Here is a 63,708-nt window from a genome sequence, read left to right as displayed (position 1 = left end):
GATACTCAGGAATTTCTTCGGCTTTTTCTGGAACTTGTTCCTACTTGTTTATGAGCATAATCTAATTTTTAAATGCTCCAAAATATCTTTTCATAAGCTCCAAATATTTTATTTGGGTTCGTCTTGTTCTAAAATATCTCTGAGAATTTTCCCTGAATTTTCGAAGCCTTCGGAGTATTTTTCGTGGCGCAAAATTCAATTCTGGACTTTTCTAGAATTATTTTATCCATGAAATTAATTAATTCTAAAAATAATAAAATATCTCAGATTTCCTCATGCCCAAAGGCCCATGTCTTTATTTACTAATGGGCTTTAATAATTAATTAGGCCTATTAGTAAATGTGGAGGGGGTAACATCAATTAGTACCATATCGCTAGTTGACATGGATGTGGAGAATTTTTCTTCCTATATATATCAACCAACCCCTTGGGCAAAGCATACCAAAACTACCGTATGGGGAGCCCCTAGTTTAAGAAATCTCTCATGTAGTAAATTATATTTTTCTCCTCTTTCTCTCGCCGTCGCCGTCGCCGTCACCATCACCGCCGTCGCTGGTTTGTTTTAAAAGAGCCCCTCCAGTTTTCTATTTTCAAACCCACAGCCCATAGCACTTTTTCAGAATCTGTTTTCCTCTTTGGAAAGCGTAGTTTCGTCGGTTTAGATCCAAAATACGTTTTCACTTATTTACAGATTTACCACTTATTTTGTTTTGGCCATAACTTTTTCGTTTTAACTCCGATTTGATCCGTTAAAATTGTGTTAGGTTCATAATTTCATAATCTACATGTTCATACTACTGTTTAGTATATTTTTAACTTTTAAAATTCATGATTAGATTTAATCTATTATTCAATTAAAAGAAATCTTGTTTAAATCATATCTTCTGCGTCCTAGATCCGTTTTAGTCCATTCAAGTTGCGTTAGATTCATAGCATCAAGATCTACGCGTTAGTAACAGTGTTTATCATGTCACTAATACTGGAATTTCATGGTTTGAATCATATCTTAAATAACATTTATGCAACTGGATTTTATAAATAGAATATGATTTGTTTCACTTTAGTTTTATAAATCAAATCTAAATTTGACTTAAATTATAATCTCTATGAAATATCTTATATATGTTTTTATATATTTAAAACATATGAAGCTAATAGTTTTATATTTTCTCCTATGAGCGAATCTTTCAGTAGATGTATCTTTTTCACCGTAGCTTTGATTAGCGTGCTTTTCGTGCCTGTGTGTTCGTAGCAATGCGTAGATTAGTTTTCAAACCTTTTTATTGATTGGTGTATTGTTCTAAATTTACTATGTTTGCTATGCATGTTTGTTCGGATGCTTGTGTGGTGTTCTTTGATAATGACCAGTCGGTGAGCTTTGCGTTGGTGATTTAAAGGAAGTTGGAGACCAAGAAGCAATTCTACGAAGTTTTGGGATTTGAAGAAGGATCTAAGTTTAAGGCAAGTATAGCATGGGATCATCCTTGGTGTCCTATTTCACTTTAATAACTGAATTTCATATGCATGTGTCCTCCTTGTCACCTTTATTAGATCCCCTAGAAATTGTTTACTGATTACCTTGAAACCTCGGGATATATGCATTTGGGTATCATTTGTGCTAGTGTTGAACATTGACCATGATCTTAATACTTGATTAATAATTGAGCTATAAACTATAAAAGATGACTTGTTAGCAACAACAGGAGGGTTAAATTCCCTCTCCATGAGGACTCATTTGTAAGTGATCGTCTGGGACTTATAGTATATCTGTGAGGGCTACATGGCTCTAGCTCTAGTTGCTTAGAAGACCTTTTCTAGCTGGCTTAGAGGATACTGCGAGTTGGGTATAGGACAGCTTCTGTCCTATTGAGCCTAGCTATGGAAGCAGCCTTTTATTTTTAGAAGGGGGTTTCTATATCCGATGACCCTGCAGCCCTTCTCGGTTAGACAAACTTTTGAGTGGCTTTATATGGTTCTCTGTGTTTTGGGCCTAGCTAACCCGGGCATTTGAGAATAATGAGTCACAGTGAAAGTGTACACCTCTACGCAGAGTTTAATAAACTAATATATCAGCCGTGCTCACGGTCACGAGCGCCAAGGGATTCTTATGCCAAAGATGAGCACTTGTTTAATTATGCTTAACTAAGTTGTCTTTGAGCTATTTATTGTTCTTGTATAATAATCATGTGTTATGGGAACGTTGGTGCTACCTTGTTGCTAATAAATGCTAAAACTTGATCATACACTTAAAAGCTACTTGCAGTTCAACCAGTGTCAGCTATTTGAACCTCATAAACCCCATGTTATATTTGCTGAGTTCGACATGGACTCACCCTTGCAATTTCCCCCACACTTCAGGCTGGATATCAGTTTGCTAGAGTCTGAAGGAGTTAGGCTTGTGATCAACAAGTCAGTTGGATCCAGTGGAGTGAAGTCTGCACCTGGCGATCAGAGTTGTCTATCCATTGATTGCTTTCTAAGGTATCTCTTTTGCTAAGTTCGCTATGTACTAAGCATTATGAATTGATACTGCCCCTTCATTTGTAGCTATATGTGAGATTTGATTTTCAGGGCTCACATATGGTGTGCATTTGGCTTTGTCCTTGAAATCGGGTGTTACAAGTGGTATCAGAGCAATGTTGACTATAGGACGCAAGCCTAGTTAGCACTAGTCGATTTGTAAAGCTTACTTTGCTATAAAACTATTTTTCTATCTCCTTGGATCATTGATTTGCTATTTCTCATCGTTGTCTTATTGTCTCGCCCTTGATTTCCTTTGAGCTAATGCTTCTTATCCCCTTTTGGTTTATTGTTTTTTTGGTTTACTAAAAATTTCTGATAGACATCATGTTCAAATTGACGATGGCCTTTCATCATCTATAATCCACACTTTAGGATGACCACCATAGTTGAAGAATGCACGAGTAGTCTCGGTGTTGTGCTGCGTGTTTGTTTACTTGTTTTGTTTGGTGTGCTGCTTGTGTGTCATTGGTGTTCTCCAAACAAGACCCCGAAAGTAAAGTTTTGAAGTCAAGCAAAGTCCTTGTTAAGTGGGGTAGTGTCTCCTACCAACAATAACAAGTCCTGAGTATCTCAAAGCGACAAGGCATGAAGAATTAAAGATTAAACTTTATCTTTCTTGTCATCTTTTGGCTAACCTCAATCCATGTCATATATCACATCAATCTCAAATCAATGGAGCATGAAGACTCAAAGATTAGTCTTACCTGTCTCTCTAGTCTTTAAATCTTGTTTCTACCTTATTCTGTCTTTTCGGAGCAGTATGTCTTTCTCAGCTTATACCTCTATTTTTGGGTTACCAAAAAAACCATGGAAAAATTCTAGACAATAGTAGACTTCAATATCTTTCTCTGGCCATAAGAATCACTCTCATAGCTATTATATATTTGGAGTTATGAAAATCACAAGATGATGCATCTGTGCTGTCAGAAATCTGGAGCAGTCTGTGGTATCCTGGTCATAACGCGATTTTGGTTCTTGCAAAGTATATAAATTTTTTTTGGGAATAACTAGACTTCCGTATCTTTCATATGCCTCTGGAATCACTATCATAGCTGTTTTCTTTTGGGAGATATAATCATCTCAATTGGAAGTTTCTGCGCAGTCTGAATCCTGGAACAGTTTCTGTTGTGCACTGTTTTTGACCAAGTTAACTATAGAATCTGGAAAAGTGTTCTATGAGAAATATGTATATGACTTGATAAGCTTTCCAACGGTGTAAAGTATGACATTATTGGATTTTTAGAACAGGAGTTATAGTTGTTTTTCTGGACTTCTGTTTTTCATCTTGTAAGAAAATTTCAGATTACTTGATTTTACTCCGACACAGAAGTTCTTTGGAGTGACAGGAGGACATGGTGATAATTATCTCACTTAGAAAAAGATGCAAGCTAATCTTTGGTGCGCCTAGTTGATCTTTTCTTAAGGAGGGTAGCTAAGATAAAGAAGTTATAAGACGAAGGTTTCATGCATTCAAGCATTTTCACTTGGAGCTCGGGTATTCATGAGGATTGGTCTTTACTTTGAGCTATCATCCTTTTGGTGTTCAGGCTTGAACTCAAGAACTATCTCTATCCATCTTATCATCACTTGTGTATCCCCGATCCTTATTCGTACATCTCATGAATCGCCAATCAAAGGAGTGTGGAGGCATGAAGATCCGTCCTATCTTTCTCTCTAGTCTCTTCGAATCTTGGGACGAGATTCCTGTTAAGTGGGGTAGAATTGTCACACCCCAAAATTTCTAATTTTGGGTTGTGCATAGAAAACACTAATTAAAATAAATGTTTTGATATTTGGATAAAATTTACCAATCTTAGTTTGAACTAGCGTAAATTTAGTTATAGGAAAAATATGAATTTTCAAGCTTTTCTAAATTAATTTGACGAGCTATTGCTTGATGTGATGCTTGGTTGTTGATTTATTTCATGTTGTGAGAAAAGATTTTTAAAATGCGTTTAGTAAGTCGATCTTCTTTCTTCAGCAATTCTTAGTCTTTCTCACGGATCAAATTTCTTGTTTTTCAACTTAATATTTGCTTGAGAAGTATCCTCAAATCTTTTCCATGAAATCCAAATCACTCCTTCCTGCTCACTATTCATTAACCTATCTCCATGGATACCTCAGGAATTTCTTCGGCTTTTTTCGGAACTTGTTCCCACTTGTTTGTGAGCATAATCTAATTTTTAAATGCTCCAAAATATTTTTCATAAGCTCCAAATACTTTATTTGGGTTCGTCTTGTTCTAAAATATCTCTGAGAATTTTCCCTAAATTTTCAAAGCCTTCGGAGTATTTTTCGTGGCTTAAAATTCAATTCTGGACTTTTCTAGAATTATTTTATCCATGAAATTAATTAATTCCAAAAATAATAAAATATCTCAGATTTCCTCATGCCCAAAGGCCCATGTCTTTATTTACTAATGGGCTTTAATAATTAATTAGGCCTATTAGTAAATGTGGAGGGGGTAACATCAATTAGTACCATATCGCTAGTTGACGTGGATGTGGGGAGTTTTTCTTCCTATATATATCAACCAACCCCTTGGGTAAAGTACACCAAAACTACCGTATGGGGAGCCCCTAGTTTGAGAAATCCCTAGTGTAGTAAATTATATTTTTCTCCTTTCTCTCGCCGTCACCGTCGCCGTCGCCGTCACCGTCACCGTCGCCGCCGTCGCTGGTTTGTTTTAAAAGAGCCCCTCCAGTTTTCTATTTTCAAACCCGCAGCACATAGCACTGATACTCAGGAATTTCTTCGGCTTTTTCTGGAACTTGTTCCTACTTGTTTATGAGCATAATCTAATTTTTAAATGCTCCAAAATATCTTTTCATAAGCTCCAAATATTTTATTTGGGTTCGTCTTGTTCTAAAATATCTCTGAGAATTTTCCCTGAATTTTCGAAGCCTTCGGAGTATTTTTCGTGGCGCAAAATTCAATTCTGGACTTTTCTAGAATTATTTTATCCATGAAATTAATTAATTCTAAAAATAATAAAATATCTCAGATTTCCTCATGCCCAAAGGCCCATGTCTTTATTTACTAATGGGCTTTAATAATTAATTAGGCCTATTAGTAAATGTGGAGGGGGTAACATCAATTAGTACCATATCGCTAGTTGACATGGATGTGGAGAATTTTTCTTCCTATATATATCAACCAACCCCTTGGGCAAAGCATACCAAAACTACCGTATGGGGAGCCCCTAGTTTAAGAAATCTCTCATGTAGTAAATTATATTTTTCTCCTCTTTCTCTCGCCGTCGCCGTCGCCGTCACCATCACCGCCGTCGCTGGTTTGTTTTAAAAGAGCCCCTCCAGTTTTCTATTTTCAAACCCACAGCCCATAGCACTTTTTCAGAATCTGTTTTCCTCTTTGGAAAGCGTAGTTTCGTCGGTTTAGATCCAAAATACGTTTTCACTTATTTACAGATTTACCACTTATTTTGTTTTGGCCATAACTTTTTCGTTTTAACTCCGATTTGATCCGTTAAAATTGTGTTAGGTTCATAATTTCATAATCTACATGTTCATACTACTGTTTAGTATATTTTTAACTTTTAAAATTCATGATTAGATTTAATCTATTATTCAATTAAAAGAAATCTTGTTTAAATCATATCTTCTGCGTCCTAGATCCGTTTTAGTCCATTCAAGTTGCGTTAGATTCATAGCATCAAGATCTACGCGTTAGTAACAGTGTTTATCATGTCACTAATACTGGAATTTCATGGTTTGAATCATATCTTAAATAACATTTATGCAACTGGATTTTATAAATAGAATATGATTTGTTTCACTTTAGTTTTATAAATCAAATCTAAATTTGACTTAAATTATAATCTCTATGAAATATCTTATATATGTTTTTATATATTTAAAACATATGAAGCTAATAGTTTTATATTTTCTCCTATGAGCGAATCTTTCAGTAGATGTATCTTTTTCACCGTAGCTTTGATTAGCGTGCTTTTCGTGCCTGTGTGTTCGTAGCAATGCGTAGATTAGTTTTCAAACCTTTTTATTGATTGGTGTATTGTTCTAAATTTACTATGTTTGCTATGCATGTTTGTTCGGATGCTTGTGTGGTGTTCTTTGATAATGACCAGTCGGTGAGCTTTGCGTTGGTGATTTAAAGGAAGTTGGAGACCAAGAAGCAATTCTACGAAGTTTTGGGATTTGAAGAAGGATCTAAGTTTAAGGCAAGTATAGCATGGGATCATCCTTGGTGTCCTATTTCACTTTAATAACTGAATTTCATATGCATGTGTCCTCCTTGTCACCTTTATTAGATCCCCTAGAAATTGTTTACTGATTACCTTGAAACCTCGGGATATATGCATTTGGGTATCATTTGTGCTAGTGTTGAACATTGACCATGATCTTAATACTTGATTAATAATTGAGCTATAAACTATAAAAGATGACTTGTTAGCAACAACAGGAGGGTTAAATTCCCTCTCCATGAGGACTCATTTGTAAGTGATCGTCTGGGACTTATAGTATATCTGTGAGGGCTACATGGCTCTAGCTCTAGTTGCTTAGAAGACCTTTTCTAGCTGGCTTAGAGGATACTGCGAGTTGGGTATAGGACAGCTTCTGTCCTATTGAGCCTAGCTATGGAAGCAGCCTTTTATTTTTAGAAGGGGGTTTCTATATCCGATGACCCTGCAGCCCTTCTCGGTTAGACAAACTTTTGAGTGGCTTTATATGGTTCTCTGTGTTTTGGGCCTAGCTAACCCGGGCATTTGAGAATAATGAGTCACAGTGAAAGTGTACACCTCTACGCAGAGTTTAATAAACTAATATATCAGCCGTGCTCACGGTCACGAGCGCCAAGGGATTCTTATGCCAAAGATGAGCACTTGTTTAATTATGCTTAACTAAGTTGTCTTTGAGCTATTTATTGTTCTTGTATAATAATCATGTGTTATGGGAACGTTGGTGCTACCTTGTTGCTAATAAATGCTAAAACTTGATCATACACTTAAAAGCTACTTGCAGTTCAACCAGTGTCAGCTATTTGAACCTCATAAACCCCATGTTATATTTGCTGAGTTCGACATGGACTCACCCTTGCAATTTCCCCCACACTTCAGGCTGGATATCAGTTTGCTAGAGTCTGAAGGAGTTAGGCTTGTGATCAACAAGTCAGTTGGATCCAGTGGAGTGAAGTCTGCACCTGGCGATCAGAGTTGTCTATCCATTGATTGCTTTCTAAGGTATCTCTTTTGCTAAGTTCGCTATGTACTAAGCATTATGAATTGATACTGCCCCTTCATTTGTAGCTATATGTGAGATTTGATTTTCAGGGCTCACATATGGTGTGCATTTGGCTTTGTCCTTGAAATCGGGTGTTACAAGTGGTATCAGAGCAATGTTGACTATAGGACGCAAGCCTAGTTAGCACTAGTCGATTTGTAAAGCTTACTTTGCTATAAAACTATTTTTCTATCTCCTTGGATCATTGATTTGCTATTTCTCATCGTTGTCTTATTGTCTCGCCCTTGATTTCCTTTGAGCTAATGCTTCTTATCCCCTTTTGGTTTATTGTTTTTTTGGTTTACTAAAAATTTCTGATAGACATCATGTTCAAATTGACGATGGCCTTTCATCATCTATAATCCACACTTTAGGATGACCACCATAGTTGAAGAATGCACGAGTAGTCTCGGTGTTGTGCTGCGTGTTTGTTTACTTGTTTTGTTTGGTGTGCTGCTTGTGTGTCATTGGTGTTCTCCAAACAAGACCCCGAAAGTAAAGTTTTGAAGTCAAGCAAAGTCCTTGTTAAGTGGGGTAGTGTCTCCTACCAACAATAACAAGTCCTGAGTATCTCAAAGCGACAAGGCATGAAGAATTAAAGATTAAACTTTATCTTTCTTGTCATCTTTTGGCTAACCTCAATCCATGTCATATATCACATCAATCTCAAATCAATGGAGCATGAAGACTCAAAGATTAGTCTTACCTGTCTCTCTAGTCTTTAAATCTTGTTTCTACCTTATTCTGTCTTTTCGGAGCAGTATGTCTTTCTCAGCTTATACCTCTATTTTTGGGTTACCAAAAAAACCATGGAAAAATTCTAGACAATAGTAGACTTCAATATCTTTCTCTGGCCATAAGAATCACTCTCATAGCTATTATATATTTGGAGTTATGAAAATCACAAGATGATGCATCTGTGCTGTCAGAAATCTGGAGCAGTCTGTGGTATCCTGGTCATAACGCGATTTTGGTTCTTGCAAAGTATATAAATTTTTTTTGGGAATAACTAGACTTCCGTATCTTTCATATGCCTCTGGAATCACTATCATAGCTGTTTTCTTTTGGGAGATATAATCATCTCAATTGGAAGTTTCTGCGCAGTCTGAATCCTGGAACAGTTTCTGTTGTGCACTGTTTTTGACCAAGTTAACTATAGAATCTGGAAAAGTGTTCTATGAGAAATATGTATATGACTTGATAAGCTTTCCAACGGTGTAAAGTATGACATTATTGGATTTTTAGAACAGGAGTTATAGTTGTTTTTCTGGACTTCTGTTTTTCATCTTGTAAGAAAATTTCAGATTACTTGATTTTACTCCGACACAGAAGTTCTTTGGAGTGACAGGAGGACATGGTGATAATTATCTCACTTAGAAAAAGATGCAAGCTAATCTTTGGTGCGCCTAGTTGATCTTTTCTTAAGGAGGGTAGCTAAGATAAAGAAGTTATAAGACGAAGGTTTCATGCATTCAAGCATTTTCACTTGGAGCTCGGGTATTCATGAGGATTGGTCTTTACTTTGAGCTATCATCCTTTTGGTGTTCAGGCTTGAACTCAAGAACTATCTCTATCCATCTTATCATCACTTGTGTATCCCCGATCCTTATTCGTACATCTCATGAATCGCCAATCAAAGGAGTGTGGAGGCATGAAGATCCGTCCTATCTTTCTCTCTAGTCTCTTCGAATCTTGGGACGAGATTCCTGTTAAGTGGGGTAGAATTGTCACACCCCAAAATTTCTAATTTTGGGTTGTGCATAGAAAACACTAATTAAAATAAATGTTTTGATATTTGGATAAAATTTACCAATCTTAGTTTGAACTAGCGTAAATTTAGTTATAGGAAAAATATGAATTTTCAAGCTTTTCTAAATTAATTTGACGAGCTATTGCTTGATGTGATGCTTGGTTGTTGATTTATTTCATGTTGTGAGAAAAGATTTTTAAAATGCGTTTAGTAAGTCGATCTTCTTTCTTCAGCAATTCTTAGTCTTTCTCACGGATCAAATTTCTTGTTTTTCAACTTAATATTTGCTTGAGAAGTATCCTCAAATCTTTTCCATGAAATCCAAATCACTCCTTCCTGCTCACTATTCATTAACCTATCTCCATGGATACCTCAGGAATTTCTTCGGCTTTTTTCGGAACTTGTTCCCACTTGTTTGTGAGCATAATCTAATTTTTAAATGCTCCAAAATATTTTTCATAAGCTCCAAATACTTTATTTGGGTTCGTCTTGTTCTAAAATATCTCTGAGAATTTTCCCTAAATTTTCAAAGCCTTCGGAGTATTTTTCGTGGCTTAAAATTCAATTCTGGACTTTTCTAGAATTATTTTATCCATGAAATTAATTAATTCCAAAAATAATAAAATATCTCAGATTTCCTCATGCCCAAAGGCCCATGTCTTTATTTACTAATGGGCTTTAATAATTAATTAGGCCTATTAGTAAATGTGGAGGGGGTAACATCAATTAGTACCATATCGCTAGTTGACGTGGATGTGGGGAGTTTTTCTTCCTATATATATCAACCAACCCCTTGGGTAAAGTACACCAAAACTACCGTATGGGGAGCCCCTAGTTTGAGAAATCCCTAGTGTAGTAAATTATATTTTTCTCCTTTCTCTCGCCGTCACCGTCGCCGTCGCCGTCACCGTCACCGTCGCCGCCGTCGCTGGTTTGTTTTAAAAGAGCCCCTCCAGTTTTCTATTTTCAAACCCGCAGCACATAGCACTTTTTCAGAATCTGTTTTCCTCTTTGGAAAGCGTAGTTTCGTCGGTTTAGATCCAAAATACGTTTTCACTTATTTACAGATTTATCACTGATTTTGTTTTGGCCATAACTTTTTTGTTTTAACTCCGATTTGATCTGTTCAAATTGCGTTAAGTTCATAATTTCATAATCTACATATTCATACTACTGTTTAGTATATTTTTAATTTTTAAAATTCGTAATTAGATTTAATCTATTATTCAATTAAAAGAAATCTTGTTTAAATCATATCTTCTGCGTCCTAGATCCATTTTAGTCCATTCAAGTTACGTTAGATTCATAGCATCAAGATCTACGCGTTAGTAACAGTGTTTATCATGTCACTAATACTGGAATTTCATGGTTTGAATCATATCTTAAATAACAATTATGCAACTGGATTTTATAAATAGAATATGATTTGTTTCACTTTAGTTTTATAAATCAAATCTAAATTTGAATTAAATTATAATCTCTATGAAATATCTTATATATGTTTTTATATATTTAAAACACATGAAGCTAATAGTTTTATATTTTCTCCTATGAGCGAATCTTTCGGTAGATGTATCTTTTTCACCGTAGCTTCGATTAGCGTGCTTTTTGCGCATGTGTGTTCGTAGCAATGCGTAGATTAGTTTTCAAACCTTTTTATTGATTGGTGTATTGTTCTAAATTTACTATGTTTGCGTTTGTTTGGATGCTTGTGTGGTGTTCTTTGATAATGACCAGTTGGTGATTTAAAGGAAGTTGGAGACCAAGAAGCAATTCTACGAAGTTTTGGGATTTGAAGAAGGATCTAAGTTTAAGGCAAGTATAGCATGGGATCATCCTTGGTGTCCTATTTCACTTTAATAACTGAATTTCATATGCATGTGTCCTCCTTGTCACCTTTATTGGATCCCCTAGAAATTGTTTACTGATTACCTTGAAACCCCGAGATATATGCATTTGGGTATCATTTGTGCTAGTGCTGAACATTGACCATGATCTTGATACTTGATTAATAATTGAGCTATAAACTATAAAAGATGACTTGTTAGCAACAACAGGAGGGTTAAATTCCCTCTCCATGAGGACTCATTTGTAAGTGATCATCCAGGACTTACAGTACATTTGTGAGAGCTACATGGCTCTGGCTCTAGTTGCTTAGAAGACCTTTTCTAGCTGGCTTAGAGGATACTGCGAGTTGGGTATAGGACAGCCACTGTCCTGTTGAGCCTAGCTATAGAAGCAGCCTTTTATTTTTGGAAGGGGGTTCCTATATATGATGACCCTGTGGCCCTTCCCGGTTAGACGAACTTTTGAGTGGCTTTATATGGTTCTCTGTGTTTTGGGCCCAGCTAACCCGAGCATTTGAGAATTATGACTCACAGTGAAAGTGTACACCTCTACGCAGAGTTTAATAAACTGATATATCAGCCGTGCTCACGGTCACGAGCGGCCAAGGGATTCTTATGCCAAAGATGAGCACTTGTTTAATTATGCTTAACTAAGTTGTCTTTGAGCTATTTATTGTTCTTGTATAATGATCATGTGTTATGGGAACTTTGGTGCTACCTTGTTGCTAATAAATGCTAAAACTTGATCATACACTTAAAAGCTACTTGCAGTTCAACCAGTGTCAGCTATTTGAACCTCATAAACCCCATGTTATATTTGCTGAGTTCGACATAGACTCACCCTTGCAATTTCCCCCACACTTCAGGCTGGATATCAGTTTGCTAAAGTCTGAAGGAGTTAGGCTTGTGATCAACCAATCAGTTGGATCCAGTGGAGTGAAGTCTACACCCGGAGATTAGAGTTGTCTATCCGTTGATTGCTTTCTAAAGTATCTCTTTTGCTAAGTTCGCTATATACTAAGCATTATGAATTGATACTGCCCCTTCATTTGTAGCTATATGTGAAATTTGATTTTCAGGGCTCACATATGGTGTGCATTCGGCTTTGTCCTTGAAACCGGGTGTTACAGTTTAAGACGGGTAAGTCTAGCTGAGTACCTTCTCGTACTCAGGGCGTTGTTCCCATTGTTGTTGCAGATGGTCAAATGTACTACGGCTATTGCATTAACTGCCTGTACCCGACGATGGGTGACAACTAGGACCAAAGGAAATGGTCACTCCGTATCTCTCATCTGATGCTTTTGTTGGAGATGGCTACCTACTGGCACCGTATCTGAACCAAAAGTGTATGTATGGCTTTAAAACTATTTGCTTTCGCTATTTCAGTTTAAACTTAGGTTGTAATAACTTTATATTCTAAACTCTGATGTATCCAATTGTCATTTCGAACTTTATGCAACATGTGACGGTACTTGCTAAACTTGTACGATATTGGTTTGTATGTCGATTGGTTTGAAATCATTCGTGGTTTCACGGACTACCGGGTTATACGGGCTTAAGTTTGCTAAATTATCTGCTTCGACGGAAGATTTCCTTACTTAATCTCGTATAATTGGTCGGTTCTGTTACATCACCCTTGCTATTTTCCCCACACCTCAGTCTCTAGTCAGAGCTGCTCAGAAGATTAAAGAACACATGGAAGAGTTCCAGAAGACTGATGGAAGAGCTAGGCATATGTTCCCCCAGTCAGCCGTCCCTGTGAGGACGGAGCCCGAAGAAAAGATTTAGTAACCGTTCCGCTATACTCTGATGTAAATGTTAATCATTAGTTTGTTTCCACTATATAATATTGTTTCTGATATCCTCTATCATGTTGTTATATGTGTGTGGACTTCCTGAACACATATATGACGAACCTGGTTTTGTCTTTACATCTTTTGATTCCTCTCAAGTGCTGCTGGTTCTCTTTCGTTCTGGCCGATACCTATATATACGTTGTCCTTTGCTTCAAGGCCACACCAACGCCATATACTTTCCTCAAAGGCTGAGACTTCCAATCTGTAACGCTGTCTTAAAATCTATGCATTCAGTTTGCCTTTAGTACAAGTTCCAAGTACTGAACTACACTCCACTCCAGGTATCAATGCAAAAGCTTCAGGCTAAGGAAAAAACAAGCATGCACTATGTATATATAATATCATCGCAGAGCACATCGTCTCCACGTACTCTGTCTGCAAGCTCTCTTGGACACAACACCCACACACAGAAAAGAAAAGAAAAATCCTGTGCGCGCGTGAGAGACCAAAGCCATACAGCCATATGAGTGGGGGAGCTGAGATGATCGCGGGCGCTGTTGTGCAGCGTCTCGCCGGCATGCTCGGCGATAAAGCCTGGGAGAGGGTCGAGCTGCTATGGAACTTCAAGGAGGATGTCGAAGGGATGGAGAGAATTGTGATCGACCTCAAGCTTGCTCTTAGCTATGCCGACAAGCGCTCCCGAGAGAGTGATGGCCGTGACGAACTAGTGCAACCTTGGCTCACGAGGTACAAATCTGTTGCCTACGACATCGAAGATGCGTTGGATGAGCTGGTGGCTAATGCAACCATATGGGAAAATAGCAAGGTACGTATATGAACCCTGGCGCTGAGTATTCACATCATACGCATGTACAAATTTTACATATATGATTGCAACAGATATACTGTCGACATATTTTATCTTATCAAATCTGTCATATTTTTTTTATAAATGCAACCCAATAGATAGTTGTAGCACAAATCCAAAAGCACGTACAATCGAACGTATAGAAATCTGACAGATTTAGTACAAAAAAAATCTATCAACAGATAAATAGCAAAAGCCTATACTTAATTTGCTGCAAAAATGGTAACAAGAGAATATATAATTGTAATAAGCACTTGTGATTCATTTATTGTCAGTACTAGGATTATTTTAATTCATGAAACATAAGCAGATCCAGCTATGGTACCACTACTATGGACATAATTTAAAGATAGAGGCGGTCAAAGTCTAGTTATAGAGGCGGATGCGCCACATGTCTAGAAATTGATTTCTAGATGTGGTTGGCAAGGTGGCCAACCTCTATAAGTTATTTTCTAGAAATTAGGAGTTGACCAAAAACAAATAGCAAAAAGACTATTTTTATCTGGGAAGAAGCCCACTAGGGAACCCCGTGGTTGCGCTCATGTGCCTCTTGGGATTCAAACTCCCAACCTCAAGTCTAGCGCGATATCCCCCTACCCCTAAACCGCAGGGTCACTTGTAACCAAGTGAGGGATTCTATCATTTTCCATTAACTTTCATGAATTTTGCATTGAATATTTTGGTTCATAAATGATGATTTTAAATGAAAAAAGTTTGAACTGAAATTTTTTAGATCTTGTGGAGCACTACAACTTTGGTTTACGACGTCTCTCCATCCGAGGTTGTTTGAAAATTTTATAAAATTTTAATTTCTAAATCTAAGAACACAAACCATAATTTTGGGATCATAAAGTTTTTCTTCATCCAACTCAATATGAAAAAACATTTTATTCCTAAATCAAAATTTTATTCCTAAAACATAGCACCTTGAAAAAACATTTCTAAATTACAACCATCATACGGTGATTACTTATGATCACAAACATATAAATTAAGGAAACAATGAAAGATCGACAGATTGCCCATGAAAGACAACATGGAGGGTGCTAAATGTAATCTATTCACAAGTCGATTATGTACCTAGAATCACATTTCGTTAGTATCATCTGGATTTTATTAATACTTTGTTTTATCACCATATGCATGTAGTGATGGTTTAAATAAAATTTTAGTTACAATTTCAAGTAATCTTTCAAGTTGTCACATTTATCTAATGTCGAATTTATTATTATTTATATTTGAAGCGTTCATTTTTTTTATTTCTAGGAGCTGCGGTGAAGTTAGTTTTGCTACTTAAACGTTTCTAAAATAAATATCAAAGTGACATGGAACCGTTCTGTTAATAAATGGATCACAGATTTGAACAAACCTTTTAACAATATTCACGGTTCTGAAAAAATCCTAATCCCTAATAGTTTATGGTGGTCATACTATAGTCTTATCAAGAACAACCAAAACATGGACTACAACAGTCTAGACCTCACAAGTGTGGGGTGTGAATTTGAAACAGCCAAGAAATAGAATAGGAACAGCGGTCCAAGTCTAGACCTCATAAATGTGGGGGCGTGAATTTGAAACAACCACAATTTGTTTGTCCAAGTTGGTGCACGCGACAGGGTGAAGCATCGGTACTCATACAAATTATTTGATCCAAAACAGATATTTCGGCCATTCCACTTGATAAAAAACAAAATAGCATTTCTAGAACAATTTTAGTCACACATGCATGCTAAATAGGGGCTATATTTATGATTGTATGGGAACAATTGTTACAGGTTAAATTGTTCTTCTCCTCAATTAATCCACTCATTGTGCGTATCACCATGTCAAATAAGATGAGAAATATTCGGATGAAGCTAGATAAAATTGTTGAGGACCAGAAGAAATTCCCTCTGCAACAACTGATGCCTACCCCTACAAGCCAAGATGGCAATAAAAATAGGAATGAAACCTTTATTGGTGATAGAGATGAAATCAAGATGGTAGGAAGGGGAAAAGAGAAGAAAGGCATATTAAACAAGATGTTACAGAAATACAGAGACCAAGAAAGCTCTATTATTCCTATTGTTGGCCTTGGTGGTATGGGCAAGACGACATTGGCAAAAGTTGTTTACACTGACAAGGAAACAAATATGTTTGATGTGAAAGCATGGGTCCATGTCTCTATGGACTTTGATCTAAGTAAGATTGTGTCTGCTATTATATCTCAGGTAGAGAATAGCACTCCTGTTAATAATGTTGGACTACAATATCTGAAGTCTCAACTTGATCGCACATTCCATGATAAGTTTTATCTTATAGTCTTAGATGATTTATGGGAGGAAGGGAGGTCTGAGTTGGAGAATCTCATTAACATGTTGCAATCTGGAAAGAAAGGTAGCAGTATAATTGTCACCACCCGTAGTGAAAAGATTGCCAGTACATTATCTACCATACATTCTTCATACTTTCACACTGTTGATCCAATTAAACTGGAGGGTTTGTCAAATGATGAATGCTGGTCTATCATGAAGCCTCACAATCCAGGAAGTGGTCTGCCTACTGACCTTGAAGACATTGGAAAAGGTATTGCATATCGATGCAGTGGAGTACCTCTAGTTGCTCAGGCTCTAGGTTTTGTGATGCAGAAGCACTACACAATAGAAGAATGGATGGATATAAAAAATAGTAACATTCTCGATATCAAGGATGATGACAAAGGAATTTTAAACGGTTTGCTGCTCAGTTATTACCACATGCCTCCTGAACTTAAACTCTGTTTCATGTATTGCTCTATCTTCCCTAAGAGCCATGATATAGATCATGACTGCTTGATCCAACAGTGGATTGCTTTGGGGTTTATTCAAGGTGCTGACAGGCAACTACTTCAGAAGACTGGTATCGAATATGTAGACGAATTCTTGGGCATGTCCTTCCTTAATATCCAGACATCTTCTACAGTAAGTAAAATAATCCTTACATGATTGTAGTTGTGAAATTGAATATATTTGTATTGAAGATCATACTCTCTTTTCTTTTGCAAGGCGTTGGTTGCAAGAATATTCAAACCCACACTCAAACTTCGCATGCATGATATGGTGCACGATCTTGCAAGACATGTTGCTGTTGATGAATTCTCATACACAAATGGTGCAACAAACTTTAGTGCTAAGAAGGACAAGTTGAATAGCCACTATCATTTAATGATAAATCAAAATGAGACATCATTGGACTACACATCTTTTCTAAAAAAGGTCAGGGCCTTACATTTTAGGGGTTGTGATAGAATGGATCTCCCTAAGCAATCATTCTCACAGATGTTATGTTTGAGAGTTTTGGATTTGAGTGGATGTCATTTATCAGATCTTCCAAGTTCAGTTTATAAACTAAAGCTATTAAGGTTTCTAGATGCTTCCACCCTTCCTATCTCAAATTTATCTAAATCCTTGAACCATCTGTTGAACCTGCAAACCTTGATACTTGCAAATAGTTCCCTAAAGACATTGCCTGCAAACATTGGTTGCCTTCAAAAGTTGCAATACTTCGACCTATCAGGATGTGTCAACCTTTGTGAGCTTCCCATTTCATTCGGGAACCTAAGTGCTCTGCTCTTCCTAAACTTGGCAAGTTGCCATGAACTGCATACACTTCCAGAATCCTTTGGCAAATTGCATAGGCTTCAATTTTTGAACCTATCAAATTGCTACAAACTCCACTTGCTACCAGAATCTTGTTGCCGACTTCATGATCTGGCGCATCTTGATCTATCCGATTGCCATAACCTTGAAAAGCTCCCAGACTGCATTGATCAACTCTCTAAGCTTGAGTATTTGAACATGACAAGCTGCTCCAAGGTTCAAATGCTGCCTGATTCTCTATGCAAACTCACAATGTTAAAGCATCTTGATTTGTCATTTTGTGTTAGGCTAGAGCATCTCCCTTCTTATATTGGGGATTTAAAACTTCAAATTGTGGGTCTTGAAGGATGCTTTTTCCTTGGTGACTTGCCAGATAGCATTTTTTCCATGTCTACACTTGTATATGTCCAAATAACATTGTTTTCAATTCATATACATTCTCAAGTTAATGAACTAAGGGAGAAACTAAACCTCAGAGAGTTAACCCAACATGTAATTTATGGAGGAAGTGGTGATTTATGGGGCCAGATTGTGGAACTTGAGAAGGCACCCTGCCATGATTTGTATATAGAAGGTCTTGAGAATGTCAAGCATTTGGAAGGGGCAGAACAAGCTAAAATATCAAACAACTCAAGTCTTACGTTGTTGAGTCTCATATGGGAACATGATAAAGGTAGTTTGGTGGGGCATGCGGATGCAATTACTGACAAGTCGGTACTGGAGAAGCTCGTGCCTCCTAGAAGTCTCCAAGTCCTTGCTCTTCGTGGTTATATGAGCTCAGACTTCCCTAGTTGGATGCTAGACATTCCTTCCTACCTACCTCATCTTACCAGCATCCTTCTTTTCAAACTAAAAAGGTGCAGCCGGCTCCCTCCACTTGGGCGCCTGCCAAACCTGAGAGCATTGTCCTTGTCTGACATGCCCGATCTCAAGTGTGTTGACAGAGAATTTTATGGGGACTGTGGAAGCTGCCAGAAGCTAAGAATGATTGTTTTGAATAAAATGGACAACTTGGAATCGTGGTGGACAACGAGATCATCTACTGAAGAAGGCGAGTTCTTAATCCCTAATTTGCATTTGTTGGCTGCTAGCAAATGCCCAAAGCTGAAGTTCATGCCTTACCCTCCAAGGTGCATGGTGTGGATTCTAGAGAACTGCGAGCACGTGCTGCCAGAACATGGGTTTGGGAACCTCTCATCTACTACCTCTCCATTTTTTCTTATGACTGTGGGCACATCTCTTTCGTTTGAAGGGTGGCGTCGGACGACCCAGCACCTCTCTTCAATCGAGGGTCTTGAGCTTAACAGCATCACCGGGCTTGGAACCTTGCCAGAGGCTATTCGATGCTTCAGGTCCCTCCGAAAACTCGCCATAGTGTTGTGTGCCGACTTAGAGACACTGCCGGAATGGCTGGGAGACTTGACTTCATTGAGAGAAATTCGTATCGACGAGTGCCTAAAGCTGTCTTCGCTGCCGGAAAGCATACGTGGCCTTACTGAGTTGAAGAAACTACGGATAATTGACTGCCCAGCACTGTTAGAGAAGTGCCAAGGAGAGGACAAGCACAAAATCGCTCATATTCCAGAGATCACATCCGTGTAGCTGATGGTTCCCACATCATTAACTGCGTGTCAAGATGTAGCATGGTAAGATCCTTCTCACTGATGTCTTATACACACTGCCGGTAAGTTTTTTGTTTAATTTCTGTGACTTGTCTACTGCAGGTACGTTGGTTGTTGGCTAGCCATATCTATCTGAAGAAAGTGCACGGTGGATAAAGTCGTATTTGGTCTAGCTATGTCGTCGTTGAACAGCATACAGAGAGCTAGCTCCATTCCCCGCAGGTGAGTTCATTCGATCAGCTCATCACTCAACTACATCTCCTACTAGTCCAGCTACTTGGAAGGAATAATACTGATCAACAGGGCCATGTTTAATTTGCAGCCCACGCTGTTACTTTGTATATAATAATCTCACGTACGGCGGCGTCAGCATGCCTGCCGGCACAACGGCGGCGCGGGTTGAAGCTAATTTCCAAGCGTGGCCGTGCATGCAGTCAGGCAGTTGCAGCACCCGCCCTGGCTCACCGTAATTTCGATCGACCAGTTTGTAGTTGCATAAATGGTGAGAGCGATAAGATGTGTATATATATATATGTGTGTGTAGGTCGAGAAGAATTGAGATAATCGCTGGTCTGATTTTGATCTGGCTGTGTTGTTTTCATTTGGCAATTTGTTGAGCTACCTGCATGCCCGAATAAGTTTTACGTACTACTATGAGTTGTAGTGTGAAGAAATTGTGTCGAAGGGGCAGGACACGGCGTTGCTTGTACAGCGGCATCGGAAGGGGCACATCAACTGCCTGCAAAGATCTAGTATGCACGCATGGTGAGATACTTCCATCTAGTGTACTGTTTATTTTCTGTAGCTAGCGGCTAATAACATACTAATGCCTGATTTCCTTTTAATTTGGGGGGCTTGTCAACTGCAGGTTGGTATAGTAGCTGTATATAGCAAGATGTTTGCTTCGGCAGGGTAAGCTAAGCCTTGCCAGACTCTAAATTAAAGACGATGAATGATGGATAAATAGACGGCTTACAATCTAATTTTATTTCATTATCTAAAAAAACTAATTTTATTTCGTGTAACAATTTAGATGCAGTGATGCAGAGAGGCGAGGGCTAAGGCGTGTAGGCGGGTTCTGTCCAGGTGAATTAGTTTGTCTCACCCAGCTACTCCACTACAGCAGCTGGTGAGTTCAGTTCAGGCTTGATCATTTAGCTAAGTCAAGTAGCACTGCTACTACTTGGTATGCTGATCATCAATAGCCATGCCATGTCTTGCAGTGTGCGTCACCGTGCTCAGCATGCGGATGCCGGCAAGGCGTCATCCACTCATCCTGATGGAACCTAGTAGAAGACTCGGAGGGGTGGACGGTCCACGCTAGTTTGCAGAAATACAAAATGCAATGCAAGATGTGCCGTGTGCTGTTTTCCGCGTGTTGCTTTGGCAAAGGAGCCTGGATAGGATAGGTTTCAATGCTTCATTCTGCACTTTTTGCTTTCAATGTGTGAGCAAGATCCCTGAACCTTCCTGCTCTATAGCTGAAATTAACTACAGCCTTCCAAACTTGGTACCAGAACAAGTGAATGCATCATGTGTATAGTGTTTAACTTTTTCTTGCCTGCGGGGAGGAAAGGAAGTAAGGAAACCTTATGGCTGGAGTTTGATTTTGACCCGGGTAATGTTAGAAGATGGGCCTTGAGCCCACCAGGGAAGTGGCCATTCTAAGCTTTGTACTGAAAGCCCAAACCCAAGCCTGGGCAGCAAAGCAAGCCGAAACCCAAGCGGACGGACAAGCCCCGACTCCGCTCCTCGCCGGCGGTGGGTGGGGGCGTAGGACGCTGCGGCTAAGCCTAACCGAGCGACGGCAAGCGTGGGAGCGATGCCAATGCCATCGACCGCGCGGCCGACGCCTCCTAGGAGCTGGACCTTGCGCTCCTCCCTTCTCCCCTCAGTGGGAGTAATCCGCTTTCACCGGTCTGCAGCCGGAGGTGGGAGGATCGTGGGGCGGGAACTCGGTCGGCCGATGCCGTCGGTGGAGAGGCGGTTGCGGCGCGGGAGGCAGATGGAAGTTCTTCACCGGCTCGCTGCTTCGTCGCAGGAGGCGGACGCCGTGGTTGTGGTTGTACGGGGGCCCGGGCAGGGGCAGGAGCCCTTTGGTGGCGGAGCTCGCTTCTGTTGCTAAAATTGATCTTGCGGCGAGGAGCTGAGGATACAATGAAACTGCAGCGGCTCGTCGTACGTTGCCGATGCGGAAGGTATGCGGCGAGCAAGCCTCTTGGCATTCTTTCTAGGGTAAAGTTCACTTTAGAACCTCCAACTATCATAGAAGTATGGATTTCAATCTCCAACTTTAAAACCGGATAACATTGGCCCTTCAACTCTCAAAAAAGTTCACTTTAGGACCCTGACCGGTTTCCCTGGCGGTTTCGCATGGCACTATAGCAGTGCTGACGTCAGCGATGACGTCAGCACTTCTTTTTAATTTGCAAAATTGATATCTTTTTATTCGGAGCTTCAAATATAGAAAATAATATATCAATTTTGATCGTCTCGACGAGCTCTTTGCAATGGTGTACTCCGTTTTGTTGTTTCAGATAATTTTATTTCATGAAAAAAATAAATATTTCTACAAAACAAGTTAGAATAACAGAACTCGTGGAATTTGTTAGATAAATAATATTTTTATTATTATGTAACACGAAATGTTGTCTTTTTAGGTTCATTTGACCATAGAATATATAAGTTTGACCATTTTTGAAATGCAATAATTCAAAACTTGTTTTGTAGAAATATTTCTGCTTCGTGTCCGCCTGGTCCGCAAATATTTCTGCAATAATTCAAAATATTTCTGCAATAATTCAACAAGGGCGCCGTGTCCGTCCGGTTCTGGCTGCACGACACGAGCTTCTGCTTCGTGTGCTGCCACCTCGCGTCGGGCGGGCGCGAGGGCGACGAGGCGCACCGCAACGCCGACGCGACGGAGATCCTCGCCCGGACGACCTTCCCGCGGGGGCACGCGCTCAACTTACCGATGCCGCACAAGATTCTAGACCACGAGTAAGCCACTCACTATTGCTGCTACCTGCTCCCTCAATTCAATCTAGCTATCCACTGCCACTTCATGCGGTCATACTCATGCCATGCCAGCCAGGAAACAGATACGTACAGGTCGGCCGAATGGTCGTCCAGTTCCTGTGTGCTGCAATAGTAGCCGTAGGAAAGGAAAAAGGACAGGTGTACACGAATCGTATACTGTATCGGATTTGGGTACAAGATAAATATAATACTACTACTACCACTAGCTACTTAATTTCACCACAAAAACAGAAAAAAAACTACACTAGGAGCAGTAAACATATCGTTTGATCGTGTCATATGTTGACAGTTAGTTAACCGCAGCTAGGGAAGGTTAATTCAAAAATATCTAAGCGATCGTGGCAGGTCTGATTGACCGTCCAACTCCCTGTTTTATATACTGACTACGTTGGTGTTGTACATATACAAATATACAAAGTATATAAAATACTTGCATACGTCAGCTTAATTGCATAACTTGTTTTGTAGAAATATTTATTTTTTCATGAAATAAAATTATCTCAAACAACAAAACGGAGTACACCATTGCAAAGAGCTCGCCGAGACGATCAAAATTGATATATTATTTGCTATATTTGGAGCTCCGAATAAAAAGATATCAATTTTGCAAATTAAAAAGGAGTGCTGACGTCATCGCTGACGTCAGCACTGCTACACCATCCTACGCCCCTCCCTCCTCCAGACTGATAGTCTGAATTTACGAATTGAAACACCAAATCATTTTCCATATGTGCATTCAGTACAACAGCATTTGCCCTCGTGAGTGAAGATTGTTAGGATGTAAAGTCTCACATGTTCTTTACGCTACCTTGTCGGATAAAATCTGCCCATCCCTTACGAGCTGTGGCATTTGTTCTGCTTTGCTGCTGCACCAATTACAGATGTCGATTTCACATATGTGGATTTCCCGTAGCTTTCTCCCCAACACCTTGGCAGTAGCAAACAAAGCAACAATCGTCATCATTCATCTTCGTATTGCCTAAGTAATTGAAGTGCATCTCTTTAACTTTGTCCATAATATGTTCACCTTTCTTTCCAGAGTAGGCACCACGCTTAATTTGCTTTCAGCAAAGCCAAGACTTGCGGTGCTGTCTAGGAATTTATGCAGTTTGCTTTGCGCGGGGATTCCAAGTCCTCAATCTGCACTGCACTCCAGGTATCTGTGAATGAGTTGGAGGCCGACGCAGTGATATGGAAAAACAGTAGTACACGCAAGGTACGTACCTTGACACTGAGTCTTCAATTTTTCACATATTAATGTTATTATGAGATTTGAGATCAGCTGTAAGAGAGTGTGACCTGTATTTGCGTGGGTGTACAGTGACTCAGTGAGCATACACCACGAAACACCTTATATTTGTGATATAATAGCAATATCTGGCAGTGGCAGGGGCGCTGCTTGTACACATGTGATCTGCTTTTAGGCCAGTGACAATCATCATAAACTGAATTTTAGTTCAATATGTGCCTATTAGGCTATTACCAATTCATGAGACCCCGATTATACTCTTTCTCTTTGGCACAAATGTATGGCAGCATTTGAGCTACGTGATGGCATCCCCATTTTAGGATGTGAAGAAAAATAAGTAAGATGGTAGTAAAATCTAGCTTTCAACCTCTTCCTTCTATGAAGGAAATAAATGGCCATATAATCTTCATTCCTTTGCTAACCACATGATTAAGTAATCCTCATGCGCACTACTTTTGAAGAGTAAAAGGCCGCACGGATCTTGAAACAAATCAACGGTCCAGATTTCGACAGATAAAAAGCCACAAAATCTGTCAACAGAAATATAGCAAAATACATAATCTTATCCATTGTGGATAGGTATTGTTACTTTAACTAACAATAATTGTAACCCCTAAACCCTCTAATTTTAGTTATTCCAATTATGTTCTAGCCATTTGTGAGCCTACAAACCATTCATGTGCTCAATTTTACTTTGCTGCCTGTTTACTTATTGGGCTGAAAAACAATCTAGGCCTAGAATTCAGGTCGGTCTAAATTCTAAACTATTGAAATCCTCCTTTTTCATCTAGACCTGGCCTATTTATGCGCCCAGCAATTTGCAAGAAATTTTACAATATAATACATCAATTAGGACCCATATATAAACCCAGAATTCATCTATTACAATCCATGTCATCTGAAATTCGTCCGCAACAATACATCCATTATAGGCCACGTATGAACTGATACTGAACCACCAATTGTAGAAATGGATCATTTTGTAGGACGGTTTTAGAACCACTCCTAAAAACCGATTATTTGGGGCCATTTTATTGAGTCAACTGTCACTACAAAATAATTTCTGGATTTTTTAAATCATAAAAAAATCGTGCAAGGTCTACTTTCGAATCATTTACGCAAAATGCATCCACATAGACTTGAACCTATGATGTCAACTACAACACATAATAACTTGTGATCAAATGTAAATGTTGTCATTTTGTATTACATTTTTTAATCCTGTATTGAATATTTGAGTCCTAAACTATCATAATGAAAAAAAAATCAACTACAGAAGTTTTAGAACTCGTTGAGCAATACTCCCCCTCTCCAAAAAAAAAATCAACTATAGGTTACGTGCGAGTTAAAGTGGTTCACGTTTGACGAGATTTCTAATGAATGGTATTCACATTTATGTTTCCAAATCAATTTATTGTGAAAATACATTTCGTAATTGATCTAATGGTATTTAATTATTTGATATCATAATTATTGATACTTTTTATCTATAATTGGTTAGACTTAAGATACAAAAAAAAATATGATACTATGCTAGAATTGTATTGTTTCCTGGACGGAGGGAGTACAACTTTGATATAGAGTGTCTCCATCCAGGATAGTTTGGAAAATTTGAATTTGAAGTTTCAAAATTTGAGAACTCAAAAGTTGTAAAATACAAAATTTCCAATCTCATCGAGCTCTACAATTTGACATAAATTTTATCTTTATCAGACTTTATCTGAAAAGTTCTGAATTTATTTGTTTGCCAGTTATTTTCAAGAGTAGTTGACTTAGTCAACTGACCTTAGGAATCACCTATTCTCAAGAGCGGTTGACAACCATCGTAGAAATAGAATTTTTAGGGATGGTCCCTTAGGGAGAGCTATTTGAGTTAAAAAAAACCATTTGTTATATCTTTATAAAAATCCGAAACTAAATAAAAATTGTTTTTTATATCTTGTACCCTTAAATTTTTGTAGGTAGCAGGTTTAGCCACTTAAAATTTAATGTAAGATACTTCATGGAAGAAGGAACCTAAAAAAAAACTGCCATAGCAAAATTTACGACGTCAGGACTGACGTGCAAAAAAACAGATCCTGGGTGATAATCAGCGACGAAGCCAGAAAAAAATTTAGGAGAGGCTGAAATAAAAGAATAGAGGTATTTTTATCTTCTCTTAACCTTAGCCCCTCCTACCTAATACATATATGCATAAAATTTTAAGAGAGGGCTTAAGGGGGCTCCACATGCGCAGGATGGGTAGGGGGGGCTAGAGCCCCCCTAGCCCCACCGCTGGCTTCGTGCCTGGTGATAATGATATGGGCAAGAGGCAGCGAGCACCGTGCGCGCATTGGAGCACGCTCCGGGCTCGCATCCTGTTCGCTTGGCTTATAAGCCGTACTTTTTCAGCCAATGAACAGTATTTTCCTCTCACAACAAATCCATCAACAATACTTTTAGCCATGGCTTATCAGCCAAGCGAACAGGGCTCTAGTCTCTTGGCTGTCGCTACCATATTCTATAGTTTATTAGGGTCATCGTGGCCTTGCCCTGGACCAAATTAAATGCACGATCATTTCCCTCTCCAAAACTGATGAAGACACAGCATATCCACGCCAAGCTAGAAATGTATACTACTGTTCATGGCTTGGTGGCGGCGCCTTCTCCCTGCAGTCCTTGCTTTTGGCCTTCGCCGCATCAACCACCACCACCTGGCTCGCTGGAGCTGGGGCTCAGCCTGCCGACGACGGTGAGTACACGCCATTTCCTCACCAGACCACTTCAACGCCGGGAGCACGGGGCGTGTCTACTCATTGCTCGGGTGTCCTGGGGGCACGTGTCACCCGAGTGTGGATAGCCCCTGGAACACCCGATTGATCATAGAAGCAAGGATCGAGTGTTTTGATCTACTTTCAACACTCGATTGTCATGGATCCAGATCAAATAAATCAAAAAGATTATTCAAATAAAACAAAAATATTAAATATACAAAAAATAACCAGATTATTTCTATGGAAGCCAAATTGGAAAATTTCAAAGGAAAACCAAATAAAACATACAGAAAATCAAAAAAATTAAAAAAATAACCAGATAACTGTTCGAGTAATTCTAACCATTATCATTTACGAATAATCAATTTACACCAATTAAACACATAACTTACATCCAAACAAAAATAGTAAAATATAATCTAATAAGATGTAATCTGGTCTTCTTAGAGGAATAGATCTACTAAATACATGGGTGAATGCAAGGAACGAGATGATGTGACGACCTACACCTATAGCAAAGCAGCATGCACTGCACCTACAGGCACTGCACCTGCCGCCCTGCCGGTGGCCATCAAGAGGGTCTCCAAGTGTTCTCGGCAGGGCTGGAACGAGTTCATGTCGGAGGTAAGGATCATCAGTCGTCTCCGGCACCAGAACCTCGTGCTGCTCGTCGGCTGGTGCTACGTGGACAACGACGACCTCCTGCTCGTCTACGACCTGATGCACAACGGCAGCGTGGACAGTCACCTCTACAACCCAAACAAGAAGCTGGCGTGGGGGGTAAGGTATCAGATCGTGCTCGGGCTCAGCTCGGCGCTCCTGTACCTGCACCAGGAGACGGAGCTGTGTGTCATGCGCCGCGACATCAAGCCAAGCAACGTGATGCTGGACGCGTCGTTCGCCGCCAAGCTCGGCGACTTTGGGCTGGAGAGGGTGATCGAGGACGGCCGAAGGTCACGGACGACGGCGGCGGCGGGCACGACGGGGTACGTGGACCCGGAGTGCCTGGCCACCGGCCGGACAAGCGTGGAGTCCGACGTGTATAGCTTCGGCGTCGTGCTCCTCGAGATCGCCTGTGGCAGGTGCCCCGTGGTGACGCTGCCGAACGGGAGCACTGTCCAATTGGTGCAGAGGGTCTGGGACCTCCACGAAGCCGGGATGGTTTTGGAGGCCGCTGACGCGCGGCTGGACGGAGAGTACAACGTCCAGGAGATGGAACGCGTGCTCGCCGTCGGGCTCTGGTGCGCGCACCCGGACCGGAGCCAGAGGCCGGACATCAGGCACGCCCTCAACGTACTGCGGTTCGACGCGCCGCTGCCGATCCTCCCGGCGAAGTTGCCGGCCGTTGCAGCACACCTTCAGCCTGTGACCAATGCGTCGTTTGATTCTGCAACCACCAGCTGCGGCGCACTTGTAATCAGTGCAGCCGGCTCCAACGCCCGCGGCATTAAGCTGGTTTGACAGAATAATGGCAATAGGGGAAAAATTCTTGCGTTTACAACTTTACGTCTGCCCTGCATCTCTTTAAGCCGGCGCCCTTCTACAGATCAGCTTCTGATTCGGCTGGATGATATGGCTGTTTATCCTCACCTCGGAGGTGTATCATTTCCTTCATCCCCTGCTTGAAAGGTTTTAAATAGATGACTAGCTAAGCTATTTAACGGTGGCCTCCTCTGGTAATTATACAAAATTATGGCGGATAGTAGTATTTGGTTAAAAAAAACATAGGAATTTTCAATTAATTGTGCATATAAACATAGAACTAAGGCCCCGTTTAGATCCAAAATTTTTTAGATTTTAGCTACTGTAGCACTTTCGTTTTTATTTGGCAATAAGTGTCTAATTATGGACTAATTAGGTTCGAAAGTTTCGTCTCGCGATTTCTCACCCAACTGTGCAATTAGTTTTTTTTTCGTCTACATTTAGTACTCCATGCATGCGCCGCAAGATTCGATGTGACGAGTACTGCGCAAAATTTTTTAGGTTTTGAAAGGCATCTAAACGGGGCCTAAGATCATCTCTAGCAAGATCACCAACTCCCCCAATAAAATTGTATTGGGGGTACACCAGCTCTCCAGAGACAGATCGGCTAGGAGAGCGGTACCAAATGCAACCTTACATACATAATGCGCAAGGGAGAGCGTTGGAGAGTGTATTTTCCACACGTATGTGTGGCCATTTTGCAGTAGGAAGATTTTCGGCGTGAAGATTCGTGTAGTCAACTCCTTCCCTCCTCAGGTGGGGACTGGGGAGGGGCATTGGGTGGGGACGCCAGACAGGGACAAGGGTGCTTCAAGTTCCCAGACAAGGACCATGGTTCGCAAATCGACGTTTAGACCAGGCAACCATATATAGGGTTGGTTTCTCCGTGACACCCTAACATTTCTGTCACATCAAATGTTTAGACATATGAAGTATTAAATATAGATTAATTACGAAACTAATTATATAACTTGTGATTAATTTACGAGACGAATCTTTTAAGCCTAATTAGTCCACGATTTGACAACGTGGTGCTACAGTAAACATGTGCTAATGACGAAATTGATTAGGCTTAAAAATTCGTCTCACAAATTAGCCTCCATCTATGTAATTGGTTTTTATAATTAATCTATATTTAATGCTCCTTATTAATATCTAAACATTCGATATGACCTGAATTTTAGAAGGGAAACACCTCCGTAAGCGGCGCCCACGACGGCGGTAGCGCTGGACAATGACAATTGCACTGTGGAGTGGTGTGGAGAGACCGTTTAATTTTCTTTACCAGGCTTCCTCAGTCCTCACTGCTTTGCTGTCAACTTCACGGTTGGGCATCTCATGCTAGTCCTGGCTGAGAAATCGGATTAAAACGATAGTGATAGGAGCCTAAACATGATTCAAGCCAAACGCAGGCCAGCAATGTCGACGGATTTAACCAAATCACATTTGACATGGTCCAAAGCCACAATTGAGTAGAGTATCTGTTGGACTGCTACGTACTGCTTTACAGCCAAGACATCCATTGAGACAAGAAGACTAGTACACTTCTCCATATTAGCTTACAGACCTTTCTGACCACTCTTGTGAAAACGTCCAAACGAATCCTGAACCCTGCAAGAAGCTCACAGCTGTTCCAGTGCCTTGAGATTTTTTTAAAAGTAATTCTAAAAATAACACTGCTGAACTTTTTTTTTCAAAACTAACCCGTGTGGCCGCGCTAATCTCCCTGGCGCGGCCAAATAAACCGTTCTAAGTTCTAACACGCCACCTAGCGTGGCGCAGCCAGGCCCGTAGATTGACAGGAGCAAGGTGGGCAAGTGTTCAGGGCCTCCAAAATTTAAGGGCCTCCAAATTTACAGTAAGTACTAATAAATAATAGCTAATCTTTTAAATAGAAAAATATGTAGCATATTCAAAAAGGGCTTGAAAGTTGCAATCTCTGGTTTGTTAATTGGATCAACTCACCAACGTAAGGCCCAATGACTATGTCCACCAGCCTGCTTCGCAACTTAGCTTCCCGGGATGTTCATTTTTCTCTTTACCATTTTGCTTTCTCGTGCCACGTACGATACTGCTATGCTAGCTATTAGGGATGCTAGTGTGTTATGTGAGTACTACTTTTACTCTTTTAGCATTAACATTTGATCTGTTCTTAGTAGTGTAAGACCCATATATATCATGATACTTTATAAGTAAGTGAAAGTATACTTTGATTTTTCTCGAATTTTTGAGCCCCACCGTGTATTATGTTCGGGGGCCTCTAAATCCTAGGTACGGCCCTGGGCGCAGCAGGGGCGCCACCGTGGCATTGCCAGATTCTATATGATGCTTCAAGTCCCTCAGGAAACTCGTACTCCATTGAGAGAAATTCACGTCAAGTGCCCAAAGCTGACGTCGCTGCCAGAAAGCATTCGTGGCCTTACTGAGTTGAAGGAACTAAGGATAGCTGACTGCCCAGCACTATCAGAGAAGTGCCAAGGAGAGGACAAGTACAAGATAGCTCATATTGCAGAGGTCAAATTCGAGTAGAGGAAGCTTCACGCCTCAGCCTTGTGCTGAGACTAGTATCAGGGCGCGCGCCTTCGCACGCCCGTGCAGCAGTATCAGGGAGCGACTACATATCTTCCGGATGATTTTATTTTAGTCCATCAATCAGATTTATATCCAATCATTACATGACGCCTAGTTTCCTGAAAGCAGAGCAAAATCTGGTAGATAAAGGAAGGCAATTACACCCAGATTTTATAGAAAAATAAAACAATAAATAGTGAATGAAATTACAACAATCGACAACCAGATCTAATCAAATATGCGACCTCCTCACGTGTAGCAACAATTCCACCATCAGCTTTACACGTGCAGCAGAGAGAAAATCTTGCAAAAAATAAGTAAGTACTCATTTGAATAAAAGAGATACAAATGAAATGAAAGATAGAATAATCAACATTAATGGAAAATACATTGTTATGGTCAAGTTCACGTGATGAGCTCCATCTAAATTTGATATCTAAAAAATCATACAGTTACAACTTGCAAAAGTTACCATACTGACAAAACTGAGATGTCAATTACTAAAATTATTTACCTATGTACACAAAGAATTAGAGATCAAAAGTACTGAAAAACTAACATGCCGAGATAGCTCCTTCCATTTTTTCTGAACCTACTCACTTGAATACTTGTTCTAGCTGCTAATCAAGAAAACCGGCTTGATGCACTGCTGACAGACAGAGAATAGTGAAACTGAGTATATGCAATTTAATGGTGATAAAGCAGAATTTCTACTGACACAAAAATATTGAAACACTGACACTCAAAATACATAATAGAGTATTTACTATTGCATGAACGTGACCTCCACAATTTTAAGCATCCTGATGCACCATCCCAACTGCATCACAGTACTCCGAATATTTTACTTCTATTTAGTTACTGAACAGAGTTTTTGAAAGCTGAACCAAACTGTAAGTACAAAACAAAAAAACTGCTAGGCAGAGGTTCAAACCTCTTAGCTGCAGTTAGCCACGGCAAAGGGAAAAAAACCAGTTGCAACCAAATCAAAGGATTTGACTAATATTGCTGTTCTTCTTACCTAAAAGACGGGAAGCAGCTAACATGCCCATGAAACCGCTACACCCCAACATAAAAAATAAGAATGAACTCAAAACTTATTAACTGAAACTAATAGCAGCATTTACCTTGCCTGAACTAATAGGAACAGTAACTGTAGCATGAAAGGGATATCAAATGTTTCTCTATAGAGTCAATCTTAAAAAAAAAAGAATCAGTGTACAACTCTAAGTAGGAATCAACTCTAAGTTGTCGTTATCCTCGTGACCTGTTTTTTTGTTGTGCTGGTTCCCCTCATCACCTGTTTTTTTTGTGTTGGTTCCCACTCATATGTGTGTACAAATATCTGTCTTAGTATACAAAGAACCTACACTGTAGAAAGAACAGAAAATTTTGCTCAAAATCAGGAATGTAGACTGCCATGCTAGCACCCATACCAAAAAACCAACTAATAAGGTAAGGGTAGACTACCAAAGTGTAGGACAGATCTATTGGCAATTCACTAACAAATTGAATAAACTATGTGAACCAAGACAAACTGATCTTGCCAATTTTGATCTGGCAACACAGCAACCTATGGGAACACTGAGTGCTTTGCCAAATCAAAATTGGCCAAATGAATGAATAGCGGATTGCCAAACCGAAGATCCGACAATTATTATGTATCCAAATAGTCTGCCTCTGCATGCTTACTAATAATATTAACTTATGGATGCATTGTGAATGGACCTTGACGTTTCAGATAATATTCGCTAAAGTAAGGAGAAAAGAATTTTTAATCACGTACACAAGAAATGACTCTGACTTACAGCAGATAAGATGCAGTTACATGGCTGAGAGCATAAAAGGACTTCAATATTGTGAGGAGCATGTAAAGTGTATCCCTTTCCCGCAATCAAACTTAGACATGAGGAAACACGTACCTGCATTAGTGCAGAAACAAAAGGAACCATGTTGCCTTATCTGCATAACAAATTTTAGTTAACTAACATCAATAGCTTGTTCACCTTGGTCAACCCAAAAGCACAACTTGTAGAAAAGTAAGGTAAGAATTGGTAACCTCAATTCATTGCAAACTATGAATGGATTACCTTTAGCCCCAAAATTTTGACTGCAGGTCAATTTGTACAGAGGAACCTAGCTTCTTTTAAGTCTGTACCATGTACAACAAAAGGAAATTGACAACTTCAAGCAGCAGGCGAACACCACTGATGCAGGCCAACGAAAACCTTTTTCAAGATTCACATGTAGCCGTACAGGATAGGAACAAAAAAAATTATCAGATGTGGGGTAATAATCATATTAATGTGCAGTAATTTGGTTTCGATAAAAGTTTAGGCATACATAAAGTGCTGTCACCTAACTGTGGGCAGCATGGTAAGCTGTAAAATAGAAATAAGAAGAGAACCTATTAGTTTGAAGGAATCACAAATATGAATGGTTTTTATGTTAAACACGTACAACATTTAGCATTAGGTCATGTCTATGAACTGTACAATAGATGGAGAGGAACTTTTTATCTAGATTCATAGGTTAAACGAACACACCTGTGCATAGTCATTGTTGGGACCATAGTGAAGCATTGAAACGGTCCAATTGGAATAGACTGCTTCTCAAGAAGATAGAAGCTGATTGCTTGATGATCCAATTTTTCATTCATAGCAGCATCATGTAAGCAAGTGTTTTTATTGCAGATTTAGTTAATTCGGAGGAACAACAAAACGAGCTAATAATCTAAGCATGTAGAAAAAATCTCCAAGCAGGGTTTGTACCATGACATGCAGTAATGACAATAGCTTAATCTATATTGGCCTTGCCGTTGTAAAGGAACAACCAATCTTCAAATGAACTACAACCAATCCATCGGTAGTTGTGAGTTTTAAACATTTGGTACTAAACGATATGCATTATTGCTAGCTAAAAAGATATGCTGATTATATATGAATTCTAATAGTATTTGCAGGTAGGGAAAAATATACCAGACCAAAGCGTGGCAAGGCAACAGGTAGTTCCTTTGACTTTGTCCGCAGTGCCAATCCTACAAAAAGATTTGTTACGAACTCACTCCAATACTATGAATCTTGACTCTCTGAGGAAAACTCTGTGCACTGCAAAACTGTACAAACGGCAAAGCTCTATTCTCAATATTGAACAGGTATGAAATCAAACTTGAACCCACCACAATAAATACAAATCACAGATGAAACCATGAACTAACCAATTTGAGACAATATGATAGGAATGAACCTGAAAATATATGCTGAATATTTTTTACCTGTGCTGCCCAGGCACTTGATGAACCTGAAAATATGAACACGACGACATTGACCTTCATTAACATAACGAACTGATGTGTACGAAAAGAACTATAGAAATAATGTTTGTGGTCCAATAATAAAAAGCTATGTTATGGAGACAATCATAGATAAGAGTCCCAACTTTTTTAAGCAAATGCAGTGGACTAAATAGCTGATCGATTGGAGTTGAATTTTGTTTTGTGTATAGGATCAGTAATTATTGAAATTGCCTGGGCTTGAAATTGCTTCTCATTCTCATAGTGTGAAATGTACTTAGACTCAGATATTTTAGAATTGTAGATGGTACCATATATTCAAAGAACCACTACATATACATATACCTTGTTTGAGCAGAGTAGCTAAAATGTAAAGGAGAGCTTATAGTCTGAGTTAGATGAAGCGTACACTTAAAACAAAGGAAGGAAAATACATCTCTTCAAGGAGCCTAACTAAAATCTAAAAGAAAAATGAGCCTAGCTAAAATCTGAAAGAAATATGTAGAAATAAAAAAATTGTGTAACACATAACCAGAAATAACATTGTGAATAAGGAAAAGGAAACAAATAGCAACAGAAGGAGGAGGGATGTAAGAAAGATACCTACACATAAAGGATTCATATTGTGCCTACACGGCACATCACAATTTATCTACATGTGAGCTGCATACACAATAATAAATAGGCACAATAAGTTAAATTGTTAAATAAACAAACAGACCTCTCAAATAGTGGAGGAATCACGAATCCAACCTAAATAAAATAGGTTGAAATAGTAATCGAATCAAATCCAACCTACATAAAACAGGTAATCAACCTAAACAAATCAGGTACAAAAAAATGGCTGCTAGGGATTCACTGAACAACACAGCACACCGCACCCATCCAATCGAAGATCCCATAGCCGAAAACAACATTTTGGGTGACGTGGATGTTTGTTTCTGCGAGGATCTGTACGGTAAAAAGAGACAATGTATCTTCACCTAGTTCACGTCGCAGGCCTCCCATGTAGCAAGTGTTAAAATATTCGCAGAGTTAACTTCAGCCACATAGCACTTTGTAAATATTCCCACGCCTAGTCCGGAAGGATAGGTTACTTCACTTCAGCGAACACTTTGACAGATAGAATTAGAAGCCACATTGTGTACACGGAAAAATGGGGAAAGCTAGCAAACATGAAGGCCGGTGGAGTGCTTTGTTTGTAGAGTAAACCATCTCATTTTCGAAGAGTGTGGATCACCTATTTTCAAACCTAAATAGTTACATACAATACAACAAAGAATAAGTCCTAGCTTTTTTGTTTAGAAATCAACCTTATAGAGACATATTGTTTTGTTTTCCTTGGTAGCAATTGAAACTATAAAGGTTAATTATTAGCGTCAACTAAACTATGAACGTTAAAGAATTCCCTTAGCTCTTCTCTTACCCAAGACACATCATGTAGCAAACTATAAACGTTAAATAATAATGTATCAATGTCAACTAATAATGTATCAGTCAAATAACTCCCTTATCTCTTCTCTTAGCAATGAGACTTCGTACAACAAATCACAAAGATATATATATATATATATGTAAAAATATGAAACCAAACTAAGGAACAATGAGAGCATGAATTATTCACTTCTTATATATTATATCAAGAGCATCATCTTTGAAGACCTAATTTGCTAACGAAAATTTAGCTGAATATCCCAAATCGACGTGACCATGTATGGCTCATGGGGCACTTCCCAAATCGAAATTGCTGGTTAAAAAACACAAAAAACGACATCTACAGCCATATCACTGAACAAAGTCAGGGAAGGAGAAGGTGAGGAAGAAGGACAGAGAATTTAGGGTTTGGCCCATCCTTACCTAGGGTTTCGTCGAGCATAGAAGCACATCTGCCAAGGCAATAGGAGGCATCGAGGAGCCCGCACAGAGGATGGGGAAGAGGGAGGGGGTGCCGGGCCCCACCCTCGCCCTGCGCCCGCCGCCGTCGCCCTGCGCCCGCCGCCGTCGCCCTGCGCCCGCCGCCGTCGCCGTCGTTGTGTCACCCACCGCCGGCTCGCGAGGGAAGAGAGGTAAAGGAGGAGGAGGGCTGCTGCCGTGCGGCCATGACCGCCTGGCCGCATGCTCCTGTGGCCGCCCAGCCACGCGCTGCCGTGGCCCGTGTCCGCATCGAGGGAGAGGAAGAGATCGACGGGAGAGAAAGAGAGGATGGGAGAGAAAGAGAATTTGGGAGGAGAAGCAGAAGCCATGTCTATATATATTGATGTGGCTGGATTCGGATGTGAAGCCAAAGATGTAGTGGAGAAGCTAGAAAGAAGGATGAGAAGCACGAGAAGCCGCTCCTGATGGAAGCTGATTTGAGCGATCTGGAGCGACCGCTGTGAGATCCGACGGTGGGAGGAATTTCGGGCGACGTGGACGGTGGTTCCACTCGAGGAGCAGGGCAGGATAAGGCCGCGCGCCTTTGCGCGCGCCGGTAAGGGAATAAGCTCAGGTTTTTGAACGTATAATTCTCATGCCGTATGTAGGGTATGGCCTAAGTAAATCGACATGATAACTCAAATATGGCCTAGAAGTGGGTAGTCTAACTGGCAGTAACTACATAAATAAGCAGACATACTAACCTTCTTTTTCTGATGAATCTCTTCCATGAGCCCTGCGATCCTGACCAATGACTTTCAGGTTGTCAAATGGACACCGGAAAGCTTCAAATGCCAAGTAACAGATGAAATTTCAAATCACTTTGCAGACAGAAGTGTCATCATGGTGCATGAGTATGTGAACTGTGAAGCGTGAACTGCACAAACCACAACCACTGACCTAATGTGTCTCCTCATACATTCAGCTAGGAGAGCATTGTGTTTCGTCACGCCTTCAGATAGGAGAGCTTCATTATGCTCCCACTGTCAAACTACATGGTAGGGAAACGAAACCGATAGAACAAGAACCTGAATGACGGGATAAAAAACAAAATGATCAAGGTTTAGCCGGCTTGATGTGGTAGCCCAATGAAGTTCAGCACAGTTCAATACAGCATACTGCAGCTGTCCCTACTAATTCAGATCTAGAAACTTAGCACAGAGATTTAAAACAAAGTAAATAGAGGTGGATCACACGTAGACATTTGCCTTTCAAGGCTGCAACGATTATAAAGTGAAATGTTATTTTCTGACCAAAGCAGACTATTAAAGAGGATTCGTTCGTCTGTGACATGGCTAACTCTAGCGACTAATAATCGCGAGAAGTTAGGAACGAAATTTGCACTACATAAGTTGGCGATTTTACAGGTGAACCAAAGTAGGCAGATTGACCCTGGCAACGCTAGACTTTGAAACCATCTAGAGAAGTGACATGGCTAACTCTAGTGAATGATAATCGCGAGAAGTTAGGAATGAAATTGCCACTACATAAGTTGGCGATTTTACAGGTGAACCAAATTAGACAGATTGACCTTCAACGCTAGACTTTGAAACCAGCTAAAGAAGATGTTGAGATAGATGAGCCTCCATACCTTTGAGACATGCAATCAAATAGGCTATTCATCTGTGATAGCACTGAGCATCAGCTGAGTTGCATCGTCTGCGTCTTCGAGCCGGCAAAGCACTCCTATTCCCCAGGGAGTAATCTGAAGAATGGCAACAACCATGGGTAACAAAAAAAAATGGGTTTCTTAGCTTGTTTTAGTACAAATGGTAGAAGACTGTAACTCCTTTAGAAACTGGGGAATAAGGAGTGGTAAGCGGGCTGTTAAGTTGGGCTGCTATGTTGCTACAGTTGATAGGGATTGTGCGCACATGCGAGGAAGCGCAAACAGTAACATGTGTGCATGTGCTGGACAAATATCTGTGGCAACTTGGCAGGGGGGTTACGATCTAACAAATGATGAAGAGAGAACGGATAACTGTAGCAACTTGACCAATTTTCCTCCTGGAAATGGCGCAGCACAGGTGATGCTTGAACCATCTGTTTAAGCAGCATAGATTGATTGTAAGGAAACTATTCTGATATCACGAAACTATTGTACTAAAAAGAAAGGAGGCATGGACTCTGTTAGATTCATTGCCTATGCAGAAGATAACTATTAAGTTTGTTAAACATGAAGACTGACTAATATAGCCAAAAGCTAAAACAAACGGGCCACTGTGAAGATGGTTCAGGCGCATTACTTGCTGTAAAATGTAATGGAAAATAGTTTTACCCGGCGAAGAAACTGTGCAATTTGGTGCTTTTAGGACTGTCCATAGCACCAAAAAATCAATACTCCTGCAAAGGCATAGTAAACTAATATTTAATCTCTTGCTTGAAACAGAACTCAAATTCTAAGAATAGGTGAAAAAAGTTCGGTGAGCGATGGGAGCTTAGAGGAACTGAGGATAAGATCAGGACAACGACACCACTTCAGTCAGGATTAAAGCATGAAACAACACTAACTAAATGCCCACAGAAGGTCATATAGAAGCTGTTATGAACTGCATGGATCATGAGACCTTAGATGCATGGGTCAGGAATTCGAAAACTTGCAGAAGCTCATATAGGAACAACTTACACAACTGAATGACTACTCCATAATGATCGAAATGTTTTATCGGACCTCACATTCGCAAAATCACCCTTGCATTTTAAGCACTGAAGATTAAAGGCTTTTGTGCGTTACTCCAGAAAGAGAACGAAAAGGAAATCTGGGGAAAAAAAAGAAAAAAGATAGTAACTTACGTAGCAAAAGTTTTGATCCCGAATTCACCATAACTTGGGCATATTTAATGATTTCCAGGTAGTTTCAAGCAGCAGTTCAGAAGAAACAGAAGTTAGTAAACTGTGGGTATATAACTAAAGAGGCCCTAAACAAAATCTTTAAAAAAAAAGATAGTAACCTATGTAGCTAAAGTGCTGTTCCTAAATTCACAAAAACTTGGGCACCGTGAATTTGTTCCCAGTTTTTTGAAGCTGCAATAGAGAAGAACCAAAAGTAAATAAAAGGTGGGTATACAACTAAAGCCCTCAGTGTGCATCTTTAAAAAATAAATAAGATAGTGACCTATGGAGCTAAAGTGTTGTTCCCAAATTCACAAAAACTTGGGCATTGCTAATTTGTTCCAAGTTATTTGAAGCTGCAACTGAGGAGAAATTGAAGTAAATAAAAGGTGGGTATACAACTAAAGCCCTCAGTGTGTGCGCCTAGCTGCATCTGGGGAAAAAAATGTGGGGCTGAGCACCAATTGAGAGAACAAATGGCCTTGTTATGGAACTGTTAAATTCAGCTCTAGATCATTTACCCCGAAATTCCTTGATCTACATCATTTTTGGAGAGGAAGCAGAAATAACAATCAGAATTATGAGGTAAGCAAGTAAATTAAAGACCTCCAAATTTACAACCAAAGACACATATATTGAAGTAAATAAAAAAACAGTAAAGAAAATTAATCTTTGGACAACCGGTTACCAAGCGACATCTGCTATCAGCTGAAGAAAGCCTCAAGCGGTTTCATACATAAGACACATGCACGGGAGAAGTTAGTTGCCAAAAAAAAGAGCTCTTCCATAACTTCACAAAATCTGCCTGTAGAAGCCTGGAGCAGTAGAGTAGAATGACAGATAAACTATTACACCTGTAAGTGGCATGAAAATCAACAAACACATTTCTAACATAAAGGATAAAACTGAGAAAGGAAACTAAAGCATGTAATTGTTAATACAGGAAGTATAATCTTCAGTGTAGTCCTGAGAGAAGGCAAGACCATAACCAGTTAGTTTAGCTCTGAAAGTAAGGTGCTTAGAAGACAACATACAAATAGTGCCAACTAATGATTCCATTGGAAAACTGAGACTCAATATATCAATAAGCGAGGAGCCACGTATTTCATAGTTCATACAACTGCACACCAAAGAAAGGAGATTTAGCACAATCTGTGCACACATTGAAAACAATCACGTAGATCAGGCACTAAAAACAGTTGCATTAGCTCGTGCTAAACAGAGCGAAACTCCCAGAACTTTTTTCCCTGGGCCAGTTTGGAGCCATATTTGCACAAACAAGGTCTATGCTGCGAGATGTGAGCTTCATCCAGATAGAGAAAGTGAGGGCAAGAGAGAGGCGAGCTGGGAGCTTACCTCATCGTCCACGCAGCCACCGCTGTTGTCGTTGGCAAGCGTCTCCACGCGGAAGCAGGGCACCACGGCCAGGGGTGGGGTCGGCGCTGGGCGCTCACGACCTCGAGCACGGACAGCTAGGGTTTCCTGTAGCACACGAGCACACACAGAGCAGAGGGAGGAGGCATCACCGAGGGGCAGCCACGCCTACGGCCACCGGCTCGCCCGCTTGCGCCGCGCCGTGGCCGGGGACGGGCACCACAGCCCCGCGCTCTGGCAGCGCCTCGCGCTGTGAGCGGGCGGTGCCGGCACGGCCGGCACGGCGCGAGGCCAGGGGAAGAGGAGGAGGGGGAGAGGAGGAGGAGGAGGAGAGGAGGAGGAGGAGGAGGTCGGCCGCAGCCGCCGTGCCCGCCCACGCCGTCGCCGCCCCTGTCCGCGTGGAGATTGAGAGGGAGAGGGAGAGAGCGAGGGGTGAGGGAGAGAGGAAGTTGGGAGACGAATCTGGAACGAGAAGTGGGAGCCCAAGTATATATTTGCCAGGCCAGATTCGGATGATAAGACAGGGAAGCCGAGACGAAGCAGCTGAGAAGCCGGATAAAGCAGGAGAAGCTGCTTCCGACGGAATCCATTTCGAGTGTTTTGGACCGTTGATCGGCAGATCAGACGGGCGCAGGAATTTCGGGCGACGTGGACAGGGCTCCTGGCGGAGGAGCATGTACGGCTTGTGTAGGTAAATTATCGATCTCGCATACATGGTGATATCCTTTTTGCTACTGTTTCTTTCTGTTGCGGCTAACATACTGTGCCCGTGTTTATTAATTCGATTAAGTCCACTTTTGGCCCCTTAACTATTGGGTTCGTCTAATTTTGACCCTTAACTACAAAACCGTCTAATGTTCGTACCTCAACTGTCAAAACCGTTCAATTTTAGCACCTGGGCACGAGCGATGTTGTTTTGTCCAACGTGGAGCGGGTTTGACCATGCCACGCTGGGGTTGACCACCACATAGGACGCCAACCTTCATCTCAGTGACATGTGGGGCCCATGTGTCACCCACTCATCCCCTCCCTCTCCATCCTCCAGCTCCAGCGCGGACAGGGACTGCGGCTTAGGCCAGCGGCGCCGCGGAGACCGTGGCGTCCGTGCTACGAAGCGCGGACAGGGAGGCTGTCGTGCGGGTGCTGGCGGCAATCATGACGTTCGACTACATCAAGGAGCAGAGCAAGAGGCGCGTGGCCACGGCGCTTGCCGCCGACACGCCGTCCGCGGCCGCGTCCATGGCGTGCGTGCGGCGGAGCGGGACCTCGCTGGAGGCGCGGGTGGATGAGACGAGGCTGGTGGAGTCGCTGCTTCGCAGTGAGGCGGCGGTCCTAGGCGCGCGGGCAGTGATGGAGAAGTCCGAGGAGCTGGTCGACGAGCCGACCCGCCTCGTGTGCCCTCCGGATGACGAGAAGAGGGGCGGCGGCCTGGACAGGAAGGCTGTGGAGGTAGGGCTGACGTGCCTGGCGACCATTATGGCGATGCGGCGCGCCCTCGCTGAGATGGTCCGGTTGGGCGCCGTGCCCGCAGTCGTGCGCATCCTGGAAACCGACGCCGGGTCACCGAGCCAGGCGCTCCGCGTGCTGGAGGCCGCGGTGGGGAGCACCAAGGGCCACGCCGCGGTGTGCGAGTTCGCCAAGATGGGCGGCGCCGAGGCTGCGGTGTCACCCACTCGGCAGCACGGACGCCACGGCCTCTACGCTCCAATTCCCCTCTCAAATTTGCGATGTACCCAATCTCTTTCTCCAATTCCTCACGAACATCGTAGCCTTGGGTCCTGAGCTCGCTGCTGGGCATGGTCCCGTCATGGATCATCCTCTATTAAGCTTACTAGAGCCATTCTCATCGCCGGCGGCCGCCATTGGCACCGAGCTCAAGCTCCGCCGCAACCAACCCCATCTCGCCAACCGCTCCGCCTGCCTATCGAGACAACAAGAGCCTTCTACAGAACAGTGGTGAGCCCTAGTTCGTCCTCGCCCCCTCGCTTAGCCCGGTGTAGCCGCCGCCTCGTCTAAACACGACAGTGTCGCCGCTGCTGCCATAGACCTGCGCACTGCCGGGCCACGCCAAGCCGCCGGGGCTGCTACTATCGGCGCCCTAGGGCCGTGTGACCCCCTCTACAGCCGCCACGCATGCTTCGGCCATCTCGGCCGCCGCTGGTGCGGACCTAGCCCGCCCGCAGCGGGGCCAAGCTCGCCTGTCCGGATGCTGCTGGAGCTAGAGGAAGGAGAGGAAGGGGTTGAGTGGTTGACGCATGGGTCCCACATGTCACCGAGATGGAGGCAGACATCCTACGTGGCTGTCGACGCCAGCGTGGCATGGTCAAATCCGCTCCACGTTGGACAAAACAGCCCTGCTCGTGCCCAGGTGCTAAAAGTGAACGGTTTTGAAAGTTGATGTACTAATATTAGACGGTTTTGTTGTTGAGGATCAAAATTAGACGAACCCAATAGTTGAGGTGCTAAAAGTGGACTTAATCCTTATTAATTTTTATGACTTGTCTACTGCAGGGGTTGTCGGGCGTATAGCAAGATTCATTCGATTCAGCAGGGTAAGCATTGCCGAAACTCTAATTGTAATGTAGTATGTTGGATAAGAATCATAAGATATGTGCTTGCATACCAGTGATTGTTCTTATTTCGTCTAGCATTTAACTGTAGAGAGATCAGAGCTAGCTCGTATATGTACGCACATCTATCAGTCCAGATGAAGCAAAAGCTTCTGTCCACGACTACAGTCTACACTTGCTTGGTACGCACATTCTGCTTGCACTGGACATACTTGCAAGTTTGTTTCTCAGTACAAACTTTCCAGACATTCAAACGAGAGGTTCATTTTTTTATTACCAGCAGAACAGACCGTCGTGGATAACATGCCACCCTTCCCCTAGAGAAATATCCAGGATCAGCCCAGGCCTCGCTCTCATCTTTTTTTTTCTAGAACATGACTTCACTTGTATTTCATTAAGTAGAAGATGTTGTTAAACAGTTACAACAACAGGCATCCAGGTAATCCCAAGATTACCAAGACCCCCAAGCACCCGATACAAGAAAACAAGAAAACAAGCAAGAAAGGCGGAAGGGAGAGGACCCTCAACCCCAGACCTAACCGACTGAACCTGCAGGCGCAAAAGCTGCCCACTCAGAAGACGAAGCCGTGGTGGCAAAGCATCCACAGAAAGACCAAGATAACGGCGACAACAACGACTAGGTAGCCGTTGTGATCAACCGGACGACTGCATCGACAACTCCAACAGCGACCAGTAGCCACTGTGAACCGAGCGACTGCAGCGGCAACATCAACAACGACTAGGTAGCCTCTGTGAACCACGCGACTGTGGTTTTCAAGTCAACAGCGACCAGGTAGCCGCTGTGTCCAGCCGAGCGACTGCAGCGGCAACATCAACTGAGGCAGGGCAGACCAATGCGAACAGTAGAATGAGGCACATGCAGGCACAGTATAGAGGAGCGACATCCGGCGAACGGCGTGGGAAGAGCAGGCGGAGTGCATCAACGAAGCATTCAATAAGGGAATAACATCTGCGGACACCAACTTCGTTGGGAGAGGCACCCGAGAGGAACTTTCGTCCCCAAACTTGCCCCAACAACCCCCAACGACGAGCAGAAATTGACGACGCCTCCAAGAAGGTGACGACACTGGCGCGCCACCGTCGTCGGCCCAAGGCAAGAAGCCTGGCGGGATTTTCATCCGAAGATTGCTCGCTAGCCACGGCAGGCCAGATCCAAAGGGCGCCCGTCGTAGGCGCCAGACCCACAAAATGCAGCATGGCCACTGCAGCCGTGGACACTGGCAAGGCTAGAGGGGGCACGGCCTGGCCGCCGCGGCACGGCGATGATGCGGATCTCCACGAACGCCACCTTGGCAAGCTGCGTCCCTAGCCTAGCGGGCTACAGCAGCCCGAAGGAGATAGACCCACAGGCAGCCGCTCCCGGTGACTCACCACCACCGGTCTCGGCGCAAGGGCGAGTCAGGCCATCGTCCTCGGCCCCCGGTAGCCGACCGCCGACCCGGATCTGGCCGGCCTTTGGCAACCGTGAAGAAGCCCGGACAACTCAGATCTTGAGCCCCCAGCGTGCCAGCTCCGAGGAGGCGCCGGATCTGGCACCTGGAGCCCCGGATCCGGCCGGCCGGTCGGCCAAGCTCGTCGGAGTCGAAGAGGGTAGGGGGAGACGGGTGAGGGGGAGGGAAGATGGCTGCGTGCAGCACCTTTGTTCAGGGCCGCGCGCTGGCCGCCGCCGCAGCATGCCAGAGGGCGGCGACGGCGACCGGAGGAGGTGCGTGGAGGGTGCGTGTTACACTGTAAATTATTTACTAAAACATATTATGAGCATCATGTTTATGTGTTAATGCATGTAATAAAGTGTGTAGATCAAATTCCGTAACTCGAAACGATCGACAGAAATACGAAACAAAAGTTTATTTGATAGTTATGTTGTATTACTTAGGGTTCAAAACCATTTTTTATTAAGTAAAAGTGCTATAAAACATATATGTGACACCTTAATAAAGTTTGAAGTACACATTTTGTAGAAGATAGTGCAACTTTTGTTTTAACGTTATAGTAACGCTAGATAATATTTCTAATAGCTTGGAAATCGAATTTGAAGCAAACCAACCCAAGACTTAGTCAATTTCTTAAGTCTGAAAATAGGTTGACAAAGCTATGTTTGGTAATTTTTGTAGAGAAATTGGGTTAAGGAGTGGTGTTGTATTATAGTTTGTTTTAATAGCTTATTATATCCTCTAAGGCATACCAAAGGTGGTTTGGGGATTGGATCAACGGTTTAGATTTGTCGAATGCTTTAAAAACCATGCACAACACATTCTCGCACTGTTTCCTCACGTGGGCGCGGTCACCGCATCTCTGGGACGTGATGTCGTAGCCTCGGGCGCCCCGCTGAAAGCTCTAGTTTGGTTTTAGTTAATTGATGAAACCCTAAGTGCTAACCTAGTTTATCAAGATGATCATGAGATAGGTAGCACTGCTCCAAGTGATGAAGCGATGATGAAGATCATGACAATGGTGATGGCCTGGTAATGATCAAATGCTTGAACTTGAAAAGAAGAAATTGAAAAACAAAAGGCTCAAGGCAAAGGTATAAAATGTAGGAGCCATTTTGTTTTAGTGATCAAGACACTTAGTGAGTGTGATCACATTTAGGATAGATAGCCGTACTATTAAGAGGAGTGAAACTCATATCGAAATACGGTTATCAAAGTGCCACTAGATGCTCTAATTCATTGAATATGCATTTAGGATATAGTGGAGTGCTAACACCCTTGAAAATATTTGTGAAAATATGCTAACACATGTGGACAAGGTGATACACTTGGTGGTTGTCACATTTGAACAAGGGTGAAGGAGATAGAGATGAAAGAGGGTCAGTGTCGCTGCTTATGCAGTGATCGGACGCTGGTCTCTGGTGGACCGGCGCGTACGATCAGGCATGGCAGTGAAGTCCTAGCGTCGGTCTAGTGACCGGACGCTAGGTCTCGGACTGATCGGACACTGGAAGGCTACGTCTGGTCCAGCTAACATGGCTGCACAGTGATCAGGCTGGCTGACCGGACGCTGTCTGTGTCCGGTCAAGGTCGACCGGACGCGTCCGGTCGAAGAAAATCGGTTTTGGGAGCTTACTGGAAATGACTGGACGCTGGGGGTTCAGCGTCCGGTCACTTGTGCCGGAGCGTCCGGTCATGTCATGACCGTTGGGATCTGGCGGCTTCAGTTGAACACAGTGTTACACGTGGCTGTCATCGGGCGACCAGACGCTGAGGTCCAACGTCCGATCAACCTGACTGGAGCGTCTGGTCACCCCGATCAGTGCCCAGTGAAAGGGTACAATAGCTCTATTTCATGGGGGCTTCTATTTAAGCCCCATGGCCGGTTCAAGCTCACTCTCTTAGCCATTTGCATTGGCATAGCAACATTGTGAGCTTAGCCAAAGTCCTCTCACTCATCTCCATCATTGATTATCATCATTGTGAGATTGGGAGAGAATCCAAGTGCATTGCTTGAGTGATTGCATCTAGAGGCACTTGGTATTCGTGTTGCGCTGTGGATTTCGCTTGTTACTCTTGGTGGTTGCCACCACCTAGATGGCTTGGTGTAGCGATGGAGGATCGGCACGAGTTGGTGATTGTTCGTGGCCGTCTCCGGTGATTGTGAGGGGAGTTGTACCTTCCCCGGCGGAGTGCTGAAAGGTAACTCTAGTAAATTGCCCATGTCATTGAGTTACCTCACTTGTGGGTAGGTTCTTGCGGTGTCCTATTGTGTGGATGAGGTTTGTGAAACACCTCTTAGCCGCCGAACCACCAAGTGTTTTTTGACACAACGGGAACTAGCGTGTTGGCAAGCACGCGAACCTCGGGAGAAAATCGGTTGTCACTTGCCATTTGGTATTCTCCCGGTGATTGGTATATATTCATCTTGTGATTGGTTCATCCCTCTACACGGTGGTATAATCACCCTAGCCACTCATTTATATTCTTGCAAACTAGTTGTAGCAAGCTCTTTAGTGTAATTAGAATTGAGAGATTGCTTTGCTATTCAAGTTTATTTAGTGGAGCTCTTTAGAGTAGCTTGATTGAGAGCTCTTAGTGAGTAGTATCATAGCAAGTTGTGTGTCTAGCTATCATTGCAACTAGAATTGTTAGATAGGTGGCTTGCAACCCTTGTAGAGCTGGAGCAAGTTTGCATTTAGCTATTTGTCATACTAATCAAATTGCTCTAGTTGATTTGTAGATTTTTAAATAGGCTATTCACCCCCCTCTAGCCATATTAGGACCTTTCACCCATGCGCGTGCACTCTGCTGTGCTCGATCAGCCTGGCCGCACAGTGCTGTTGCCACGCGGGCCCGGTGCCCTGGCCGTCGTGCCGCCCTGACGCGCGGGCGTCCCATCCCAATGTCGCGTTGCTGCTCTGCTGCTATCGCTGTCTCGCGTCGCAACACGGCTACTGCTGTCGTCGCGTCTTCTCGCACAACGCGCTACGTCTTTGGCCATGTTGATGCCACCGCACATGGCCGTGCATGCCGTTGCCACACCATTGATGGCACTGCGGCGTGCGGGCCATGCCGGTCGCATGTGTGTGTGTCTATCGGCTAGTGCCTAACCGCGGGTTGCACCGATCGCGCCAACCGTGTCCAGCCAAGCATGATCGGGCTGAGTCTGGACCGAGTCCCCCTACCTCCCGTCCGCCCGCGTTCCCCTACCTTTTCCCCTACCACGCCGGTGTGCCACGACAACGCCTAGACACGAGAGGCGCCTCTCATTAATTCCACATGCCTGCACATGTGCTCTCTTGTCCTCTTACCGCCTGAGCCACCCATAGTCTTGAGGACGGCCGGTCGGGCTCCAATTTGGTGTTTTCGCCCTAGCGAGCCGTTAAGGCCACGCTTGGCCATGGGCGTGGACAACTCGCTCGCCATTCACCCACTGTCCAATTCGCTGAACCACTACTTTCGCCTAGCTCTTTCCTTTGCCCCACGCACCTCAACCCAGTAGCTACTAGCTCGCCTTCGTTGTTGACGCATCCGTGTCACCGCAGTGCGCCTCCACCAAGCTCGCCCGCATGTGGCCGACTTCCCTCAGCTGCCCTCTGCCCCAACCGTCACTTCGGGCAAACTCGCGGTGCGTCATTGTGGGGGTATTAACCCCTATACCCTTATGGCTAGGCTTGGGCTGGCCTAGACTAGGGGGACCGGCCCACTATAAGACGACGCGTGGCCCGGCCAATTTGCTTGGAGTCCTGCGTAAGGAATCAAGACAGACTTGGAGATCAAGCAAGATCCTAGTCGGTTAGAATAGGAATCTTTATCCGGCCACCTATGGCAATTGTAACCAGTTAGGATTCGTTTCCAGATCTGTAACCCTACCCCCCAGACTATATAAGGCAGGCAGGGGACCCTCTCAAAAACATCTCTCATTGACATATAGCAATACAATCAGACGCAGGACATAGGTATTACGCCCTCATGGCGGCCGAACCTGGATAAAACCTCGTGTCTGTCTTGCGTCACCATCTTGTTTGTAGCTTGCGCATCTGTCTGCCGATAATCTACTACCTTGAGCATACCCCTAGGTAGACTGCCGACCATATTTCATCGACAGTGGCGCGCCAGGTAGGGGATGTGTGTACTGCTCTCCAGACAAACAAGATGGTCATCATCCCTAGTTCCATGGCTACGCTGAACGGCCTCACGTTCATCATCGGCCAGATCACCTGGACCACTGGCTCCGACGACTTCATCGTCATGACCACGGAGGAGGCGTGGATTCAATCTGCGTCGACCACTGCTTCATCTGCATCGGCTATGGCTCTGACTACAGTGGATCTGGCTCCAGCCATGCCAGCATCGTCTTCAGCCACGCCGACAACCCATCGTCCGCTTCCTCGCTACAAAGGGAGGCAGATCGACAACACCGACCTGCTCGACTCCATCAATCGGGTCGGCACCAAACTTGCCGAAACCCTAGCTATGGTAAGTTTGATTCAAAGTCAACCTAATGAGTAGGTAACCACTACCCACAACAGATCTACCCGACTAGCTCGGGCCAGTCATCCCACATGACTCGGTACGGATCTCGTGGTCACATCTACTCCTGAAGGGCGCAACGTTCGTCGCTGGCTAGCCCCCGCGACTGGTCTCCGGCTCTCTGAGTACGAAGCCTCGATGGAGAACTACCAGGCTCAGCCCTACGGCCTGCGCAACTTCATCAACATGGTCCGAATTGAGGAGTATCAAGAAGGATCGGTCCACATAGTTCAAGAGGGTGGCTCAAGCTCCTTGTCCGGCATCGCATCTAATGCCTTCGTCCACACCGAGCTCCAGCATCATGACAATGAAGGCATTGAATATGATCTGGATATCCCAGGCCACGCCCTAGGGTTCCCACGATTCCCATCCTTTCCACCAAGGCGAGGAGACTTGATCAATGTTGTCAGTAATGACGAACCACCGGCAGTTGGCGAAACAGAACAAGAAAGGCTAGCACGCGAAGCACGCAATATTGATCGGTTTAATCGTCGACAAGTCCAAGCCGAGGCAGAAGAGGAGGCATGATGCATAAGGGTCTAGCCACGTGACCTTAATGATGCCTTTGACAGGGTGGGGGACAAGTAGGTCTTCAGGACTCCAAGCGCCAACATAGCTGTTGCTATGGCGACAATGCAACGACTACCCAATACCCCAGAAATCCAGGCAGTTCATGATGATATACAAGCTTACCTGACGGCTGCTATGGCTCAGACCGTAGAGATTGTAAATCAAGCTCGAGCTCCATCCGTCTCAGTCAAATCAAGCCACAGCCGCTAGTACTCAAGTCGCTCACAGCCACCCAACCAACGTGGCTCGCGCAACAACGACCCATCAGACAACCGTCAAGGCGGAAACGGTGGCCATGATGGTGGTCGGGATGACAACCGTCGAGACAACCACGACAATCGTCGTGATAACCTCGGTCGTAGGGTTAACCAGGGTGGCAATTGGGGTCACCGTGATGGCAATATCGATCTCCGCCACTCCCTCGAAGAACGCGATCTGCGCGATCGCATTAACCAAAGAGACAATGATCGTGCATCCCACGAAAGCTATTGCCGTATGGAATATGATACTACCCACAGCCCTCCGGGTTTGAAGCAGTTTACTCCACACCTTCGCCAAGTCATATGGCCTAAGAACTTCAAGCTCAAAAAACTTCAGAAGTACGACGGCAAGGAGAACCCCAAATTATGGGTCATGCTCTATGAAACCACGTGCAGATCAACCATGGCTGACGAGCATGTCATGTCTAATTACTTCCCAGTCGCCGTCGGCCATGTAGGCCACCAATGGCTGGTCAGCTTGCCGGCGAACTACTTTGATTCTTGGCAAGAGCTCAAGTAAGCATTCATCGACAACTTCATTGCTACTTGCGAGCAACCCGGCAACAAATATGATCTGCAGCGGATTCGAGATCACAAAGATGAGCCACTGCGCGAGTACATCCGACGCTTCTCTGAGATGTGCATCAAGGTCCTGTCAATCTCCGATAATGAGGCAATCGAAGCTTTCATCACTGGTCTCCACTTCCACGATGCCCTAAGGGACAAGCTCCTCCGCAAGAGACCTGAATCAGTCACAGCGCTCCTAGCCACTGCTAAAAAATATGCGGATGCCGATGATGCTAAAAAGATAATCATCGAAGCAGCAGCAAGGGTTCCACGCTCCGACCACCCCCCACACCACGATGACTACCGTAGCAACCGTGGTCGGAACGACAATTTTGATCGCCGCAACCAGCGCAATGATTCCCGTGACCACCGCGACCAGCGTAATCAGCGACGTAATCGCCGTGACGATTACAGGGGCAAGCGTGCTCAGGAAGACGACGATGAGGTCAACACCGTTAAAAAAGGTGGCGGACGTCGCAACTACGAAGAAGACTACACCAAAGCATTGAAAGGACCCTGCCAGCTCCATCCCAAGTCAAACCATACCATGGAGAATTGCCATGTTCTCAAATCTATCTACACGCGCCAACAGGCTCCGGATACATCCGACAAGCCTAATGACGCAGGGGAGCAGCGTAACAAGGACAACGATGATGAAGACACAGATCCTCGTCACAAGTACGTCAAGCCAACCGATCGCGTCCACACCATCATTGGGGGCAAAGTGTCCATCAAGACCAAACGAGAACGCAAGCTGCTCGCTCGCGCTTGCTTAAACATGGCCAATGCTGACAACCTCATCGCCGATCCACGGCTCCCTCCTTGGTCTCACCGCGAGATCTCCTTCAGCAGATAGGACCAATGGGCTGCAATACCTGAGCCAGGGCGTTTTCCTCTGGTTCTCGATCCTTGTATCAACAAGGTTCAGTTCGATAGAGTGCTCGTTGATGGTGGCAGTTCCATTGATATACTGTTCAAGAACACTTTGCCAGCCCTGAAGATAACCCAAGCTGATCTCAAGCCATATGAGGCACAGTTCTGGGGTGTTCTTCTCGGACAGAGCTCCATACCTCTCGGGCAGATCACGCTACCTGTGTAATTTGGTACCCCAGACCACTTCCGCATAGACTACGTCAACTTCGTGGTCGCTGACTTCGAAGGCACCTACCATGCTATCCTTAGCAGACCAGCGCTCACCAAGTTCATGGCCATACCTCATTACATGTATTTGGTGCTCAAGATGCCTACTGAGAAGGGGGTTCTAACTCTCAGGGGCAACATATACGCAGCATACACCTGCAAGGATGATAGCTTCAAAATAGCAGAGGCTCACGACCTCTCTATTCGCATGGCCGAGACCAAGTTCGATGCCAAGAAGACCCCAGCCGACCACCTAGAGATCCCAGAGCTCGAGGCCCCACGCAAGAACATCAAGTCCAAAGAGCACAAAGCGATCCAGCTAGTCGATGGCGATCCCAGCAAAACAGCCCTTATCGGGGCCAACCTGGATCCTAAATAGGAAGACGCGCTCGTCAGGTTCTTGAGGAGCAACGTGAGTGTGTTCGCATGGAAACCCACTGACATGCCTGGTGTACCTCGGAACTTGATCGAGCACTCCTTAAATGTCGATGGCAAGGCCAAACCTATCAAGCAGAAGCTGCGATGGTTCGCTCGCGACAAAAAGGAGGCTATTAGGGTAGAAGTTACACGGCTTTTGGCAACCGGATTTATCAAAGAAGTGTATCATCCGGAGTGGTTAGCCAACCCAGTTCTTGTACGCAAAAAGAATAATGAATGGAGAATGTGCGTTGATTACACTGATCTCAACAAACACTGCCCTAAAGACCCCTTCGGCTTACCTCGCATAGACGAGGTCGTAGATTCAACTGCCGGTTGTGAGTTGCTTTCCTTTCTCGATTGCTACTCTGGTTATCACCAGATCGCTCTCAAAAAGGACGACCAGATCAAGACATCCTTCATCACGCCCTTCGGCGCCTACTGCTACACGACCATGTCGTTCGGGCTCAAGAACGCCGGGGCTACCTACCAACGCGCCATACAGGCCTGCCTCAACGACGAGATAAAAGACAACCTCGTCGAGGCTTATGTTGACGATGTAGTTGTTAAAACCAAGGAAGCATACACCCTTGTTGACAACCTAGAGCGTACCTTTGTAGCCCTTAACAAATTCCAATGGAAATTAAACCCAAAGAAGTGCATCTTTGGTTTCCATCTGGTATACTGCTCGGCAACATCATCAGTCACGACAGCATACGCCCTAATCTAGAGAAGGTAAAAGCTGTCTTGGACATGAAGCCGCCCAAAAAGGTGAAGGATGTTCAGAAGCTTACCGGATGCATGGCTACCCTCAGTCGTTTTATATCAAGATTAGGCGAAAAAGGACTACCGTTTTTCAAGCTACTCAAAGCATCCGAGAAGTTTGAGTGGTCGGAGGAAGCAGACGCTGCCTTTACACAGCTGAAACAATTCCTTATATCGCCTCCGGTCCTCACTGCTCCTAGAGAAGATGAAACCCTCCTGCTTTACATCGCGGCAACTAATCGAGTGGTCTCCACTGCCATGGTGGTCGAGCGCGATGAGCCTGGCCACGTCTACAAGGTACAACGACCAATTTATTTCGTCAGTGAGGTGCTCAATGAATCCAAGACCAGATACCCGTAGATTCAGAAATTGATCTACGCCATACTAATCACATCCCGAAAGTTGAAACACTACTTCGACGGATATCGTGTGGTGGTCATGACTGAGTACCCTCTAGGAGACATCATTCGAAACAAGGATGCAAACGGGCGTATTGTCAAATGGGCAATGGAGCTATGCCCTTTCTCCTTGGAATTTGCAAGCCGTACTACAATCAAGTCTCAGGCACTTGTCGATTTCATCGTCGAGTGGACAGACTTAAACACACCTGCCTCCCAGGGGCCTACCGAGTATTGGAAGATGTACTTCGACGGCTCTCTCAACATCGACAGCGCAGGAGCAGGAGTCCTTTTCGTATCACCATCCAAGGAGCAGCTCCGATATGTCCTCAGGATTTATTTCCCAGCATCTAATAACGCCGCCGAGTACGAAGCATGCCTACACGGTCTGCGCATCACGGTAGAGCTTGGTGTCAAACGTCTCTATGTCTACGGAGATTCAGCTCTGGTCATCAACCAACTCAACAAGGACTGGGATACGACCAACGAAAAGATGGATGCATACTGCACAGCGATCAGAAAGCTGGAAGGCAAGTTCTATGGCATCGAGTACACACATGTGGTCCGGGACAAAAATCAAGCAGCAGATGCGCTGTCAAAGTTAGGATCATGCCGAGCCAAAATCCCACATGGTGTATTTGTTCAAGACCTGCTCATGCCCTCCATCAACGAAGAAGATCCCGCGGTCGACAAGCCTCCAGACCAGCTATTGGTGGCTACGGTTACGGCGTCAAACACCACCAAACCACCTCCGACCACTAAGGAGCCTGACTGGAGAGTACCTTTCATCAAGTACCTGACAGACGGTAGCGGTTACACCGATCGGACAGAAAACGAACGCCTGATGCGTCACAGTAAGCCGTATCTTCTCGTCGATGGCAAATTGTGGCGTAAGAACGCGAAGGAGGAAATCTTGATGAAGTGTATAACCCAGGAGGACGGTGAGCATCTCCTAGATGAAATTTACTCTGGTTCCTACGGCAACCACGCATCCTCGAGAACGCTGGTTGGCAAGGCTTTCCGAGCAGGGTTCTATTGGCCGTCAGCCGTAGCCGATGCAGAGAAGCTAGTCCGCTATTGTGAAGGTTGTCAATTCTTCGCCGAGAGAATCCACGTACCAGCACATGAGATTTAGACTATACCAGCCTCTTGGCCCTTTGCATGCTGGGGACTAGATATGATAGGGCCTTTCAAACCGGCCCCTGGGAAATTTACATGCGTCTTTGTGCTGATCGACAAATTCTCCAAGTGGATAGAGTACATGCCCCTGGTCACAGCATCTTCAGAAAAAGGCTGTCGCATTCCTCGACCAGGTCATCTATCGCTTCGGCATACCTAACAGCATCATCACTGATCTGGGTACTCAATTCACCGGGAATGTTTTTGGGACTTCTGCGATGAAAGGAGCATATTAGTAAAATACGTCTCGGTGGCACACCCTAGAGCTAACGGACAGGTCGAGCAGGCAAATGGTATGATCCTAAACGCACTCAAGAAGAGGATGTACAGAGAGAATGACAAAGCTCCTGGAAGATGGCTCAAAGAGTTACCAGCCGTGGTCTGGGGTCTCAGAACCCAGCCCAGTCGCAATACCGGCGTATCACCATACTTTATGGTTTATGGCGCTGAGGCATTGCTCCCGGCAGACATAGACTTCAGATCAGCATGGGTAGAGAACTTCGACGAAGACAAGGCCAATGAAATACGGGAGCTAGAAGTGAATAGTGCAGAAGAGAAGCGGCTCGATTCTTGCGTACGTACAGCCAAATACTCGTCTTGCCGCTGCCTCCTCTCCAGCTCCGAGCACCGCCCAGTCGATGTCCTCGTCTTCGATCTCGACGCTGGTCTGGGTGGTGGGACCGGCTCCTTGCGGCCACTCCACTCCAGGGGGTGGCGACACAAACACTGTCGCTCTATCTCGACCATTAACCTAGAAAATAAAAATGGGTGAACATAGTAAGTTTCCACTTATCCTACTACAATATAAAACTACGGGTACAGGGCAAGACGAGTTACCTTTGGGGGAGGTCGGGCAATTTTGAAAGCGTGCTCAATGTCGTTCAATCGGGCACAATTTGGATCAGCTAAGTTAAACAGCTCTCCAATTCTGGCTTTGACTTTGATTTTGTCAAGTGCCCCTTGCCTTGTCCTCGTCGGGTCCATGCTACCTTGATATTCATAGCCAGGATGTACTCTCCTTTGTCAGGGCTGGATTCGTCGGCTGATGAAGTTCCCGACCACGCTCAGACCATCCAGTTTTTTCCACGGGATCATTCCAAATATTTCTGGAATCTATTCCAGGTGCTCGGGCTTCTCTGACTAGCTTGTCTTCTTCTTCGGAATGTACCCCACGTTGCACAGTGTAATCGTGTTCGGCTCTTCGCGGATGTAGAACCATTTTTTTTACCAGTCGTCTAGCGATGTGTTCCATGGGCAGTGCAGGTACTGGGCTTTCATGCAGTCACGGAGGTTGAGGTACACACCCTCGGCTATCTTCGAACCACCGCCTCCTTTCTTCCGTAGACAGAACAGATGGTGGACAAAATCGAAATGGGGCTGGAAGCCGCCATATGCTTCGCAGAGATGTATAAAAGTAGCGACAAGGAGGATTGAGTTGGGATGCAAATTGCAAATCCCAATCTCGTAGTAAAGGCAACGCCCCTGAAGAAAAGGATGTACCGGAACCCCAAATCCCCGCTTAAAGAAGTCTTCGAACACCACGATCTCACCTAGGTTGTGGATCGGGGTACCCCTCACCCTTCGGCGCACGCCATCCTGCGAGCTCCTTATTGTGAAGTACCCCCATGGTGACGAGGTCTTCAATGGTCTGCTCGTTGCTTCTCGATTTCCACCACTCCTTCGCCATGACCCCTGCTTTCTTCTGCGCATCACTTTTCGCCATGACTCTGACCTTGCTGGTGCACGGGGAAATGGCGATGGATTGATTTGTGGTGATTTCGGATGTATTAGGGTTGGCGAGAGGAAGAGGAAAGCTGCGGTTGCGAATGGCAATGGGGTTCAGTAAATAAAAATTTATCTAACCTATACTGTATTTAACCCAAGAGTTATGCCGTTTCGTCTGCCCGGGATTCTTGGGAGACGTGCGCACGCGCCGCTGACGGTTGTTTTCATAGCCTCGAGATCTATGACAATATATTCGGCTCTTCGTTGCCAGTGTGGGAGGACCCACTCTGACACACCTATTGATAGGTGTCACGCAACTGTTCGCTTGACAAGACAAAAAGGCAGTATGATGTGCTATACCCGTCTACTTCTTTGACCAGACGTGTCGGACCAGACTTGTCAGAGCGAATAAATAAATACACAAAATAATAGTACAAGTGGCATATGGTTTTTTGCTACACTTTTCATGCTAGGGGATTATCCCGATCACCATCGTGCTCGGGGACTGTCCCGACCACCAGTGTGCTCGGGGATTGTCCAGACCACCAGTATGCTCGGGGACTGTCTAGACCACCAGTGTGCAAGGGGACTGTCTAGACCACCATCGTGCTCGGGGACTGTTCCGACCACTCTAACGCTCGGGACTGTCTCGATCGCCCCCATGCACGGGGACTAAACTGACTACGGATATTCTCGGGGATTCGTTGTTTACCCATGCTCGGGGACTGCAACGACAATTCTCTGACTATTGCTCGGAGACCGCTCTCCTCGGCTACATGTGATTAGTACTCGCATATAGTTGAGAGGAATTTATGTTTTCTAACTTAGACCTTGCTACAAGGCTGATACCTCGCCTTCCAGCAAGCTCGGGGACTACATTGGTATGATGCACCTATCGGTGCATCTTGTATCGCTGGTACGATGATTGGATTTTCAATTTAATCGAGAATTCTTTTTTGACCCTGGCACCACGTGCCTGCGTCACCTACTACCAGGCTCGGGGACTAAGTGGGCACACTTCACCTTGCGGTGAATGTGTTTATTTTATCGACCCCTATGCTTTGACTATTGGTTATAACTACTCCTGTACAAGGGTTACTTACATTTCTTTGCAGAAATACAAGTGGGCACACTTGATCAGGAAAGAAATCTTTTTCTTTTTTCTTCAGAGCACCATGCATTCTTCAGACAACCAGAATCTTCGGCTATAATCGTGGTCTACTACTCTCTGTTCTGACCAGGATACTGGTACATTTGCTTGGTTAATGTTTCAGCCAGTTGAAGATGACATGAGGACGGATCGCATTAGTCGAAAAAGATCGAACGGTGTGTCGCGGCATAATACATGGTGCTCGGGGACTAGCTGTGGGGGTATTAACCCCTATACCCTTATGGCTAGGCTTGGGCTGGCCCGGACCAGGGGGACCGGCCCACTATAAGACGACGCGCGGCCCGGCCAATCTACTTGGAGTCCTACGCAAGGAATCAAGACAGACTTGGAGATCAAGCAAGATCCTGGTCGGTTAGAATAGGAATCTTTATCCGGCCACCTATGGCAATTGTAACCGGTTAGGATTAGTTTCCAGATCTGTAACCCTGCCCCCTAGACTATATAAGGCGGGCAGGGGACCCCTCTCAAAAACATCTCTCATTGACATACAGCAATACAATCAGACGCAGGACGTAGGTATTATGCCCTCACGCGGCCGAACCTGGATAAAACCTCGTGTCTGTCTTGCGTCACCATCTTGTTTGTAGCTTGCGTATCTGTCTGCCGATAATCTACTACCTTGGGCATACCCCTAGGTAGACTGCCGACCATATTTTGTCGACAGTCATTGGTCCTTAGCCACCACCTCTACCGGCCTATTAGTGTTGTTTTTTTTCGAACACGCAGAAGAGCTGCGTATCATTGTATTAATAGTAGAAGAAAGAGTCATACATAGACTCACACACACACACCCACACTATTAGTGTTGTAGCTCGCCGAGGCTATTAGTGTTGTAGCTCGCCAATTAGTGTTGTAGCTCGCCGAGGCGGCTGAGACTCTACCGGCCTATTAGTGTTGTAGCTCGCCGAGGCGGCTGCGCCGCCATCGTGGGCGGTCGTGTGCGGTGGCAGCTCGCTCCAGTTCATCCCGTGGCTCCGTATCACCGCGTTGAGTTAGCGTTAGGGTCGTAGGTGGTTTTGGCTCGTTGGTGGGGTCAGCGCAGGTCCCGGGTGCTCGGCGCACCGCCTTGTGTCATCGCCCGCCGTGCCGACGCGTGCAGGGACGGCCGAGGACCTTGCCGTTGTAAGGATGAGTTGTTGCGAGGGCTATTTTGCTTAAGTGCCAACTGTATGAATAGGTCGCACAGTAGTTGCGTGAATAGCAGATGGAGTGGGGGCATTTTTACAAAAGTACCAGCGCGCGGGCTTCCCCGCCGCTGGTCGTTTCCGTGCATGGGCCGGAATCCGTTTATCATTTCGGCGGGAAAATAGAAATAGTTTTATATTTTATATTCTAAGCTGAACTTTGAAAATTAATATCCATTCGCATTGATGTCCTAAAATTATGAAATAAATTATGTTCAGTTCCTAAAAATATTGTCTATCTGATGGTATAGTTAGTTTATGCATGTTTGAGTTGGTACTGAGGCCTATTAAATTAATTGCGAGTATTTAGTATCATTTAGATTAATATTGTAGGAATTTTTGTGGTAAATGGATAATACTTTTGTCCATGAAATTTTTACAGTAGGTTCATTGTATTATTATGTGCTCACTGTAATTTTTGTAGCCTTAGAAATGGTTGAGAAATATGGTAGCTAAGTACTCCTTGTTGTAGTATATAGGAAATAGTTAATAAGAGTAAGAATATATTTTGGTTAGTAAGTATCACTTGTAGGTGAAACCCTGCTAGTTTGATGGTAATGATGATTAGCTTGGCATCTTAGCCATTAGAGTTAGCTTAACAGTTTGATAGATGTAGTGTATTTTAATAGTTGTTGTTGTAGTAATACAAAGCATTGCATCATCATTTCATGCATGTAGGGAACGAGCTAGTGGAGTTTGTGACCGCGGGCGAGCAGGAGTATGAGGAGGTGATTGAAGAGTATGAGAAGAAGATTCTCGTACAGGAGGGAGCCCCGGACCTACCAGCGACTGACTTTGCTGACACCCACCTCGAAACAAACCCACCGCCACAAAACTAGAGCAGGTTCGAGCCTCCGCCGCAACAGCAGCACATTCAGCAACTGCCTCCGCCGCCAACTCACAACCAACTCCCAACACCAAAAAACGAGCCAAACCCAGAAAACCAAGTCAACCCCCATGGACCGCTACCAACAATAGGCATGATACTGCCAATCGCCGGAGGATCATCAATGGAGTTTCAAACGAAAAAGCAGAAAAAAGATCACCTCCGCCTAGTAAACAACGTAGCAGTCCAAGGCCCAGCAAAACACACAGATTGGTCCAGAGTCCCAATCACCTTCACAGAAGAAGATCTCCAGCTAGAAAGCTACCCTCACACAGACGCAATGGTAATCAAGACCAACATAGCAGCATGGGAGATAAGCAGAGTATTGATTGACACAAGCAGCTTAGCAGACATCATCTTTGCACATACCTTCGACCAAATGAAGCTCAGCAGAAATCAACTACAGCCCTCCAAATCCCCTTTGATAGGATTCGGAGGAAAGCAGATACAAGCACTAGGAAAGATATCACTCCCTGTGTCGTTTGGAAACCAAGCCAACGCCAGAACCGAGTACATAACCTTCGACATCGTCGACCTATACTACCTATACAATGCCATCCTGGGCAGAGGATTCACAACCAGATTCAACGCCGCCCTGCATATGGCCTACCTGTCCATGAAGATACCAGCACTCCACGGCATCATCACAGTCAGAGGCAGCCAGAAAGAAGCAAGAAACATAGAAAAAGCAATCTACAGAGCCCAAAGAAACATCAATGTAGTTGAGTCAGCAGACAAAGAACTAGAGCCTCTGGACATGCCTAGAGGAAAAACAGATATGGCAGGTCAAGAAGAGACAAAGTTGACCCCTCTACAAAAGGAGTTACCAGACAGAAAAGTAACAATCAGCTCAGAATTGAGCAAAGCAGAGGAGGAAGAGCTCATGCAAACTCTAGCAAAAAACAAAGACATCTTCGCCTGGTCAGCCTCCGACCTACAAGGAGTCAGCAGGGACATCATACAACATGAGTTGAATATCAATGAAAACACGAGACCAAGAAAGCAGAAACAGAGAAAAATGTCGGAGGACAGAATCCTAGCAGCAAAGGCGGAGGTGCAGAGATTGCTAGATGCAAAGGTTATCAGGGAAGTCAAGTATTCAGAATGGCTTGCAAATGTAGTACTGGTACCAAAGAAGAATGGCAAAATGAGAATGTGCATAGATTTCACAGATCTGAATAAAGCCTGCAAAAAAGACCCTTTCCCATTGCCAAGAATAGATGCCTCCATCGACAAGGCCGCCAGGTGCCAGAGGTTCTCTCCCCTTGACTGTTTCTCAGGATATCACCAAATCTGGATGAAAAAGAAGACGAAGACAAGACAAGTTTCACCACTCCATTCGGGACATATTGCTACACCCGAATGCCGGAGGGCCTAAAAAATGCAGGAGCAACCTTCGCCAGAATGACAAAGGATGTTTTGGGCTCACAACTAGATAGAAACATCATAGCCTACGTCGACGACATAGTGGTCATGAGCAAGAACAAAGATGATCATGTCTCCGACCTACAGGAAACCTTCGCCAACCTCAGGGCAGCTGGCCTCCGCCTCAACCTAGAAAAATGTATATTTGGAGTCAAAAAAAGGGAAGATGCTTGGATACATCATAAGCAGCGAAGGCATCAAAGCGAACCCAGACAAAACCAGAGCAATAATGACAATGACAGAACCCAGAAACAAGAAAGAAGTGCAAAAGCTGACGGGAAGAATAGCAACGCTCAACAGATTCATCTCAAAATCAGCAGAACGTAGCCTACCTTTCTTCCAAGCACTGAGGGGTGGAGACAACTTTGAGTGGGGGTCCAAGCAGTCGGAGGCATTTCATAACTTGAAAGAGTATCTCGCAAATTCACTGGTGGTCTCTATTCCAGAGTCGGACAGCCACCTATTGCTTTATGTGGCGGCCTCCGACCACGTAGTCAGCGCAGTCTTAGTTCACAAGCAGGAAAAAGAATCAGGCAAAACTCAAAAGCCAGTCTATTTTATCTCAGAAGCTCTGTCCGGAGCCAAGCTAAATTATACTGAGGTAGAAAAAGTCGCCTACGCCGTGCTGATGGCATCAAGAAAACTAAAGCACTATTTCCAAGCCCACGAAATCTCAGTCCCAACATCACTGCCACTGCAAGACTTGCGAAGAAACAAAGAAGCCTCCGGCAGAATAGGCAAATGGGCTACAGAGCTATCATAGTTCGGTATCTCATATGTCCCCAGAACAGCAATCAAATCACAAGCACTAGCCGATTTTGTAGCAGATTGGACACCTCCGACAGAACCCAAGGTACAACCAACCAGTCAAGGCTGGATAGCATACACGGATGGAGCCTGGGGCCAAGCCGGAGCAGGAGCCTCTACCGTACTAACGGCACCCTCCGGCGTCAGACTGAAATACGCAGCAAGGCTAGAGTTCAAATCAACAAATAACATAGCAGAATACGAAGGCCTGATCCTGGCACTCAGCAAAGCAAAAGCTCTAGGGGCAAAAACATTGACAGTCAAAATAGATTCTCAAGTGGTTACTGGCCAAGTAGAAAAAGAATACACAGCAAGAGAACCAGAACTCATCAAGTACCTATCCGTTGTCAGAAATTGGGAGCCGAGATTCGAGGGCTTCACCCTGAAGCACATCCCAAGATCAGAAAATGCGGAGGTAGATGAGCTGGCAAAAGCTGCGGCAAACAACCTACCACTGCCACCAAACACATTCTATCAAACCCTGAAGTCTCTGGCAACCGCGGAGACATTTAAGACACCAAAGCCCATACTACACCTACAAAATGAAGATTGGAGAAAGGAGATAATAGAATTCTTGGAAGGCAAAACCACAGAAGAAGATGAAGCAAAAGCAGCAAGAATACAGGCTAGGGCAAGAAATTACATAATCATAAATGGTGTACTATTCAAGAAAGGAGTAGTCCAGCCTCTCCTCAAATGCATATCGCAGAGCGAAGGCATAGAGTTGCTTCAAGAAATACACTCAGGAATTTGCGGGTCGCACATTGGCTCTAAAGCATTATCAGCAAAGGTAATAAGGCAAGGCTTCTACTGGCCAACACACATAAAAGATGCAGAGCAGACAGTCAGAACATGCAAAGCATGCCAAACATTCTCTCCCGGTCAGTCAAAACCATCGTCGGAGACCCAGCTTATACCTCCGACATGGCCGCTGCAAAGATGGGGTATGGACTTGGTCGGCCCATTACCACCATCCCAAGGAGGAAACAGATTTGTAGTAGTGGCAGTAGAATATTTTACAAGATGGATCGAGGCAAAGCCGCTGGCAAAGATAACCTCAGAAACTATCAGAAAATTCTTCTAGCAAAACATCATCTGCAGATTCGGTGTACCAAGGATTCTGACAGTAGACAATGGAAAGCAGTTTGATTCAGAGAACTTCAAACAATTCTGCAAAAGCATTAGAACAAAATTAGCCTTCGCCTCAGTATACCACCCAGAGTCCAATGGTGCTGTGGAAAGAGCAAACGGAATAGTTTTTTCAGCAGTATCAAAAACATTGCTGGGTCTCCGCAAAGGAAAATGGGTAGATGAATTACCCAAAGTGATTTGGTCACATAACACAACTATATCAAGAACAACAGGATTCACACCATTCAAACTACTCTATGGAGAAGAAGCCATGTTGCCAGAGGAAATTAAGCACGAAAGCCTCCGGACAACGAGACAGCTAATGATACAAGACGAAGAGTACGCAAAAGAAACAATAGAAGCCACAAGACTGGAAGCAGTAGAAAACATTGCAAAATATCAGTCCTAAACCAAGAAGTGGAGAGACTCTCAGGTGGTAAGAAAAGACATAAAACACGGAGACCTCGTACTCAGAAGAAAACCCAACGCGCAACTTGTTGGCAAACTGCAACCGAAATGGGAAGGACCATACACGGCAATAGCAGCAGGGCGCACAGGCTCTTTCCACTTGACAGACAGCGAAGGTGTCACAACGACACACACCTGGAATATTGACAACCTCCACCGATATTACATCTAGGCAATGTAACAAAGGGCAACCTCCACAAACAATAAGCGGAGTCCCCTCTGTTAGTTTACTTTTCAGTTCCTTTTTTCTATTACAAAAAACTACAAAAGAGCCTGTACTCTTTTCCTCACAGGGGAACTCCATGCGGAGGTGAGGTTTTTAATGAGGCAGGCTCAATGTAAAAATCCTCTAGAAGTATAAAGAGGTAATTCCCCAAAAGAACGACCGAAAAGTAAAACACTGAAAGCGGCCAGCCCTGGCGTCGCAATATTCGGTGAACAAAAATAACCATAGGTCCTTTCAAAATGCCAGCCACAGGAATCGGCAATTTGAAATGACCTCTATGGCCAAATAGGCCTCCGACCTTGACAAAGACCTGTCCAAAAAACAGGCATCAAGGCAAAACACAACCTCGGCCAAATAGGCCTCCGACCTTGAAAAAGACCTGTCCAAAAAACAGGCATCAAGGCAAAAACAACCTCGGCCAAATAGGCCTCCGACCTTGACAAAGACCTGTCCAAAAAACAGGCATCAAGACCAAAACAACCTCGGCCAAATAGGCCTCCAACCTTGACAAAGACCTGTCCAAAAAACAGGCATCAAGGCAAAAACAACCTCAGCCAAATAGGCCTCCGACCTTGACAAAGACCTGTCCAAAATCAGGCATCAAGGTAAAAACAACCTCCGCCAAACACAGCCAAATAAAAAAAAGAGGGGGCAACACCATTATGGTGCTAACACCAGGAAGAAGGTCTCCGCCATCAAAAATAGGAAAAACAAAAAGCGCCTGACAAAGCAATGCCACCACCGCGGCGCCAGGCCTATTCACTACAAAAGATCTCAAGGGGAACAAATAATACAAGCAGGACACAAGCTATTAAAGCCAAGATACGCTCCAACTAATAACGTACAAAAATGTTAACACCAGAAAGCCACCACCCCACTATAAAAACGAACCCCCCCCCCCCCGCGCCCTTGAAAACTCAGTCAGCATAGGGCGCAAGGGCGCAAGGGGGGAGCAAGGCATAGCACGGGCAAAAGCCACAGCGACAGCCATGGAGGCAGGGGTCTCCTTAGATATCCAAGTCGGCCGTAGATATTGTACGAA

At 43.8% G+C, this 63,708-nt stretch overlaps 4 protein-coding genes across 34 annotated transcripts; 3 read left to right on the top strand and 1 right to left on the bottom strand.

Annotated features, from left to right (window-relative positions):
• Positions 1 to 13,697: 13,697 nt before the first annotated feature.
• Positions 13,698 to 20,785, top strand: LOC136457088 (putative disease resistance protein RGA1). 2 transcript variants are annotated; one of them, XM_066457127.1, is made up of 9 exons: positions 13,698 to 14,000; positions 15,818 to 16,981; positions 17,066 to 19,305; positions 19,384 to 19,503; positions 19,604 to 19,783; positions 19,946 to 20,046; positions 20,150 to 20,193; positions 20,315 to 20,410; positions 20,505 to 20,785. In XM_066457127.1, exons 1-3 carry the CDS (start codon positions 13,698 to 13,700, stop codon positions 19,259 to 19,261), a joined length of 3,663 nt encoding a protein of 1,220 aa, XP_066313224.1. In that variant the 3' UTR covers positions 19,262 to 19,305; positions 19,384 to 19,503; positions 19,604 to 19,783; positions 19,946 to 20,046; positions 20,150 to 20,193; positions 20,315 to 20,410; positions 20,505 to 20,785. The 2 variants fall into 2 exon arrangements, with proteins under 2 accessions (XP_066313224.1, XP_066313223.1); XM_066457126.1 differs by having other exon boundaries at positions 19,604 to 20,046.
• Positions 20,786 to 26,790: 6,005 nt separating this feature from the next.
• Positions 26,791 to 27,783, top strand: LOC136461326 (L-type lectin-domain containing receptor kinase IX.1-like). Its single transcript, XM_066460666.1, has one exon. The coding sequence runs from the start codon at positions 26,791 to 26,793 to the stop codon at positions 27,781 to 27,783; it is 993 nt and encodes a 330-aa protein (XP_066316763.1).
• A 2,649-nt stretch (positions 27,784 to 30,432) lies between these two features.
• On the bottom strand, positions 30,433 to 35,934 carry LOC136457089 (uncharacterized). 30 transcript variants are annotated; one of them, XR_010759652.1, is made up of 9 exons: positions 35,525 to 35,934; positions 33,622 to 33,675; positions 33,354 to 33,412; positions 32,922 to 33,009; positions 32,719 to 32,756; positions 32,466 to 32,603; positions 30,935 to 32,337; positions 30,765 to 30,811; positions 30,433 to 30,678 (listed from the first exon to the last, which is right to left on the bottom strand). XR_010759652.1 is itself a non-coding variant. In XM_066457128.1 (7 exons), the coding sequence occupies exons 1-6, from the start codon at positions 35,908 to 35,910 to the stop codon at positions 32,512 to 32,514; spliced, it is 717 nt and encodes a 238-aa protein (XP_066313225.1). In that variant the 5' UTR covers positions 35,911 to 35,934; the 3' UTR covers positions 30,433 to 32,337; positions 32,466 to 32,511. The 30 variants fall into 30 exon arrangements, 4 of the variants coding, with proteins under 4 accessions (XP_066313225.1, XP_066313228.1, XP_066313227.1 ...); XR_010759650.1 differs by having other exon boundaries at positions 30,765 to 32,337; XR_010759651.1 differs by having other exon boundaries at positions 30,433 to 30,811.
• Positions 35,935 to 58,889: 22,955 nt separating this feature from the next.
• Positions 58,890 to 59,787, top strand: LOC136461325 (uncharacterized). Its single transcript, XM_066460665.1, has 2 exons — positions 58,890 to 59,663; positions 59,782 to 59,787. The coding sequence occupies exons 1-2, from the start codon at positions 58,890 to 58,892 to the stop codon at positions 59,785 to 59,787; spliced, it is 780 nt and encodes a 259-aa protein (XP_066316762.1).
• The last annotated feature ends 3,921 nt before the right edge of the window (positions 59,788 to 63,708 follow it).

This window comes from Miscanthus floridulus, chromosome 6 (genome assembly GCF_019320115.1).
Source record: "Miscanthus floridulus cultivar M001 chromosome 6, ASM1932011v1, whole genome shotgun sequence".
Classification (NCBI taxonomy): Eukaryota; Viridiplantae; Streptophyta; class Magnoliopsida; order Poales; family Poaceae; genus Miscanthus; species Miscanthus floridulus.
This window is presented reverse-complemented; position numbering and strand designations above follow the sequence as displayed.

What these genes read in the sequence shown, in the direction of transcription:
- LOC136457088 (XM_066457127.1), top strand. Translation starts at nt 13,698, where the DNA reads ATGAGTGGGGGAGCTGAGATGATCGCGGGCGCTGTTGTGCAGCGTCTC. An exon ending in CCATATGGGAAAATAGCAAG is followed by an intron (nt 14,001 to 15,817) that starts GTACGTATATGA and finishes CAATTGTTACAG; the next exon opens with GTTAAATTGTTCTTCTCCTC. An exon ending in ATATCCAGACATCTTCTACA is followed by an intron (nt 16,982 to 17,065) that starts GTAAGTAAAATA and finishes TTCTTTTGCAAG; the next exon opens with GCGTTGGTTGCAAGAATATT.
- LOC136461326 (XM_066460666.1), top strand. Translation starts at nt 26,791, where the DNA reads ATGGGTGAATGCAAGGAACGAGATGATGTGACGACCTACACCTATAGC.
- LOC136457089 (XM_066457128.1), bottom strand. Translation starts at nt 35,910, where the DNA reads ATGGCTTCTGCTTCTCCTCCCAAATTCTCTTTCTCTCCCATCCTCTCT. An exon ending in TATGCTCGACGAAACCCTAG is followed by an intron (nt 33,676 to 35,524) that starts GTAAGGATGGGC and finishes TCATATTTTCAG; the next exon opens with GTTCATCAAGTGCCTGGGCA. An exon ending in CCAACAATGACTATGCACAG is followed by an intron (nt 32,757 to 32,921) that starts GTGTGTTCGTTT and finishes TCTATTTTACAG; the next exon opens with CTTACCATGCTGCCCACAGT.
- LOC136461325 (XM_066460665.1), top strand. Translation starts at nt 58,890, where the DNA reads ATGGTAATCAAGACCAACATAGCAGCATGGGAGATAAGCAGAGTATTG.